Below are 72089 nucleotides of genomic sequence, written 5' to 3' on the forward strand. Positions count from 1 at the left end.
AAGGGATATGTCGGCATCTCTTTCCTTACTACCAATGAGTGTCACATCACATAGCAAGCAATATCATAATAACATCCACTACCGGTTAGTGTCCCACCATGTAGTGGCCAATATCCTCATCAATGTCTTGGTGAACCTAGCTCACACTATCGATGGGCTTGGGTCCCACCATGTAGCGCCCAATGTTCCCATCAATAAGTCCAACATTGCTACCAAAGGACTCAGGTCACAATGCATAGTGGTCCACACTCTCATCAATATAACAGCACAGTATCCACTATAGGTGAGTGTCCCACCGCGTAGTGGTCAATAACAATATAAGCAGTGGCCATTCATTGCCTTATAACAGATGAACCATACCTCATCATAGCGTCACGGTATTTAGCAAAAGACATGCATTTCATCAGCTATCACATGGCATTTACACAAGCTTTCTCAGTAGCATTTGGCATTCATTGTTAATTCATTTCATCATTATCGCGTTCGTGGGCCCTTTTTCTCACAAAGTACAGTTTACACGGAATCATTCACATATATTTATGGAATTCTCATGGAATTTATCATATGGCATTCACATTTATCATATATCAAGCAAACTTAGTGTTGCATGGTCATACAGTGATGCAATGACAAGTAAGAATGACATGCCCCTCTTAGGGGGTAACTCTCGATGTAGGGGGAGTTTTAGGATGACTCAAACATAAAACCCTGAGCTAACACACATTTCTTTACAAAAACAATGATTTGAAGAAATTTAGGTGCCATTTGATGGGCCAATAGCTCATTATAAAGTGAGCCTTAGTTGCTAGAAATTCCCTACAACAATGTGCATTGACATGTTCGCGCAATTCGGGTCATAGTTCAAAATCCGTAGAGAGTTTCAAATATTTCAAAATATGCAACTTCAAGTACATTCGTAGACCTTTCGAATGACAGTAATTTCAATGTTTTTGGATACCATTAGCTAGGTCGAAAGCATTGCCCAAAGAAGGCCACAGTTGCTGAAAATAGTAGCGACTACAAACAGTGTCATGCCTCGACATTAGGTTCATATTTTTTTATCCATGCAAAACATTTTCATGACGTAAAAAAGTAAACTTGGAGTATACACACATGTCTTTCATTTGGGATCGAACATATAGTTGCAAAAACATTCACAGTTATGAAAATTCACATTCTCAAGTAAATATATTTTAAAGAACACTTAATGTTTCTTAGCCAGGCTACACTTTGGGCTTGGAACCTTATTGGTGATAAGGAGTCTTATAGTGAACGATTTCATGAGTTTCCATAAATAAAAAGATCAAACATGTGGTAGACACAGTCATGACATTGAGAAGTACAAACGGAAACTTCAACCTCATGTTAACCCATTAATCTTCACATCTTCCTTTATATCATCTAATCCATTTCAACATTTTTACAGCACTCATGGATGCATAAAGCTAAACCCACTTACCTTAAGTTCGCACGGTATCACAAATCCTCACTTATGGCCTTCACGGGCTTTCCTTGGCTTCACCAATGGATTCGGAAGGGGCAACAGTGAACTTCAAGAGAGAGGGAAAAGTTGAGAAAAAATTGGGAAAGACGCGTGTTGCCCAAGGCTTAAAAGGAGAGGGTGGTTGGAAAATACTGTGGCTGATGCAATCACTCATTGCTCTGACACGTATGGGGCGATTCTGACATATACAGAGGTTGTACGTTTGACTAAAACACTCTCGACGTTGCACTATCAAACATCCAACTGGCGCTGTTCCAACCAGCGCTGCTCTCTCTTCTCTTCCAACCGGCGCTACCCAATCAGCGCTGCTCTCTCTTCTCTTCCAACCGGCGCTGCTCTCTCTTCTCTTCCAACCGGCGCTGCTCTCTCTTCTCTTCCAACTAGCGCTGCTCTCTCTTCTCTTCTAACCAGCACTGCTATTTAAACACACGCGACAATGCCTCAGACGGCAAAACTACACACACCTTTCTTGCAAGGTGAAAATCCTTACACCTTTTCACTCGACGTTACATCTTTCTTCTCGTGCGACGATACTGGCTTGGGTGAAAATTGTGGCCCTTACATCATCCCCACTTTAAAGAGATTTTGTCGCTAATCTTTCCCGTTCCCATGTCGATTCCTTCCTTGAATGATGTTGCCATTATACCCGGACTAGGGGAATTTCTTTATGGCGCAACACTTGTACTCTTCTGTCCAAAATCTCATTTAGTTGCTCAACATAGGTCAAATCTTCCTTGAGCAAGATTGGTTTATACTCCAAGACATGGGATGGGTCAGGTTGATATTTCCAAGACTTGGGATGGGTCAGGTTGATATATGGAAGACACTGTAAATACTGGCCAGTTCAAGTGGCAGGGCAAGTCAGTAAGTCACACTTTCAATTCTTTCTAGGACTTCAAAAGGTCCAATGAATCATGGGCTCAATTTCCCCTTTTTACCAAATCTCGTAATACCCTTGGTTGGGGATATCTTCATGGAGACCCGATCCCCCACTTCAAACTCGAGGCTTCTCCGACGATTATTGGCATAGTTCTTTTGCTGACTTTGGTCTATCTTGAGCCGCTCTCTAATCAAGGCTATGTTCTCAGAAATCATTTGAACCATTTCGAGCCTTAATAATCTTCTTTCGCCCACTTCGTCCCAATAGATGGATGACCTACACTTTCTCCCATACAGGGCCTCATAAGGTGCCATCTGAATACTGGCTTGGAAGCTGTTATTGTAGGCAAATTCTATCAGGGGTAGATAATCTTCCCAGCTTCCCTTAATGTCAGTGACACATGCCTTTAACATGTCCTCCAATGTGTGAATGGTCCTCTCTGACTGTTAATCTGTTTGGGGGTGAAAGGCAATGCTAACTGTAAGTCTAGTTTCCAACGCTGACTGCAGACTTGTTAAAATTCTAGAGGTGAATCTAGTGTCCCTGCCTAACACAATGCTGATGGGCACTCCGTGCAATCTCACAATTTCTCTGATATATAACTGGGCCAGTTTATTCAGAGTATAGGTCGTGCGAACCAGTAAGAAGTGAGCAGCCTTAGTTAATCGGTCCATCATGACCCAAATACTATCATGCCTTGCACTTGATATTGGTAATCTAAAAACAAAGTCCATTGTGATGTGTTCCCATTTCCATTTTAGTATGGGTAGGGGCTACAATAGTCCTACAGGTCTCTGATGTTCTGCCTTCACTTGCTAGCATATCAAACACTTAGCGATAAACTATGCCACATTTCGCTTCATGTTGTTCCACCAAAAGGTCTTTTTCAAATCTTGGTACTCTTTGTACTCCTTGGGTGTATCGTGTATGTGCTTCCTCTAGGACAGCCCTTTTTATCTTCTCATCATTAGGAACACACACTCGGCCTCTAAACCTTAACAAGTCATCACTACTCATAAAGAAATCTCCTTTTCCTTCCATTCTTATTTCGTCAAGGATTTTTGTCAGATGGAGATCTCTTTTTTAGGCCACTCGAATTTGCTGAAGGAGTTGGGGTTCCATCCTTAAAAACAACAACATTCATTCCCCCTTACTACGGGGCTGAGATGGGTGCCACTCCACCACATCTTCTAATAGCTTCATTTCTCGAACCATCAAATGTGCCACGGAGACCACAACTTTTCGACTTAAAGCATCGGCTATCACATTATTCTTGCCTGGTTGGTAATCAATTGTACAGTCATAATCATTCAATAAGTCCATCCATCTTCTCTGCTTCATGTTTACATCTTTCTGAGAAAACAGGTACTTGAGGCTCTTGTGGTTCGTGAACACCTTAAACTGGGCCCCATAGAGGTAGTGTCTCTAGATTTTTAACGCGAACACTACTACTGCAACCTCCAAGTCGTGAGTGGGATAGTTTTGTTATGCAGCTTTAATTGTCTGGGGGCGTAAGCAATAACTTTATCTCTCTGTATAAGTACACATCCGAGCCCTTTATGGGATTGTGACTACTCTCTTATTAAGTTCCTGGAAACTCCTCTCACATTCCTCTGACCATACAAATTTTGTATTCTTCTTATGAGAATCCTTCTACAAAGCGCCTATAGTACCCTGTTAGCCCCAGATAGCTACGAACCTCGGTCACATTTGTTAGCCTTTCCCACTTAAGTACGACCTCGATCTTAGAGGGGTCGACTGTGATTCTATCCTTAGAAATAATGTGCTCAAGGAAGGCCACACTGGGGAGCCAAAACTCGCTCGTGCTCAACTTAGCATACAATCTTTCCGACTTCAAAGTTTACAAAACCATCCTTAGATGCTGCTCATGCAGTTCCTGACTCTTTGAATATATCAAGATATCATCGATAAACAACACTACAAAGTCATCTAGCAACGGTTTGAATACCTTATTCATCAAATCCATGAACACAGCGGGGGCATTGGTTAACCCGAACGGCATCACAAGAAACTCATAGTGACCGTATCGAGTTCTGAAAGCGGTCTTTGGGATGTCTCCCTCATTGCCGTGCAATTGATGATAACCCGATCTGAGGTCAATCTTTGAAAACACTTGGGCCCCTTGGAGCTGATCAAAGAGGTCGTCAATCCTAAGCAAGGGGTACTTATTTTTTATTGTCACTTGATTCAACTGCCTATAGTCAATACATAATCTCAATGACCCATCCTTTTTCTTCACAAACATGACCAGTGCACCTCAGAGCGACACACTAGGTCGGATAAATCCCTTATTCAATAATTTCTGCAGCTGCTTTTTAACTCTTTCAATCCAGAGGGAGCCATTCTAAATGGGACTTTAGAAATGGGAGCGGTGCCAAGTACTACCTCTATCTCGAACTCAATTTCTCTTTTTCGAGGTAGGAATGACAACTCTTTAGGGAACACCTTAGCGTATTCTTTTACTAATGGAATCCCTCTTAACTGGGTCTTAACATCCTGATTCTCCACCACATACACCAGATATCCAACACATCTCTTAGCCAAGAGGCGAGAGGCCCGGAGGGCAAAGATAAAGTGCAAAGGAGAAGTATCCCTAATGCCCTCAAGCTGTACTTCTGCTTGATCTGGATGACTAAAGGTTATCATCTTTTCATGCCAGTCGACGGTGTCATGGTGTGTAAACAACCAATCTATGCCTAGAATTATATCAAAGTCTTGAATATCTAGGTGGATCAAGTCTACTGGCAGGTCACACCCATCAATTGTAATCTTACATTGTTTATATACTTTATCAGTTTCCATAGAGTCTCCCACCGGTGTACATACTACTAAGGTGTAATTGAGACATGCAAGTGCAACATTCATGTAACGAGCAAAATGGGGTGCAACAAATGAATGAGAGGATTCAGGGTCAATTAAGACTTTAGCATTAATATCACAAATTAAGAGCATACCTCTAATCACTGAGGTGGATGCTTTAGCCTTATGTTCAGTGAGTGCGAACACTCGTTCTTGGGTCTTTGGGCGATCCTCGGTCTTCATCATCAGGCAGTCTTTCGCCCAATGGCTAGGCTTGCCACATTTCAGACATACATTCTTCATGCAGCATTCTGCGGTAGTGAGGTTGCTTCTCCCACAATAAGTATAAATCGGGCGTCAGTCATTATCTATATTGCCCGAAAGACTTCTCGAAATTCTTGGGTTAGGTGGGTACGGTCTCCCTCTAGAGTTTCTCCTAGAAGACTGTTAGGGTTTCTTCCCAAACTTTCCCAACGACACAGTTTTCCTTTTTCCTTCGTCTCTTAATCTGCGATCTTCACAATCTTTTTCCATCTTCAAAGCATGGTCTATCATCGGGGTGTACGACTTTATATTGACCGACATCACCCTACTCCTGATATCTGGTTACAAGCCCCTTTCAAATTTAGCCGCCTTTTGTGCCTTGACATTTATAATGTGAGGCGCATACCTAGAAAGCTCTGTAAATCGGGCGGCGTAATGTTCCATAGTCATGCCCCCTTGCTGGAGTTCGATGAATTCTACTTTCTTCCTTTCTTTGAATGAATCGGGGTAGTACTTTGTGTCAAATGTTGTCAAGAAGTTTTCCTAGGTGACCTCGGTTCATGTCTCCCTCCAAGCCTGTTTTATCGAGTCCCACCAGTATTATGCTAGCATAAGGCTCCAAGCCTGACTTTTTGCTCATCTGAGCAGTGTAACACCTTTAAGATCTTCTCTATCTGTTTCTTCCACCTCTCAGCCTTCTCCACTCCTCGATGCCCCAAAAAGGTTGGGGTGCCATTCTCCTAAACCTCTCCATGAGGCTACTGTCATTATGCTCTGGTGTAGGGGTAGATTGGGTTAGCATCGATTCCTTCATCATTTGGGTCATTGCCCCCATAGTCTTGTAAAACTCGCCGAGTGCCTCGGTATTTTCATTACTGGAACTCGTGTTGTGATTACGAGCTCTCGGCATCCTTTAATCTAGTCACATGACCACCCAGTCACAACCCTACCCCAAAATTAATCTAATGACTCTCCTAAACTTCATAGGCTAAGAATCCTCTCCTGGCTGCTCTAATACCAAATCTGTCATGACCCCGCCCCCGACCACCGTACCTTACGCGATGACAAGAGATCGAGAGTGGGTTCGTAATTCAATGTAACGTTTGTCACTCAGGTCGGAGTGAACTCAATGCCTTTATATTCGAAAATCAAGCAAACCATGGAAGAGAGTTAAAGTGACAAGCTTAACTAGCATAAGAGTAAGGAAAAAACTCCACCTGCCAAAATTCAAAATATAAAAATCTTTCAAAATATTACGTTCAGTTCAGGGCATCAAGGTCCAGTATTACACATATCCACCAGGAACAAAACAAAACAAGGGCCAAACAGCCCAGAGATAAACAAGGTCTAAGCATCTTATTAAAAAACACTAGCTTTGTCTTCCAGTCGCCTAACACGACCTGCCGCTATCAATTTACAAGTAGATGAGAAATAATAGCATGAGCTATACAACCCAGTAAGTAGGTCTAATGTTATATATCTGTGGTGGTGCTATCCATATGTGATAATAATACAATTTATCAATATATAGTCATAACTTAGCATAAATGCATATCACGTCAAGACATCAAATATGGACATTTCTTTTAAACAGAAGTCATCTCTAAATTAGTGCAATCAGAGCCCTCAATTAATGAAATCATAATTCATTCCATCACTATAAAGCTAAACATTCCTAATAAAGAAATTCAATCGTTACTCACTCTCTCCCCGAATCACTTACTCCTGCAGTAGATGCCCTATCCATCAGGATAAGTCAATTCCATTGCTTAAGACCTCTACCATCACACAGGAAGGAGTGTAATGACAAGTGGTGTATCTACTTCGTAATACCTGCAACACACTCACGCAGTCCTCAGCGTGCATTAGCGTTTCGATAGGCCCTTACCTTGCAAGGCATCCATCACTTATTATTTCATAAATCTAGGGTGCGACCCTTTATCCTCTCCCTTAACCCGCTCCTATCATTATGTAGGTTAGGGGATATGTCGGCATCTCTTTCCTTACTACCGATGAGTGTCCCATCGCGTAGCAGGCAATATCATACTAACATCCACTACCGGTGAGTGTCCCACCGCGTAGTGGCCAATATCCTCATCAATGTCTTGGTGAACCTAGCTTTCACTACCGATGGGTTCGGGTCCCACAGCGTAGTTGCTAATGTTCCCATCAATAAGTCCAAGGGCTCGGGTGCCAATCCATAGTGGTCAACACTCTCATAAATATAACAACACAGTATCCACTACCGGTGAGTGTCCCACCGTGTAGTGGTCATTAACAATATAAGTAGTGGCCATTCATTGCCTCATAGCATATGAATCATATTTCATCATAGCATTTAGTAAAAGACATGCATTTCATCAGCTATCACAAGGCATTTACACATAAGCTTTCTCAGTAGCTTTTGACATTCATTGTTAATTCATTTCATCATTATCGAGTTCGTGGCCCCATTTTCTCACAAAGTGCAGTTTACACGGAATCATTCACATATCTTTATGGCATTCTCATGGAATTTATCATATGGAATTCACATTTATCAAAAATCAAGACAACTTAGTGTTGCATGGTCATACAATGATGCAGTGACAAGTAACAGTGACATGCCCCTCTTAGCAAGGGCGTAGCTCCCGATGTAGGGGGAGTTTCAGGACGACTCAAACATAAAACCTTGAGCTAACACACATTTCTTTACAAAAACAGTGATTTGAAGAAATTTAGGTGCCATTTGATGGGTCAATAGCTCAGTATAAAGTGAGCCTTAGTTGCTAGAAATTGCCCAGCAACAATACGCAGTGACATGTTCACGCAATTCAGGTCATAGTTCAAAATCCGTGGGGAGTTTCAAACATCTCAAAACATGCAACTTTAAGTACATTCATAGACCTTTCGAATGGTAGTAATTTCAAGGTTTTTGGATACCATTAGCTAGGTCAAAAGCATTGCCCAAAGAAGGCCACAGTTGCTGAAAATAGCAGCGACTACGAATAGTGTCATGCTTCGACATTTAGGGTCATATCTTTTTATCAATATAAAATATTATCATGACATAAAAGTAAACTTGGAGTATACACACATGCCTTTCATTTAGGATTGATTCGGTCCTATTTGGACGCCATTTGGTCATCGAACATATAACTGCAAAAGCATTCACAGTTCTGGAAATTCACATTGTCAAGTAAATATATTTTTAAAGAACACTTAATGTTTCTTAGCCAAGATATACTTTGGGCTTGGAACCTTATTCGTGATAAGGAGTCTCATAGTGAACGATTCATGAATTTCCATAAATAAAGAGATCAAACATGTGGTAGACACAGTTATAACATTGAGAAGCACGAACTGAAACTTCAACCTCATGTTAACCTATTCATTCTTCACATTTTCCTTTATATCATCTAATCCATTTCAATATTTTTACAACACTAATGGATGCATAAAGCTAAACCCACTTACCTTAACTTTGCACGATATCACAAATCCTTACTTATGGCCTTCACATGCTTTCCTTGGCCTCACCAGTGGGCTGTCTGAGAAGGGGCAGCAATGAACTTCAAGAGAGAGGGAAAAGTTGAGGAAAAAATGGGAGAGGTCTGTGTTGCCCAAAGCTTAAAACGAGAGGATGGTTGGTAACATTGTGGCTGACGCGATCACTCATTGCTCTGATACTTACGGGGCGGCTCTAACATGTACAAAGGCTGTGCATTTGATTAAAATACTCCCGGCGCTGCTCTCTCTTCTCTTCCTACCGCCGCTGCTCTCTCTTCTCATCAAACCGACGCTGCTCTCTCTTCTCTTTCAACCGGTGCTGCTCTCTCTTGTCTTCCGACCGGCGCTGCTCTCTCTTCTCTTCCAACTGGTGCTGCTCTCTCTTCTCTTCCAACCGGCGCTGCTCTCTAAACACGTGCGGCAATGCCTCAGACGACAATACTCCACACGCCTTTCGCGCGTGACGAAAATCCGTACGCCTTCTCGCTCGACATTACATCTTTCTTCTCGCGCGACGACACTGGCTTGGGTGAAAATTTTGGCCCTTACAGGGCAAGTTTCCCAACTGCATGACTCTCCATCACTGGTTATTGCACGTTTCTTGGCAACAACCCAATCTCATGGTGCACAAAAAAGCAATCCACTGTCTCTCGCTCATCTGCTAAAGCCAAGTATAGCGCCATGACCAGTACCACATGTGAACTAATTTGGTTGAAATACCTCCTTCAAGACATAGGCGTTTCTCACTTCATGCTCATGCTTTTGTACCGTGACAATCAAGCTGCTTTACACATCGCATCCAATCCTGTTTTCCACGAAAGGACCAAGCACATAGAACTTGATTGTCATGTTGTTCGAGCTAAGTTACTTGAAGGCATCATTCAAACTCAGTATCTCAGGACAAGTCAACAACGAGCAGATATCTTTACTAAACCTCTAAGAAAAGAGCAATTTACCTTCTTACAATCCAAGTTGGGTGTTACTGACCTTCACACACCAACTTGAGGGGGAGTATTATGACTTAGTTATTGTACCCGATCCATCCCATCTCCATATATATATATATATATATATATATATATATATATATATATATATATATATATATATATATATATATATATATATATATATATATATATATATATATATATATATCTTTCTCTCTCTCTCTCCATATATCTCTCTCCTTGCCATTTAGTTATAACTGTAAATATTTAGTTTACCTCTTTATCAGGAAATTTTACCTTATATACTGCTATACATATGTTGTAAATTATCAAAGATAAAACAACACAAGTGAATATACAAAAACATTGAGATTCATTCTCTCCCCACTCTGTCTACTGCATTTTCAACTATTTTTCTTTTATCACGAGGGTTCCATTTTGTTGAACCACAATACCACACAACGATGTTTATATTTCGAGTATTGACATTGGTAGATAATAGGTTGGCTGTTGGAATGGGTTTGTAAGTAATTCTATTACTATGTGGTGTTTTTAAATTTGTGTATTCCTTTTGTTATCAATTTTGTATAAAAAAGTTCTTTTAGTTTTCATTTGTATAAAAAAGTTCTTTTAGACTTTATCTATTTACATGTTGTAATGAACTGTAGCTGCATTTTGATTTGTAAGACAAGAGAATGCTTTTGATACAATGAATTTTTTAAAAAAATTAAGAAAATAGTTTTTATGCTTAAATGTGTTTCAATTTTTAGGTTGGATGGCTTTTGTGATTGTGTGATGCCACGATTCTGCTTGTTTCCCTTTGAATCTGCAACTTTTTTCTAATGGAATTTTTAGCAATAAAAAGAAGAGCCAATGGACAGAGTTCTGATAGAGAGAGGTGAGAGAGAGATGAAGGGCTAGTGGGCTCTGCGATTAGGGTATTTGTGTGTTTATGTGTGAGAGGGGTGAGAGAGAGAGATGAAGTTCAGATGGAGAGAGACGATGGGGAGGGTGGGCTCTATGATTGAGGTATTAGATAGAGATGATAGGGAGGGTGGGTTGTGCAAGAGAGAGATAGTTTTGAGAGAGAAATGACATAGGTTAAGGTGTTAATGGGGCGTTAGTTTTCGAATGAAAATGACTCATTCTCTAAATTATTTAGGACAAAAATACATGGTCAAAAGGGTCAAGGGGGTCGGAAGATAGAAAACATTGAGATAAGTGGTAAAAATTGGAGGTATGGAGATATTTACCAGGATAAACACGAAGAGAAAGAGGGAAACAAAAATGATAAACTCGAAGAACATCTAGAGATCATCATAGAACAAATATAATGAAACCAAGGTTCAAATAGAAAGCCAAAACAGAGAGACAAACACCCCACAAAATTAAATCAAGGCCGTATAAGTTTCGAGAGCGAAGCACTATAAGAAAATAGAACCCCCATTAACATAACCTCACATTCCAACAAATACACCCCAAAACCAGTGTTCACAAAATCGAATCGGAAAGCTTAACTGGACATGGGCCTAAAAGGAATTTAACCATTCCAACAAATACACCCCAAAATCAGTATTCACAAAATCAAATCGGAAAGCTTAACTGGACATGGGCCTAAAAGGAATATAACCAGCCTAACCGGGCAAGTCCCCGAAAGATAAAAAAAATGTTAAAAAATAAAAAAGATACAAAACAAATCTACTAAAATATGAAAAACATATAAAGAATGTGATTAAAACAAAACACACTCAAATGAAGTTGAAAATTAATGAAAAAAATAGATTTTAACGGGTTGATTTGTGCCTAGGGTATTTTTAAAATTTTCTGAAAAGATAGTAAAATATAAAAGTGAGTATCAATGATCAAAATATTTTTTAATATTTTTCATAATGTGAAAAATATTAAAATAATGTTAAAAAATCAACTTGACCAACTCTTTTTTTAAAAGAAAATGATTTTTTCTTTTAAAGAAAATGATATTTTATTTTAAAGAAAATGATATTTTTTTATCTTTTTTTCTAAAAAAATAATTTTTTTTTTTAAGACAATGCTCTTTTTTTTTAAAGAAAATGAAAAGAAAATAATGTTATATATAATATAAGCTCTTAATTTTAGTTGCATATGGTTAGTGGGTCTAGTAATAAATGGCATATGGTTAGTGGGTATCAAGTAATAAAGGACTTCATTCAAAGAGGATTCTAGGTAAGTAAATATTTTTGAACCAACGAAATCTTAAAAGAAAAGAAACTTGGGCAAGGGGATTCGATTGCCAATGCTAACCAATATACCATTTTATTGTATTTGATATAAATTTAAAGTAGTATACTATTTAACGTTTAAAATACTGGATGACCACCAAAACCGGAACCGGTCTTTGGCCGGTTCCGATCTAACCGGCCGGTTAGCGGTTAGATCGGCTGGTTTTGCGAACACTGCCCAAAACAGAGTGGACGAGAGAGGATTAACCACATGGAGACTTCATTTTCTTACCAATAAATAAAATCAACTATGTGCCCTAATAAACAAAATAGAAGGGAACAAATACAAGGGAATTAAACATTGAGAAAACCCAATAAAATACCCAAACCAGGAGCCCATCAAAACAACTATGTGCCCTAATAAACAAAATAGAACCCAAATCCAATATTCGGGAACAAAATCGCCAAGAGTAAAAGCTAAGCCCACAACAGAATCCACTCAAAAACTGCAAAATACCTAAATCTCAATGAAAACCCAAGAGAAAAAACCAAAACCCACCAACATTCAAACTATAAATTTATACAAGAAGCCAGAATTTAAGCCAATAAGGTGCCAACCTAAATTTCGACGAAAATTCAATACAAAACCAAGAAGATTTGCGGTTAGGGAGAGAAGAGAGAGAGAAAGAGAGAGAGGGGATAGAAAAGAGAGAGCCTACTGTTACGGATCGAAGAGATAGAAGGGGTAGATTTGGAGTTTTAAAAGAGGGGTGGAAGATTGGGGTGCCTAGGGAGAGGAGAGAGAGAGGGTAGGGATGCTAGTTTGAGCAGAGGTGAGCGAGAGAGGGAGGAGGTAGAGATGCCAGTTAAGAGTGAAATAGAGAGAGAGAGAAGGAGAGAGAGAGAGGGGGCTCCTAGTGTTTGGAAAGCCCAATAGATGTCCCGTATTTCAAACACTGGACATCAAATTCATCTAATTTTAAACTGATGTCCCTATGATTGCAGCCGATGTTTGCATTGTGTACCGGGGCAACTTAGAAAAAAAAAATTGCCGTAGGAGGGGGGTGGCGTTCGTAATTTCAGGCAAATGGGTGCATATTTGGTAATTGATCTCCCCCCAATAGTGTGAGGATATCGGCCCGGAAAGTACACCTTCTGGATAATGGATGTGACTAACTTTAACGTTGTTGTTGTTTTCTTTTTTTTTTCTTTTTTTTTTTGTTTTTCTTTTTTTTTAAGGGTGTGGTTTAGGTTACAACATCAAACAATCCAATTAAGGCTCACCTCCAAACTTTATCATAACATGTAATTTTAGTGTAAAACATTCTTAGGATTATCTGAACATCTATTTTCATATCTAATTATAAAATTTTTAACACCAGAAATGACCCGAGTTGGGGCGTCTAGCAAGCGAGTACACACACATCCTGTGTAATTTTTTGGTGCACATTAGGTAGAAGTCACACCATTCTAGAGGTGACATGTATTTCTATAAGGGTGTGAAAGTTAAAAGGGTGTGATTTCTATAAGGTTGCAACCTTAAACATTCCAATTAAGGCGGACCACCAAATTTTTCCGTAATATGTAATTTTAGTGTAAACAATTATTAGGATTATCTTAAAATCTATTTTCATTTCTAGTTATAAATTTTTACATTCCAAAAATGGTTAAAATCAAGTATATCTATAAACATATGAAAATCTTGAAAATAGACAGTCTAGATAATGTGTTGCAAGATGCACTATTAAAGTCTTTCTTTTTTTCGTATTTATATATATCAATGTCGAGATGATCACTTAGAGGCTTTTTCAACATTAAAGCAACATTTTCCGATAGATTTTTGAGGTGCATATTTAATTCTATATTTTGAAGTTGTAATCTTATATAAACTTCTTCAAAGTTAAAATGGCGATCCATTGTTTAACTTACATTTGTCCATGTGAATGATACAATTCAAAAAACCGATAAGGGGCTGGGGTTGTAGTCGTAGCACCACACTGTGGTTTTCATTTCCACTGACACGACCATACATTAACATTTTAAAAAAACTAATTCCTCAACTATTTCAAAAAATGGGTAGCGGCCAATCTTCTCCACTGAATTACCCAAAAGGAAAAATCGTGTCGACCCTATCGATACTTACACATGTTGACCCCTTAGACATGGGCCTGGCACATTGGCCCTATGCGTTTAATTTTTTACGTATATTTACAGCTGTAGGGTTCTCGAGAATCCTTGCTTGTGGAATCGGGAATCACAAATACTGGGATTCCGAGCAAGATCGTATACATAATTGGCTAAATGTGAAGTAGATGAATACAACTATATAAATCGAGGGCAAAAAATAAAACAAACTACAACAATTCACGATTTACGTGGTTCACTCCATAGGACTATATCTGTGGCCTCGGCAAGTCAAAATCTACTATTACAATAAATAATACAATTTTGGGTTACAAGAGATAATACATCTATCTAAATATCGGTACAAAATCATCACCGATCTTCCCTTTTAAACCTGCTCTCCCAATCGAGCAACACTGTCAATAAATATTTTTCTTCCCACCGCAACATTATTTCTGGAAATAGAACTTCAAGAGCAACCAAGAAACTTTCTCTCTCTAAAAGTGAAAACTAAATCAACCCAAAACTCTATGAGAATACCGCCTCTATCTAACATATCATGTCTTTCTCTTTTAGAGACCCATATCCTCTTTAGAGATCCATTCCTATAACTCCTACCCCCAAAGCGGTGACCCTAAAAAAAGATAGGTATTAGGTCTCCATTGACTCTTTTTTATAGATCATTTTTTTGTTTTTTAAAAAAATCCATTTTTTTTTTACAACAATATTAGTGATCCTTTGAAAAAAAAATGCTATTACCAAACCCAACAAGAAAATGTGAGTTTATGGTGATTTGGCTATGACCAAACCCAACAAGAACGTTTCTAATATTAAGGCACCGGGTGTTGATAACTTGTTATATGAAGCACCCATTCATGGGGATTGAAATCAATAAGGCAATACGAAAAGCATTAAACAACACGCCATTAATTTGAAACAGTCTTTATTGGGGATTTTTTTTTTTGAGTAATTCAATGGGCAGTATACTACCAAACGCCATCAAGGTAAGTATTAAGCCATTAATGTGGATGCATTATTTCATGGAAGATTGTTTCACGAGTCGGAGGATGCATTGCTACATTTCCAAGGCATAAAGCATTTATTTTAAATTCGGAGGATGCATTGCTACAGTTCCAAGGTATACAGCATTTGTTTTAAAAATAAATGGGCAGTCCATCTAAAAGCAGATCATACTAATGGTCTATATGTTCTCCTTATAAAACTATTTTTTTAATTTTTAAAAATTATTTATTTTTTCCATATTCATGATCTCCATGTTATGTCTTTAGAAATTTGATAAAAAAATCCACCTCAAAAATTGATTTTTAAGAGGCAAAATTTTTCTATGTGGACTCATAGAAACCATGTCCTTATTTTATTGATTACATGCTAACCAAAATAAAAATAAAATAAGTTTACAACGTAATACTAAAAAGAGAGGTCCTCTTTAACAAAATAAGATTTGTTTTTGGAAAGTGCCTGTTTTGCACGCCCTTACCCTCTCAAGAGAGAAGAGAGGGCACATGAGGAGTGCAGGCAAGAGGGGACGTGCGTTACTACATGCTGGGCCTTCTTCCAAAGTCAAGGCCCGAATGCACTTCCCTACCAGAGGGTCAAGGCCCGAATACACTTCCCTACCAGAGGGATAGACCACGCGGGTGCCGTAAACAGTTGGAGAACATCAGGGAGGAATGCCGTTACTAGGTCGCAAGTGATAGCATCTCTGAATATCTGCAGAGAACACTTCGTATATTGATCTATCAAAGGATATACAACACTAGCATAAATGTGCAGCTTATGGATAAATACCACCTAAACTTATTATAATCAAGAGATGCCTATCACACATTATCGAGACATATGTCCATATGTATATATATTAATACTGATATGTATCCATACTGATGCATATCCATACTAATAGCAAGGCAGATGGTAGAGAGCAGCACGCTTAAGCAGAAGCAGCGTGATCCAGTATGTTCAGGTTCTCCCATACATCTGTAACATTCTTCCCCAGTATTGCTCCAAGGTAAACAACAATCAACCATCTCTCTCTCTTTCTTCTTACAAGAAATGAAGAGAAATATGTGTTAATTATGAAGTGGAACATTTGCTGATGTGGTGTTTGATTTATGTGTGTGAATGAGTTCATCCAAATGGGGATTGCCAATTTAACTGAGAGAGAAAGAAAGGATCTCAGTTCATGTCAATGTCAGGAGGCAATGAAGGATTTCGTTTTTGCATTTCTTGTAGCAAAGAGTAAAGGGCGGGGTTTCTATAAGCTTACCTCGTACTGTAGAAGTAAGGGCGCACCTATGAAATTTACTTAGGGATGTCGTTTCAGCGTCGAAAATCTTTTGATGGCTTCAAAATATCTTTTTGTCCTCAGTTGTAAAATATAAAATTTAAAAAATAGTACAGATCGAGCAGATCAAGAAACACTTAAAAATTTTGAAAATACACTATCAAAACAACTTGTTACAAGATACACTATGTTTTGAACTTTGAATTCTTCATGTCCATTCATCTCAAGGTATAGACATCTCAAGGTCGAGATAATAAGTTGGAAGGTTCTCCGATGCCGGGACAATTTTCACTGTTGGATTTTTGAGGTGCACCTTACTTCAACAGTATAAGGTTACAACTTTATATAAACTCTTTCCAAAGAGTAAAAGGAGGCCAATGATTCAGTAATGAAGGATAAGACCCATCATCCAAACTACCGCTTCCTAGATAGTACTGAATTCCTTCGAGATCCAAATATTGAGCGTAGAAAGGTCCGCTTGAAGTGTTGCTAGCTATTTTTCTTTTTTCCTTTGAAAAAGAAGATTGGTAAAAGGTGAGGTTTGTATCAGTTTGCAATCTTAAACCATCAAAGTAAGATACACCTCCAAATTTTATCATAATATGCAATTTTGGTATGAAAAAATTATTAGAAATGGCTGAGAATCTATCTTCATCTCTAATTATAAAACTTCAAACTTATAAAGTGGTTCAAATCAAATAGATTCATAAACACATAAAAATATTGAAAATAGACAGTCAAGAAAATATGATCCACTATGCACTATTTTAGTGACTTAATTGTTTTAAAAATTTCATACATCTTGATGTCAAGATAATCAATTAGAGAGGTTTCCAATATCAAACAACTTTCTTCGATATTTGTTTGATATCTTAGATATTTGTTTGAGGTACACCTCGATTCTACATTATAAGATTGCAACATTATATAAGCGTTTACCAATAACCTAGGTTTGGCTCTTTTAATAGGGATAAGCATTTACAATAAATGGTTCTTTTTCATTTCCCTTACCACTAAAGCCAGAACCCTGCTATTGGTGGCTTTTTACCGGTAATTGAAGTTCGGCTTTTACCGGTAACCGAAGTTCCATTTCCAGATCTGTGCCGGTAAGTGTTGCGCAAATAGTGGCACACGGGCACCATTAGGACATCTTTATCGGTCCACGGAAAATTGGTCCATCAAACACGGCCATAGGCCATAGATACTCCTGCTACAGACCAATTGAGTAGGATATACAAAGTCTGCAAATCTATGAAAATTCATACTAGGCAACTGCAATGTTGGGACAACAAGAACAAAAAATCCGTAATTTATCATCATCGTCGTAGCTTTTTTTTCTTAGTCCTTTATTTTGCTCTAACAAATGCCATAAGTTCAGTGGGGCCAAAAATCTCGAAAAAGCATAATTTATGAAGGACCATTTTCTTATATATTCTTTTGAAAAAAACAAAAAACGCAGATGAACATCATCATCGTAATCCCTCTCTCTCTCTCAATAATAATTAGACATACTAGTGCATCGCCAAAACTAGAAGCTGCCCATAAGTGAAGCATTTGCTATTCTTTACTTTAATATGTAACTAAATTAGGAAAGAAGTAAATATACAACCATCTTGATAACGCCATCTTTTTTTCGGTGTACTATTCGATCTCAACAGAAACCCTCAAGTTTTGGACCTAGAAGTTCACAGAGTTCATGTGAGAGATTTCATCAGATATCTGCAAACTTGTGACAATGGCTAATTGGTACAGCAATTCTCCATGGTTATAGAATGCTGACCATAAGTGAAGCATTTGCTATTCTTTACTTTAATATGTAACTAAATTAGGAACTATTCGATCTCAACAGAAACCCTCAAGTTTTGCACCTAGAAGTTCACAGAGTTCATGTGAGAGATTTCATCAGATATCTGCAAACTTGTGACCATGGCTAATTGGTACAGCAATTCTCCATGGTTATAGAATGCAACCTCATTTACAGCGTTCATGCTTTTGGCATCTTTCGAAGATTCAGCACAATTCTATAGCCATTGGACTTTTAGAGCCCCAAATGGATATGCAGTCCTCAGGTGATACACCCAAGATTTCATATACCCATAAAAGAACTACTGCACTGCTTGAGCCAAATTAAATCAAGATTTGAAATCCAGGTTTGAACATTCAACTCAATGAAAAATTCACATCAATGAAGGTTCCCTGTTGGCTACATTTCCTTAAGATCTCTAAACTTGTTACTCTTACACAAACCCACTAAAAAATGGTTGCACACATGAAATTCCAACGCTCCTGTTAAACTTCACAAAGATGCATGACAGGGTATAGGATTTCTATCTAACAATACATAATACAATAATAGTTGCACTAGAATTAACCATGACTCACTAGTTAATATTCAATTCCAATCAGGGTAGTAAAGATAGTGGCATTCCTGAGTTCTTCTTACATATAGATTTTAAGTTATATCATCTATCAAACGGATCACACAAATAATCAACTATTACCTTTGTTAGTATAGTACAAAATGTTCCCACAAGTTTTTGGGCCACATTTCTTTGGGTAAGCAGGCGCATATTATTCTCAGAGGTCAGAAGATAAGACACAATATCAAGCGTCTATCAAAAACCCCCAAATCCGTAAAATAATGACACAACGGAAAGCACAGACAACATTCCTAGAAAAAATTACAAATAATGACATTTGGAGCTTCTATTTTACACATACAAAAATTTCACAAATACATACAAACAGACACACACATACAGAGGAAGGAAGAGAGAGAGATAGAGAGAGAGAGAGGTCCTTCTCTCTCCTTCATGGAGGTCACGTCTACCTCTGCACAAAGAGAGCAACTCCAACAAGGCCTATCCAGGCAGCGAGAGCTACCCACAAAACTTGGTTGCTTTCCCACCCAGCTGGAGGACGCCACACCAAGAAGTCTGCAAGGTAGTCTCTACTTGAAGTAATTTGGCTAGTCCTGTTAACCCCTCTCCACTGATCTTGGTTCTTGTATTTGTCACTCCATGTTCCTGCATAGCTGCAAGTTTCGCATATGCACAATGAGACACTGAGGAAAACTATGCATCAAGTAATGCAAAATTCAGAACTTCATTGACTCAGTAATGCTAGAGATTAAGATTTTTTTTATTTTTACTTCTTTTTTTATTATTATTGGTTAAAACTATGAGTTTAATTGAACAGGTTAATTTGGTCCAATTAGAACTTTAAAGAAGCATGTGGAAGGTGGTAAAAACTCTCTCTCTCTCTCTCTCTCTCTGGTTATCAATTTGTCATTTGAAGGAAACTCATTTCCTTATATAGAGTGTATAGGCGCTCTCTCTCTCTGGTTATCGATTTGTCATTTGAAAGAGACTCATTTCCTTATATAGAGTGTATAAGCGCCCGTCTAAACAAAGGTAAGTGCCCGCTCATTGTGAGTTTCCATAGAAGAGACATGTCTTCTCACAATTAACAATGACTTCTATTGATAGTCACACCCATTCATGAAAATAATTCACCCACCATCATCGCAATTCATGGCAGTTGCCAAAAACCGAACAATCACATAATTTCACACCATTTGGACCTTTAACTAGATAAAAATTGTCATCTCATCCAAAAAAGGCAACGCACAAAAGTGCAACCGCACACGTGCATGCTAAGGGCTCCTCTTGCGCCGATGCAAGCATGCACAGTGCAAAGTTGCCTCACCCTTGTGCCACCCTTGCACACGAGCACATCAATTTAAGCAAAAATATCACAGAAGACAAACACTCCAAGAATAGAACGAGAATGAAAGACAGGCAGAAGTTCCAGTTCATTTATCTGAATTGATGCTGCAGATGAACTGTGCATCTCTCCACTTCCCCAACATTATGTAACACTAATCATAAAAGGGGCTTATAATGCAAAGATGGTTAAGTCATAGAGGTAGACAGGAGTGCTAACATAATATCTACACAAATGCCCTAGCTTTTTCACAGCTTGTTCACTTTTTAAGGGTATTTGCATCAATTGTGACAGCACAAGCGATATCACTAAAGGTCAAAATTTCATTAATGAACTACTATGATACTCTTTTCAAAACTACCCTTCACAATTAGTGCATCACCTTTGTCCTTACAAAGTGCTGTAAACACCTTAAAAAGTAAGCTATACTTTCCTAGTAAATGTACCGTTGACACCTTTGTGATAACCTCTCCATGACTCAACCATGCTGACATTATTAAATCTCATCACTAAAACTGAAACCATCACGATCACATCCATCAAATATTCACTGCATGAATTCAACATGACTTGCAAAACCCCAACAGAGAAGATGAGAAAATAAAAGACTTGGTCCATTCTGTATTCTTTATTCGAAAAGGATGCTCCAAGCTTTATCTTGTTTTAAATACTGGAATATGGAAGTACAAGACAAACTTCAATGACTTAGATAAGTCTGTCAATGAGATGCGTGTGGGTGTGGCATGTACTCCAATTTTTAACTCAAGAGCAAAATGGCAATAAAGTATAAGAAAATATGGGTGTTAATATCACCTGTCATAACTAGATCCAATCAAAGGAATTCTGACCATTTCATCCTCTGAGATTTTGAGCTTGGGTGCTTGTAAAATATAGCGCAATTCAGCAGCCTGTCTTCTGATGCTAACACTGGGATGCTTCTTCTCCAACTGTTGATACAACGCGATGCAATCTGCATGCCTATTTTTGGCTTCATAGGCCATGGCAAGCCATATTTGTATCTGACAATACAGAAACATGTGATGTTACTCTCTCCAGAGAATGGCACGCACATGTGGCAACAAATGGCTTGTATCATTCTTGTATGCATGGATATGTTCCAATAGATGGTTCAGATTTTGATTTTATTTGAATCCACATTTCAAATTTGAGAATGAATGTTATTCCGTGAATATATATTTCATAATACAGAAGACACCCCAAAAAAAAAAGGGGGGGGCAAATTCATTTCTCTACAGTGTATCAAAGATGTATGCAAACTGAAAAATCAAATGGTTATTTCAGCCTATCAGGAACATCAACAGATTCGACAAAACTACCTCGAAACCATAACAACCTAATATACCAAATGAGCATTACATATTTTTAATCCACAATTATGCCGTGCCCGTTATAGTTTTGGCACTAGATAAGTGCAATTAAAAAGAAAAAAACAATTAGTATAAATATCTGAAAGTAGTCGGCGAAAGTATAAAGGTCCAATCCACACCCATGTACATGGGATATTTATTTTTTTTTTGATAATTAACATCAGCATTTAAATATAGTATAAATTGAAGTAAATGAAGATAGACTTTAGCTCATTTATGTTGATCATGGGCAGATGTAAAAGTGAATAAAGGTGATGTTTTGACTGACCTCTCCACCGAAGAGTGTAGGCCTTGGAATAATGGTGAGGGCACCTTCAAGAAACTCAATGGCTCGACCATACATTCCCCTTCCATAAGCCTTCTGGCCCAGATCGAACATCAGCTTCGCCATTTGTCTTTGCTCTGCTTGCTCCTTCGCAACCTTCTCTCATAAGCCGAAAACATACCACATCTGTTATTGCCTCCCAAAGTGTTTCGTACTTTGTGAGCAATAGATAGGTACATAAAGCATGAGGCAGACAGCCCAAAGAACTATCACAGTATTTTCCTAACAGGGTTTTCATCTATCCTCGAGAATGCACTTTTATACTGTTCAATGATTTTGCTCACCATGTTTAATTACAGCAAGACATGCATAATATAATGTATTTCCTTGTAATGCACAATATAGCTCATTCTTTAATGATCCACAAACTAATAAAATGTTTTGCTACATCTGTGATAGGAATTTCAGAAAACTGACTGTATATTACAGGCAAACCAGTCAAGCTAGATGAAAGATGGATAGATTCCTTTCAAATTCACAAAGATGCAATGTTTATAGATTTTAAAAGAGACACAGAACTCTATTTCATTCTCAGCGAGATGAAGATCCCTGCAGAAAACTCAATAGTGTGTTTTATAAACAAGGGAATACCCATAGATATAAACACAAGTTCTCAACTTTCCTCAGAACAGCAAGAGTGAATTAATATATTAATTCGAAAGCAGAAGGTCAATGGACCAGGATTTATGGGTTTCTACTGATTTTTTTATTGTTAATTCACCCTGATTAGATAAATGGATGCCCTAAAATTCTTTAAATGAACAGGAATCCCTCAGGCCACTCATTCTCCAGAATGGTAACAAATAAAAAAGAATCAATGGTAAAAAATTGAGTTTGAAAGTCTGGTCATCCAGTAAAGAAGCTGATATTATTCCCCTAATGTTATGAAACAGCCTCATCTACCCGTTTTCAACATTCTGAACTCAAGTCCCTCATGAGACATCTATGCAAGTCTCTAATTGAAAAAGTCAAGGTAGAGGAACTCGACTCGGCATGGTACTCACCCATTGGCCAAGGCGAGTTACTCTGGCGAATCCAACCAACTTGCTTAAGACTGGCTCAAGTCCCAAAAATAAAAATAATAATAAAAAGAATAATATAAAGCATATAACCTCTTCATCTCTTATATGAAATATAAAATGGCATGTTGGTTAGCTTTGCCGCTCTTTGCATGCCGCTTTGCACTGGGTCCCAGGTTTGATCCTTGCAATGACATTTTTTTGAACTCGTTTTTTTAACTTCTTAAGAAAAGGGCTAGATTTTAAAAAAATGTGAGCGGTGTTTGTGTTTTTTGGGGGGGAGTGGGGGCCTCAATCACCCACCACAATAGCTTCATTTTTGACTTTGTATGTACATAAATATATTAATATATGATATACCTGCATGGATGCACAACACACCTGGGGGAAACTCACCTCACCCTATGGAAGAGGAGAGTGCCCAAGTGAGTTGTACACTATGCATGCATTGGTTATGTATATTAATATGTCAATACTAAGTCAAAAGTGATCAAACCGCACATCGGGTAGCATGCTTGCTTTCTTTTCATCGTGTTGGGTGTTCAACCTCGCCCCCCAACCCCAACCCCATCCCCATCCCCATCCCCATCCCCATCCCATCCCAATCAGCCCTTTTTCTAAGGTGTTAAAAAACCAGGTTCAAAAACATGCCATTGTGTGGATTGAATCTATAACCCATCAGAATGAGGCATAAGCGATGAACCTAACCAAAAGGCCATCTTATGCTTGTTGTAAAGAACGGGGAGGTTATATTTTATATATTTTACTTTCCATCTTTATTTTTATTTTTTTTAACCTCAGGAGGGCCTCGGGCGAGTTAGTCATACTCACCGTAGAAACTTGCCTCGACCAAGGTCCGGGTACCTAGGCCGAGTTGTTCTTCTGTAAACTGCAGGAAAAAGTTCAATTCCTGCATGTATTAGTCACAGATTCAAAAGCTGAAGGCAAACGCTTATTACATATTCCCTCACACTGAAACACAAGGGATCAGTTTGTTTGTTGTTGTGTTTTTTTTTTTGAATTGTTGACTCTGTATTACTGTAAAAGGTAACCACATGGTTGGGGGGCTAGGTGTTCACCCCAGCAGATACTAACTCAAAAATGGTGCTTCCAGCAGCTCAAAGAATCAGATTGTTACCCAATTTTCACACCCTAAACCCAGAGGAACCACAGCAATTAGAAAGTATCCCGTATTTAACAAAATCAAACAGAGCAATTTAATAATCACTGTCAACTGTATCATCATAAGCAATTAAGCTTGAACGGAAATCAGATGAAGGAAGCCCTAATTCTTTTTTAAAAAGTCTCAGACATAAAATTATCAAAGATTTATGAGGAAGTAGCATAAAGCACTACGCTGGATGGAAGCTCTGTATCAAAGGGTCGCATGGAAATCAGGGTTTTGAAAATACAGAGAGAGAGAGAGAAAGAGAGATAACCTTTTCGAGCTCTTTCCTGACCCTCTCCCTCTTTTCCTCCTCAGTCTCCTGATCAATTGCTGCCTCTGCATCTTTGCTCTGCAACTCCTCAGCAAGCTTCTCCAACTCCTTCATCTCCTCGAGCTCCTTCAACCTCTCTCTCATCTTCTTCTCCCAAGACATGTCATCTCCATTGCCTGAATCAAAATCCACCGCGTTGGCCTTGTAATTCCCCTTTCGAGCAAACGAGCAACGAACACTTCTGCAACTCCTTCGCTCCTCCAAAACCCTAATCATGGCTGGTCCAGCGGATGCATCGGTAGACTCCGACCTCTTGATGAGCGGAGCTGCGTCCACCAAGCTACACCTTACCAGGTACTGACTGGCAATCGCCATGGTTCGAAGCTACTTCACAATTCAGCCTCTCTTTCCCACTCTTTTTCTCTCCCTCTCTACTCCTGTAAAACGGAGAAAGGATCGGTTGAAACCCTCGCTCTCAAAATCTAAGGGCCCGGTTTTCTTTGAAGGCCTCTTACTCAAAACCCGGGAAATTTGTAAGGGCCTGGTTTTCTCATGCGTGTACGTGTGCGCCATGACATCAATGGTTGAAGATATTTCAACATTTTTTAAGTGTGATTTTTGAAAATTTCAGAAATAGATTATATATATTGTCTTGGACTGTGAAGGTAAAATGATTTTGGAATTCCACACGAGCATACTAATGGAGAAATACAGAGATTCATATTTTTCCATGTATTACGAAGAGAATCGGTTCATAGTTTGCCTCTCGGTCCAAAGTTACCAAATTAGACCTTCATTATCTTTTGCTTTTTTGTTTTTATCTACCATAGGATTTTGATCTAAGCTTTAAGACTAATGCAGGTTCGATTCCTGAAATACCAAATATCCCTAAAATAGGATCTTCAACGTCAACAAAGATTGGTCAGTCAATCGGTCCAATATTTGTGAAAATATCCCTAAAATAGGATCTTCAGCGTTAACAAAGACTGGTATGGAACCTCATCAGTCAATCGGTCCAATATTTGTGACATCAAATAAGTTAAAAAATTGTATATTTACCGATCCAATACATTTTGGACATCGAATTGCTTTAAATGATTTGCTGCAAATAAAAACACATATCCGTCTATTGATATGAGCATCAAATTAAGTGGAAGGAGCCCCGAAACATTCACGCACTACACCCAAATCGTTTCACAACTCAAAAACAAAAAAAAGAAAAAGAAAGAATAGAATGAAATTGATCATATATTGGTAATATAAAAATAAAAATAAAAATAAAAATAATGACCAACCTTTGCATACTATTTGGAAAATACAGATCAAAAAGGTCAAATTATTATCACAAAAGAGAGTTTTTGGAATTCAATCTCTCTCACGACCAGACGTGTACAAAAAGGCCACGTAATTGAGTTGAAAAGAGAACAAATTCACTGCACCCGTGGTCAAGTCTACCCACCTCACGAAGGTGTACACCCAATCGAGCTGGAGGGAAAGGGACCGGGGTTTCGGGGTGGTAGCACCCTCCACATTAGTGACCATGTTGTAGTTTTCATTTCTATCACTAACGCTCTATTAATACTTTTAAAGAGTTAATTTTTAATTTATTTGAAAATAATTCTTAATTTATTTGAAAAATGAGTAGGTGCTCGTCTTTCTCATTGAATTACCCAAAAATACAAAAAAAACAAACTTATGGAGAAGTGGTTTAGATGTTTAAAAACTATTGATATTGACTATGGGCTTGTTGGTCGGGAATCGACAACACTCAAAATGGACTATCCAATGAAGAAGATATTGGTGTGGTTGTGGCCATGGAGTTTCATATGTACCATATATATATGTATTTTTTAATTAATATTTTTAATTAGGGTACTCTAATAAATATAATATCTTTTTAATATACTAAATATTTTTGGACACTTTTATATTCTAATTAATTAATCAAAAATAAAGTAGAAATTTTTAATTAAAAAAAAAAAAAATATTAATTATGGTGAAGAATAACATTATGTATGTAAATTGTGAAATCCCTACATGAAACATTAGTTGTTTTTAACGTTACTTGCTTGTAATAGAAAGTCATTACTTGCTTATAGAAATACCTATTCTACGCTCTCTTAATAACAAAAAAAGTCTTCGCTCAAAAAATTCCATATTACAAAACAAATGTAATGAGTGTCCACAAATATGGAGTATATTAATGAAGGGGAATGACGTTGTGAGACCCTCCCACACTCATGTGTGTAGGACCTCAAAGGATCACCATTCAATTTGGCATAAATATCTAAAAAAGTAAAGTCCCGATGAAAACTTTTCAAGAGATATGTGCTAAGTGATCCTTTGAGGTCCTACACACATGGGTGTGGGAGGTCTCATAGGATCATTACTCATTAATAAAATACTCCATGAGAAGTACCCTAATAGATTTATTATTTATTTTTACAAAGACAGGGAGAAATTAACTTTCCTTGGGTGCCTCACAGTGTAATTCTGTTACTTCTTAACCGTTTCAAAAAGAAAAAAAAAAAACTAGGGGGCAGAAATTAACAAATAACTTTCCCTCAGCGCCTTACCGTGTAATTCTGTTATTTCTTAATGTAATTTCTTAACTGTTTCAAAATAAATAAATAAATAAAATAAAATAAAACAAACAAACAAGGTCTCCCTTCGCAGGTTGCAGGAGATTTCAATGTCTTCCTTGTAATTGCAAAATTAAATAGGACTTTGCCATTTAGTCTAGCAGTGATTTTACAAATGTATGTTGGATTGCTGCTTATCGATGCTAGTTCTCAAACAGTTCCAGTCTAATAATGGAAGTAGATCCAAGGGGTTTTAGCCAAGAATGGATACTGATTTTTCTTCCTTCTCACCTTTATTCTAGGGGTGACAATGGAGTATGGGTCTAAAAATTGAACCTGATGGGTCAGGTCTGGGTCCGGGTCTCCAGGTCCAACTCAACCAGACCAGACCCGTTGCCACCCCTGGCCTTTGCGCTTCCATCTAAATCGATCATCCATGTAGCCCTCTATAAAGGAGAATAATCCATTTTTCCTTTGCAAAGGCCTTTCAAAATTGAGAAAGCGTTTGGATTTCTGGATATTATCCAGGCCTCCCAGCAAAAACCCATATTTGGTAGCCTTCCTTCGCAGACACAAGGAATGCTTAAAGAAGGAAGTCCTTTCCTTGGGGAGATTGCATAGAATATTGAGGATGCTGAAGCAAATGCGATTGAGAAAAAGAAAGCCATAATGGGTAAGAAGTGGTCACAAGCGCTCTTTTTCCCAAGATTTTGTAACTAAAAAACATATAGTGACCCTTTAGTAAGGCTCAAGTCACTAAAACATGGACATCTCACTACAGGGCTAATTATATAGAATGTGTATATGAGAAAGGTAATTACAGTATTTTATATTTTATGATAATGTGGCTATAGTATAAATATTTGTGATTTATTTATATTTTTATTATCTATCATTTGTCTATACAAGAAGAGTTTGTATATTCATATAATTAATAGACACAAAGAGTCTCTTTAGAGAAATCTGAGACTCTTAACAATTGAAACCCATGTATCCTCATGTGATGTTGACCACCAAAAAGCACTTCGCAATTTTCTTCACTCCCCATTCCTCTTGTGATAACAAGAGGACATGGAACTCCTCAATTACATTCTGATTGAATTCGATCCCTCCCCTTTTCTCGAGATTTGCCACCTTCCCCAACTTCTCATATATGGTTAATTCTCAAGGAGGAATAACCTTCTTGGGTAATTTTTGCCAAATCAACTCTATGAGAAGTTTGGTGTACGTCTTATCTATATATGGTAAGGTGTACACTACTCAGCCGAGTTCCCGCTTCTACTAACCCGATTAAAATAGACTATAACATAAAAGGTGTGGTTTGCATCAGGTTGCAATATTAAACAATCTAATTAAAATGCACCTCTAAATTTTATCATAAATGTAATTTGGATATAATTTTTTTTTAAGATGGCTTGAAAATCTATTTTCATTTCTAATTATCAATTTTTAAACTCTAAAAATAGTCCAAATCAAGTAGATTTATAAACACATGAAAATCTTGAAAATAGATGGCCTAGATAATGTGTTGCGAGATACACTATTTCGCAGACATATAATATCTTTTTTCATTTCATATTCATACATTTCGATGTCGAGATGATCAATTAGAGGGCTTTCCAACATCCAAATAACTTTTTATGATGGATTTTTGAGGTGCACCTTTCATTCTACATTTTAAAGTTGTAACCTTATATAAACCTTTTCTTAAAATAAATGTTAATTAAAATATGTTATTTTAAAATATATATGACTATGGAAAATCTTTTTTATTTTATAGTTTACTAATATATAATTCCTTATAAAATGTAGATGTATAGATATTTCATATATTTTTTGCAAATAAACCTATTTATAATGGCATGCTTTTAATTTGGTATAAACTATTTTATACATAATCGAAATTTGATATCAAAAAATTCAAAAACGTTGAAAGGCGTCATATTTTTGGTCATTTTTTTAAAACATTTATGTAAATTGTTACGGATAATTTCCAATAATAATTTACCTAAAAAATTAAGGAGTTGCTATAATGGCAATATTTTAAGGGTGCGGTTTCTATAAGGTTGCCACCTTAAATAATCCAATTAAGGCACACCTCCAAATGTTATCATAACGGGCATTTTGATGTAAAAAATTCTTAAGATTATCTTAAAATCTATTTTTATATCTAATTATAAAATTTTAAACTCCAAAAATAATTAAAATCAAGTTGATTTATAAATATATGAAAATCTTGAAAATAGACGGTCTAGATAATGTGTTGCAAGATGTACTATTTTTAGGACTCAATATATATATATCTATATATATATGGGTGTAGTTGGCATCCAGATGCATTTGTAGGTGTAGATGTAAGGTGCACCTTCAAATTTTATCATGGTATATAATTTTGATGTAAAATGTTCTTAGGATTATCTCAAACTTATGAGTGGGAGAGCCAAAATGCATTTGAAGTTTCATCTTTCTCTTTGAATCATATTTCACATTTTTTTTAGGTGCTAGATCTTTCTTATTTGCTCTGTCTCTCTCTTGGTGTATGGCAAATGCCTTTACTTATTTATTCAAGTGATATCTGCAGGTAAGTTTTGAGGCCAATAAAGAATAGTCCTAGAGACAAATGCTCAACGTACACCTAGCCAAAGAAGCTTTTGAATACTACCAGTGCCATCAAGAGAGCGAACTACAAGAAATATATGTACTAGATCAATATGGTTTAGAAGACTTATGTAGAATATTTGGATATTTTGTTGTCGCGTTTCACTAGATCTGTGGATGAGGAAGCAATTGGGCATTGTTTCAGATCAAGTTGTAGCTTTGGAGGAGAAGATTGAAGCCATTTGAACTGACTTCGAGCTCAGATTCTCATTGTCATCTTTCTTTTCTTTGCTTGTATTGTGTTTTGTGAATAACCATTGTATATCCTATACAACTTCCAAATATTAATCAAATGGGAATGTTTTGCCACTTGTTTGCTTACTACCAGTACTTCGTTTTTTTTTTCCAAATATTAAGTGTTCATTGTCAATGACTTCGGTCCAATCTAGAATGTCCAATAACAATATGTAGAGAGAGAGAGACCATCCACACTCATGATACTTGAAGGTGGAGGCTAAGATATACACATCAAATTTCAGCATGTAATTCTTATTCTCTATGGTTTTTCTATAGATTGGCAACGCAACACGAAAAAATTGCTAGTGTCCTTTACTAGTGTTAAGTAGCCCACAAAGAGGTTGCTCTATACAAAAACCTGCAAAGGGGCTCAAAAAATGCTTTACATCCAAAATATAAATAAAAAGTTTAGATATAAAAAATGAGGGACCATATGCTAAAAAACGTGCTAAAAAGAATCCCATGTTTGTTGTCTTGTGTTGCTCCTCTTTAACGAGAACATCGGATGTTGACCTGGGCTCTCCCAATGAGTAACTCTATAACAAATGTGGGACTCATCCACAAGGGTCGGAACAAAATGTTGTAGTTGCATCAAACTGCATGTAAAGGGCAAAAAATCATCACCAAGCAATATATAATAGGTTATCACTAAGAGGTTCCAAATGTCATGGCCAAAATAAATCATAGATATATACAAAAGAATAACTTGTCATACAAGTGGTGAGAGTAAGAAAAAAAAATAGATAAAAAGAGTATAAGGTAATCAATATTTAGAACATAATCAATATTTTACCCCTGCAAGGTGTGAATAACTACTTTTTGACAATGAACAAGTGCGTGAATTATGTCCCACTTTGTTGCATCTATGACATGTAAAAAGCTTCCACGGCTTCTTTTTTATGGTGCTTTAATTCTTATGGTTGAAGGGCGACCCTTTGTTGCTGTCAGCATTGGGTTTTACAATACAATATCACTTGTTGAACAATCTAGATTTATTTCACGTGTTGTTGAAGCTACTCCCATGTTGCTTTCATTGCCCATAGTGCAAACTTGTGTTGCATTTTCACTACTTTCCTCATGGATAGCCCTTTCCCTCAATTCTTGAAATCCTAACAACACTACATCAAAAACACGTGTAGATTTTGCCCCAATCTCTGCAATGTTAATTACTTCGCGACTTAAATAGTTGAATCGTGAGAATAGAGAATCCATAGAATTTCCCATCACTACTTTTTTATGCTCATTTAATAAAGCCCATTTTTTGGCATTTCTTGTCCATCACCTCAAAATGTATTGGGATGGGACTTCTTGAACATGCTCACGATGCAAAATGGCTAACATATATCTACAAAGGTACTCAGAAAACTCAAGCAATTTTCAGCTACAAGTTGCATCGGTTTTGGAGACATCAAATATAACAATATATTCTTTGCTATTTTTTCATATGTGATCAACTTGTATGTGTTGATTGATCCATCATCCCTAATTTTATTTACCACAATTGATATCACTTCATCCAGTTCCTTTTGAAACTTAGGAAACATTGTTCTAGTATAAGCATCTGTTGCTTTTTTCTCCATAGGTAGTCTTGTGTTCAAAGTTGGTATAAAATAAGAAGTGAGATGATCTAAATAGGATTCATCATTGTAGCGGCGATCAAGAGCTTCTTAATATTTAAGAACAAATTCTTGTAGTGTAGTTTGAGAGTTAAGAAACCATGAAAAAAATGGTTCATACTTTCACTTCGCTGAGTAGTAGAGCAATTTGCAAAGAATGTATCACGCAAGTAGACTGGTATCCATTGATGTCAAATATCATATAATGATGCTAGCCAGTTATTTTCCTTCAGCTCATACTTATCAATAAACAATCCCCACGAACTCTCGAACTCTTCAATTGTTTCGGTCATTTGGAGTGGGAGAGCCTAAATGCATTTGGAGTTTCAGAACTTACCTGCAAAATCAAAGACACAACCATCCTATGGTCTTAAAAAAATAGTAATTCATTGTACTGCAAAACCAGTCACACTCTTTAAAAAAATTTAATACGATATTCAAATCCACTAAAATGTAAAGCCTTAACAATAGAAATCAAAGCAACTCCTAAGCTCTAATGGAGAATTCCACTACAAAAGTCAATCTTAACAAAGAAACCATAACTTTTGACAAAAAGTGCCACCGTAATAGTAAATTTTCATAGAGAAATTTCCAATTTCCAATTTCCAATTTCCAATCAACAGTGCTTAAGTAATCAGCCACATAAAAAAATTACTTGATGATCTACTGTTTAAATCACAAAGTAATTGTTATGGAAATAAAACTTTGATTTTCATTTTTTTTCCTTTTTGCTATAAATAAGCATAAATAATTGCAAATAACAAAGAACTAACCCCCAAAAAATTTAAATACAACCTCATTTTGAATTTTTTTGTGATTTTTCTAAGTGAATCGCTGCAACTCAAATAATTCAGGGTAAACAGTACTGCGATTTTTTTTTTGAGTGATAAAATGGGGTGGTCTAAGACTCCACTCTATTTATTGGGGCAGTTGGTTTTTCTATAGCGATATTTGATCTATTGAAAACCAGAAGTGGTGCCCTCTTTCATCTCCTCCACATCCAAGGAGACTACAATCTTCTTCTCCAACCATCTCTAACCTTCTTCTTTGCATCAAATGATGAAAACTCTATAGAAAAAGCCCTAAAATTCCCTAGAGAGAGAGATTGAGAAAGACAAAGAGAGATTGAGAAACACTACCCCAATAAAAATGTGATACAGAAATACAAATTTATAGAGAGAGATTGAGACATACGAGCCCCAAAAAAAAAGAGATAAAGAGAGATATTGAGAGATGCTTTACAGGAATACCTAACCCCAATAAAAACAAGAAATAAAGATACAAATATAGAGAGATTGAGAAATACCTACCCCCAATAACAGCAAGATATAGAGATACAAATATAGAGAGAGATTGAGAAATACAGAGAGAAATTGATAAATACAGAGAGAAATTCATAGATAGAGAGATTGAGAAATACAGAGATATAGCATACCTGATTTTTGTTCTTCAACCTTTCTCTGAGACTTTGTGACTATGCGAGAGAGAAAGATGTGTTCTTAGTAGCAACGTCTCTTTTTGTTTTGAGCGGACCCCTGTGTTCTTCGTAGAGATATAAGAGGAAACCAGTGGGATGGGGAGGAGAGGGAGAAAAAAAGGGACAAGGACGAGAGCAGCAACAGAGCCAGAGTTTTTGAGAAAAACATGACCCGATGTGGCCAGTTATAGGAAACGGTTAGCCGGTGAAACCATTTCTTATCCCAAGATTGAGAAGTAGATCTAACGGTGATCCTTAAGGATCCTATACAAGAAGGTGTGACATGATGTGTGTGTATATATATATATATATCCATATGATAGCCAAATTGTTGGCAGAAATCTCCTAACTCTTTTTTACTACTTAAATTTTGTTTATCAAGTTGCTTTTTGAGTTTCAGATCTGTACATAGGGCTAAGCCTTCAGCACAGATTTCTGAAGATAATTCTCCTAAAGTATATTGAGAGTAATTGATTACACCACAATTTTTATTTTTTAGACGTTCTTTAACCTTTTCAGCAAATAAATAAGGTAATCCTGCTACGAATTTTTCTTTCCAGTGGTCAAGATGACTATCTTCGTGTATGAGTAATCGAGAGAAAAAGACGTATTTATACCATTTGTAGTGTGATAGTGTAGGACATCGTAGATTAGATAAAAGATCAGCAGTTCGTGCTGCAAGTATTGAAGTATTTCCTATAAAATGAAGGGCAATTGTATAGATTAAGGAATTGACAGCATCACTTTCAGAACATACCATATCCTGGTTGTGTTCATTTTTTGCTGTCCATTGTCGAGTATTAGTTAATATTTGTTGTTTTGTTTGTTCATTGAGATAGGAATCCCACCATCCTCTTAACCATCCGGTGAATCCTGAGACTATAGCTTTTGCTATTTCTTGGTCATGGCTACCAGCCATTTTACATGCCGAAGCATACATAGTCATGTGTTTCATTGTATCTAATATTCGGTGATCAGAAATTCCATCAATATTCCAATCTATAATCGTTCGACCCGTATATGTAGAAGTATGACTTGTTAGGTTCTTTTCTAATTGGATATCAACTGGGGTTGGTCTTTTATAATATGGTCGGGCATTTATTGGTTGCCAATTTTTACTGTAATTGATTCGATTTATAGTATCTGGAGTAATTTGAATTTCAGAAAATGCTGTTTGCATATTTTTTATTGTGTTGGCAATTGGTGGTTCCATGGTTTCATTGGTTTGGAAAAGTATTTCTTCTTGTAGAGTCATATTATCATGTTCAGGGATTTTTGCTTTTCCTTTATCATTGTCTGGGAGAACAAATGTTTGTTTGGGATCTTTTATTTCTAATTTGGATAATTTGGAGATTAATTGATCCATAAGTGTTTTATTATCATTGCCTATAAGAAATTTTTCCTCATTCAGGTCAGGAGGAGGTTTAAAAAATAACTGTTTTTTCTCCTTATAAATGGGAGGATGTAATAAATTTTCTATTCTATTAGTTTGTATTCCAAGTGTATGGAGGCAGAGATTTGTATAATTGTTTTGTTCAATTATATGTGGAAGTAATTCTATACGAACTATATTTGCATTATTGAGTTTATATGGTGTAGCTACTGTTTCATACACAACCATTTGGGTTGAGGATGAAGATGAGGATCCTATATTTTGTTCTGGAGTTTTAGTAGCTGATACCATTGTAGCAACTCCTTGTATTTTCAAGCTTTGTTTTGGAGGATGTATGGCTTTAATTGTATTTCCTTCAGTAGTATTGAATACTGTATATTGAGTTTCTAGTATATTTATTTCAAAATTAGGAATAGGAATACCTTTTTGGGTTAAAATATCTTTTAGCCAATCGAAAAAGCATGTTCCTTTATTTCCCTTTTTTCTCTATTTATTAAATCTTGAGTGAAACAATTCTACTAATCTAGGTTCAAACTCTTTTACATACCATTCTCTAATATTTTTATTTTCTGGAGATAAAACATCTTTTATAATGTATTCTTTATCGAATGTTTCTTCAAGTTGTAATACTTGAATGAACTCTGCCTCAGCAGATTCTTCTTGAGCTTCTTTGTATTGGGGAATAATGATATTATCAGACGTTCGTAGGAGTCCATCAATTTGTGGTTTTGGTGTTGATGGAATATTTATGATAGGAAGAATTCTATTATAAGTAGTAATAGAATTTCTTGGAGGTTCTGGTTCTCGAAAGGAATAAGTACTCGAAGTACCTGAGATGGATGCATGATCCATAATTCTATTATTTGTGGTGAACTGTATTTCAATATTTCCATCTGTATATTCAATAATTTTGTCTGGAATATTTTGAGTAGATATTTGTGATGGTTGGTTTTCATTATGGATAGACCATGTTTGGGGTAGAACAATATCTGACCATGATATTGTTTTTGGTATAATTGTATTTGATTTTTCCATATTGGTTTGAAAAAATATTGTTTGTCCTCTCGTATTTATTTGGAGTACATTTGGACATAATGTAGTCATTACTTTGTAATAAATTCGATAAACAATGGCTATATTTTGAGAACCCGTCATCATATTAAATCCTTGAGTTTTGAGATTTAAAGATAAAACATTTAAAATATTTGGATCTGTAAGAAATACAGAATAATTTGGAAAACAGTTGAAATATATTGGTCCACTACATAAACTAGATTCAACCATACCTAGCAGTGAATCAGAAAATCTATTATGCCTAGTATCGCGTAAGCAGACTAAGATAGAATTATTTAGTCCTAAACGAGTCAAGGGTTTTACAGTTATTTGAATTAATCCTATATGTAAATATTTATAATTTTTATTTTTATAGACTTGTAATATCTTTTGAAATAGTAGTTGAAAGTCTTCTTGATTACTTGTAACAGAGAGAGTCTCTTCTACTGTTTTAATAGCATATCCGATTTTTAGGTCGAATGTGCCTTTCTTATAGACATCTGTTATTGGAACCTTAGGTATGTTCCAAATTAGAAAGAAAAGATCCCAAACAAACAATTGTTCTCCCAGACAATGATAAAGGAAAAACAAAAATCCCTGAACATGATAATATGACTCTACAAGAAGAAATACTTTTCCAAACCAATGAAACCATGGAACCACCAATTGCCAACACAATAAAAAATATGCAAACAGCGTTTTCTGAAATTCAAATTACTCAAGATACTATAAATCGAGTCAATTACAGTAAAAATTGGCAACCAATAAATGCCCGACCATATTATAAAAGACCAACCCCAGTTGATATCCAATTAGAAGAAGACCTAACAAGTCATACTTCTACATATACGGGTCGAACGATTATAGATTGGAATATTGATGGAATTTCTGATCACCGAATATTAGATACAATGAAACACATGACTATGTATGCTTCGGCATGTAAAATGGCTGGTAGTCATGACCAAGAAATAACAAAAGCTATAGTCTCAGGATTCACCGGATGGTTAAGAGGATGGTGGGATTCCTATCTCAATGAACAAACAAAACAACAAATATTAACTAATACTCGACAATGGACAGCAAAAAATGAACACAACCAGGATATGGTATATTCTGAAAGTGATGCTGTCAATTCCTTAATCTATACAATTGCCTTTCATTTTATAGGGAATACTTCAATACTTGCAGCACGAACTGCTGATCTTTTATCTAATCTACGATGTCCTACACTATCACACTACAAATGGTATAAAGACGTATTTTTCTGTCGATTACTCATACGTGAAGATAGTCATCTTGACCACTGGAAAGAAAAATTCGTAGCAGGATTACCTTATTTATTTGTTGAAAGGGTTAAAAAACGTCTAAAAAATAAAAATAGTGGTGTAATCAACTACTCTCAATATACTTTAGGAGAATTATCTTCAGAAATCTGTGCTGAAGGCTTAGCCCTATGTACAGATCTGAAACTCAAAAAGCAACTTGATAAACAAAATTTAAGTGGTAAAAAAGAGTTAGGAGATTTCTGCCAACAATTTGGCTATCATATGGATCAAACTCATATAGATAAAACTATACTACATAAAATATATAAAAAGAAAAAACATCGTAATAAACCCAAAAACACACATAAGTCTTTTCCAACCAAACAGAAAAAATATAGAAAATTTTTGAAACGTTTTGCTTCCAAATCATCTCAATAGAATAAAAAGAAATTACCCGTTTTGTTACAAATGTGGCAAAGTCGGCCATTATAAAAGCCAATGCAAAGTCAAACAAAAACTAGACTCCATAACATTAGATGAGTCTATCAGAAATAAAATCTATGATATTATTCAAATATATGATTCGTCTGATAGTTCCGATACAGACACTACCTCCTCAAGTAGTGATACTTCTTTTATAGGAACAATACATAATGATGATTTTTATTGGTCAGATAGTAGTTCTAATACAGAAGACGAAATATGTCAATGTCCTATTACAACTTCTGATATTCATACATTAACAAAAGAAGACAATCTTATTTTAGATTTAATAGAGAAAATATCTGATCCTGATGAAAAAAGAGAAATAATTACTCAGTTTATCAATTTAACTAAAACAAAAACAAAACATATGCCATTAGTTAAACCTCCTGATAATTATAATTTTTCTGATATCATGAAACGTATCAGTCATCATGAAGCCACCCAGAAAGAACCTACTATTGCTGAACTCAAAGCTGAAGTCAATATAGTTAAGGTAGAATTATCCCAATTAAAAATAGAATTCAAATCCTTGAACTACATGACAATACCTCCGAAATAGATATTACTGATACACATGTCATAGAATTTAACCATTTACTCAAATCATATCATCCTAATGATTATCTAACTAAATGCGAATCATCCGCCCGACAATCAGTAAATGTTTTAAATCGAGTAATCACACAAAAATGGTTTGTACTAATAACCATTGTCATAAATGATGAATATGAATTCCAATCTCTAGCTTTGGTAGATTCAGGCACTGATCTGAATTGCCTCAATGAAGGATTAGTCCCTACAAAATACTTTGATAAAACTACCCAAATCCTTAATACTGCAGATGGTAGTAGACTATTTATAAAATATAAGTTATCTAATGCCAAAATTTGTACTGAAGGACATTGTTTTCCTACTCCGTTTATTATGGTCAAAGGACTCAGCCAAGCTGTAATCCTTGGCGTACCTTTCCTCACACTATTATATCCAATCACTATTTCCCATACAGGTATTGAAACAAATACTCATGGTACCCCTATAAAATTTGAATTTCTTGATAAACCTAAAATTAAAGAAATCAATACTGTCAAACAAAATATCAAACAAAAAGAAAATTTTATAAGATCATTACAACTTGAAATCAAACATAAATTATCAGTGAAAAACTCCAAACTAATGACATGATACAAAAAATACAACAACTCAAAAGTTTTATTGAAAAGGAGATATGTAATGAATTACCAAATGCTTTTTGACATAGAAAACAACATATTGTTGGATTACCATATGAACCAAATTTTAGTGAAACAAAAATACCAACAAAAGCTAGACCTATTCAAATGAACACAGAATTATTACAAACATGTCATCATGAAATAAAAGATTTACTCCATAAGAAACTTATACGTCCTAGTTCATCTCCCTAGAGCTGTTCTGCTTTCTATGTCAATAAAAATGCTGAGCAAGAACGATGAATTCCACGACTAGTCATTAATTATAAACCCCTCAATAAAGTCTTACAATGGATTAGATATCCCATTCCAAATAAAAAAGATTTCCTCGATAGACTCTTACATGCTGTAATCTTCTCCAAATTCGATTTAAAATCTGGTTTTTGGCAAATACAGATAAAAGAAGAAGATAAATATAAAACAGCATTTAATATCCCTTTTGGACAATATGAATGAAATGTTATGCCTTTTGGTCTTAAAAATGCTCCATCTGAATTCCAAAAAATAATGAATGATATCTTTAATCCCTTTTACAAATTCATGATAGTTTATATTGATGACGTCCTCGTATTTTCAGAATCTCTTGAACAACATTTTAAACATCTTCATACTTTCATCCATACAGTTAAAAATACTGGATTAGTAGTTTCTGCTAAAAAGTTAAATCTTTTTCAAACAAAAATTAGATTTTTAGGACATAATATAAATCAAGGGACCATTATCCCAATTGATAGATCTATTCTCTTTGCTGATAAATTTCCTGACAAAATTTTAGACAAAACTGAATTACAAATATTTTTAGGATGTCTAAATTATATAAGTGATTTTTACCAAAATTTAGCTCTTGATGCTAAACCTTTATATGACCGATTAAAGAAGAATCCTCCACCTTGGACTGATGTTCATACTTTGGCTGTACAGCGACTTAAACTTAAGGCTAAAGAACTTCCATGTTTAACTTTATCTGATCCAACAACTTCTAAAATCATTGAATGCGATGCTTCTGAATTAGGACTAGGTGGTATATTGAAACAATCCATTAATTCTAAAGAACAATTAATACGATTTACTTCCAAAGCCTGGAATCTAACCCATATATATATATATATATATATATATATATATATATATATATATATATATATATATATAGGAAAGGATCTTGTGCGCCCAGATGCGTACTGCTATAGTAAACACCCACAGCCCAGATTGAATCTGGGCCAATCTGACGATCACAAATGTCTGATAGTGTTTGAATTTTAATTTTTTTCTATAAATCTAAATTACTTAAAATTTTAGGCATGTGTTGTAAAAAAATAAGCAAATCTACTAATAATATAAAAAAAAATTTATATAAAATAAATTGACCAAAATACCCCTGAAAATATTCAGGTGGTATTTTAGTCAATTTTGTTTTCACAAATTAATTTTTTTAATATTTTGATTAGGTGCGCCTTGATGAGAAGAAAACACATCTAAAATTTCAAGTGATTTGTAGAAAAACAAATTAAAATTCAAACACTATCAGACATCCGTGAGCATCAGATCGGCCACAAAATGGCCCAGATTCAATCTGGGCCATTCGTATATGGGTGTATAATAATGACTTCATATATATATATATATATATATATATATATATATATATATATATATATATATATATATATATATATATATATATATATGTATGTTTTCATATTCATACATCTCAATATCGAGATGACCAATTAGATGATTTTTTAACATTAAAACAACATTTTCTGATGGATTTTTTAGGTACACCTTGTATCAACTTTTTCCATAGTTAAAGGATACGGCTTCTTTGAGTACATGTAGAAATGAGTCACCTCTTAAAAATCTCTTTTTGAGATGGATTTTGGACTTAATTTTTAAGGACATGTAATCTCTAATATGGATATCATGGATATGAAAAAAAAATAAAAGGTGTGGTTTCTATAAGGTTGCAACCTTAAACAATCCAATTAAGGTACCCCTCCAAATTTGACCATACCATGTAATTTTTTAATAAAAAAATCTTATAATCATCTCAAAATCTATTTTCGTATATAAATATAAAATATTAACCTTAAAAAATGGTTAAAATCAAGTAGATCTATAAATATATGAAAATTTTGAAAATGGACGGTCTAGATAATATGTTGCACGATGCACTATTTATGGGGACTCAAAATCTTTATTTTCGATATCGAGATGATCAATTAGATGGGTTTTCAACATTAAAACAACATTTTTCGATGGATTTTTGAGGTGCATATGTAATTCTACATTTTAAGGTTGCAACCTTTTATATAATTTTCCCATAAATAAAGTTTTAAAAGTAGAAATAATAATTATATTAAGAAAATTTGGACCATTAGTTTCAATTGTTTTTAGATAGACCACCTATTTGAATCCATCTTTAAGATGGATGCTTTATACATTGGGACAACATATTGTAAATATGCGGTCCAACCCTCATGAAACAATTTTTTAAATTTAAATAAGGGAAAATTTCATATAGAACTCTAATTTCTCTCATTATTTCATGGTAGACCCTCATTCCGTTTTTCTTTCAAGCGGCATAAGAAAACCCTTAAAGATTTTTCCATAGCCCATCATCTCTTATCTCCTTATTTTAGTGACTTTTGATCATAAAAAATCACTCCAAAAAATATTTTTATACCATTTCAAGCCAAAAAAACTTTTCTAATGGGGGGAAGGGAAAAATAGGGTTAAAAAAAGTTTTGGGTTAAAATGGTATAAAATAATTTATTGGGGCTAATTTTTATAGTCAAAAGTCAATAAAAGAGGGAGATAAGAGATGAGAGGGTGCCATAAAATCTTTAGAGGTTTCCTTATGCCACTTGAAAGAAAAACAGAAGGAAGGTCTACCATGAAATAATATAATGAATTAGGGTTCTATATGAAATTTTCCCTAAAAATAACTCTTTTTTTATCCAAAAATCATGTATCCACATCCTATGATAAACTTTCATGGAGAGGCTGATGCCTTAGTATGCTGGTTTAGGGCCCCATCCATATCAAGATTTTAAAAAATGAATCGGTAACCCAGATTAAACACCTCAAAACCATGTTGGAGTAGTGGATCGGCGATTTGGATCAAAGGATTAACCGGATCGACAATATCTGGCATTAAAAAAAAATTCAAAAAATCACGAGACTTTATAATAAGAAAGTCTTATTTTTTAGGTTTCAAAATTAATAATAGTATTGCATTATAATTTTTGTTATTTTATAAGAAAAAATACATAAATACTGAGAATTTGTCTCATGTCTGAGTGTTTGTTATCCATCACATTCATTTTATTATTAAAATAAGATTTAAAATATAACTTATTGTAATAAATGGATCTCTCTAACTCAAAAAACAAAAAAATGAATTATACAATAGTTTTTCAGCTTTTGATTTAATAGAAAGAAAAAAAAACTGTGACCTTCACAATGAACTATCGTGTTCTTACTATACCAAAATAGCAAACGGGTAAAAAGCTGTGACCCTCCATATTTTCATTCTCACCACACATGCTTTCATTATTCTAAAGTTTTTAAATTTTTTTTTTTTGATGAAGTTTTTTTTGTTTGAAGCAACCTTGAATTTCATATTAGTTAAAATCATTTCCAAAGTCTTCCCACATGGTTGCATGCAAGAAGTATATGTTGTCAAATAAATAGATCTGATATCTAATCATCGATATGGACAGAAATATATAATTTGACAACATGAGTTTACAATTACATTTTAATAAAATTAGAAAAATACGTAAATAAATTTGTTTGCAATGAGGAAAATCGATAGAGCAAAGTATGGACTAAAGGTTCCTATGAAGTACCGTTATTTGTTTCCTTTTTTAATATCCCATGCTATTGGCTCCAAAATTTATTTCTTTCAAAATCCTGTGAACTGAAGAAGCCGGAGAGATCGTCCCACATAAGGGAGTTAAAAAAAGCGAGACGCTCTATAAAGAGCTTAAGAATGATGTTGCATCGACCTTTTCCACTTCAGCAATACACACGCTGAGGCGTGTGTGACATTAAAAAAAATAAAATGAAATATGAGGTGAGTTTCCTGTTATTTCTATCAATAGGCGTACTTGTATCTCCGGGAGAGAAGCGTACTTGTATCTCCGAGGCGAAATGATGTATTTGACCAGGTTCTTAGGGGTTTAAGGGTGGCGAAATGATGTATTTGACCGTTGCGTTGGCGAAATGATGTATTTGACCGTTGTGTTTAGATATAATTATAACAAAAGTTGATTTTTAAATCCAGTTCTTATCATGGACCACCACCATTAGATTTAAAATATTGAAGAACCCAAGTACCAAATTTTGGTTCAATCAGACCATCCGGGATCATTTTGGGACTAACTTGCCAGATCATGGAAACATTGTATCAATAAGCCTAAAAAACAACGTGCGAATAAGGAGAGAGCCAGTAGTAATATGGTCTTGTCGGTGTCCAAGACGCCACCCGACCACAAGAACATTGTAGCAATAAGCATAAAATTGGGCGACCAATGGTCTCAAATTGCATGAAAGGGTAGTTTTGGATACCCTAAGGACAATCGTAAAGTTTCATCGCGTTCTGACGAGTTTTGATGAACAGGACGAAACTTGGTTTTCAAATCTAGTTCCTCTCATGCTGAAAATGAACTCTATGGCTATAGCCTTATTTTTTGAGTCTGAAAACAGTATCAGACCACCGCCATTGAATCTGTAATGTCGAAAAAGCCCTAGGTACTAAATTTCGGCTCAATCAGACCCTCCAGGACCATCCTGGGCCTAACTTACCATAAAATGGTGGGTTTTATACTATTGTGGTGTAGCCTCCGGGAACCAGTTTCCATTTATGGAAACTGTGTTTTCTCATTTCAAGATGATTTTCTAATGCTCATAACTCGCTCGTTTTATGTCCAATTAAGTTCAAATTCGGACATGAGTTAGATCTTAATGACCTAATCATTTTATATGACACATGTTATGGCGTGGCCCGAAACGAGAGAATTTTTAGAGAGAATGAGAGCTTGAAACATGAAAATTCAGAACATCCAATTCTTTGAGACGTCATAGCTCAATATCCCAATGTCGGATCGTCGTAAGTATGGGTCTGTTGCGACCGTGCTTCGAAGAGATACAATTTTGATATCATTTTTATATATGATTAGAGACCGGATAACATGAATTTTAAGGTAAAAAACGACATAATTTTCTAGTCGTTGGAATCCATTTTTTTTACGACTTCCCAAAATTGGAACATACTCAAACGGAGACCAAAATGGACAAAATTTATCTCAAAATAATTGTGATAGTATCTCCTTTGATTTGTGATCAAAATGCAGGCTTGAAACATCATAGATCGTGATGGATTGGTGGTCTAGCAATCACAAGTTTATGAAACTTGGCCAGATTTTGGGTTCTTCCTAAAACATCTGTTTCAAGATGATCAAAAGGTATCAAAACGTACGCAAAAGTTCAAACGTCGATTCTACGATGATTGATAGCAGAAATTACCACCGTAAGTATCCGAAGAAGCTCCTGGGGCCTAGCAATGGCAAGAGGCCCCTCAGGGAGGGATGGTTTTATCATTTTTTGAAAAATGCTTAAGGGTATTTTTGTCATTTGGTCAAAAAACTATATTAATATTTTAATTCATAAAATATATATTTTTTGACAATTGTGGTAGTTTTTTAGCATTCCACCATTGTTTTGTAGTTGCTCTTTATAAAAAAACCTTAAGTTATTTGTAATGGAGCTCTTGAACTCTCTTGAATTCTTCGTCATTTGCAATCAAATTCTTGCTTGTTCTTTTTCTTTGCTTTCAAGTTCAAAACTCAAGATGGGAGGAGAGATAAACATTCTTAGATAGAGAAAATACCCCTAAAACCCCTCACTCCCTAGAACCCCAAATTTTCAACTACCTTAGGATCCTCAAGTCTCAATCCCATACTCTCTAGAACTCCTAGCTTCCATACATCTTAGAACTCATAGCTTCCAATCCTACTCCATACACCCTACACCCTACAATAGTTATCCTACACCTTAACTTACATCCTACAACATAATGCACCATACACGATAGTATACTATACATTAGCCTACCCTATACATCTCAGTTACCCTACTACACCTTATCCTATACCATGTACACTAGTTCTTATACAACATACCTCAACCCAACCCACCTTAACCATACACCTAGGGCCAGTGTTTAAAAAACCGTCGAGTCGAATCGGACTCGTCCGGTTCGACTCGGGAATCGACAATAGCGTCTCGAATCGCTCAAAAAACTGGGACTCGCCCTGTTCTAGAGAGAACCGGGCGAGTCTGTACAGTGACTAGCCGATTCACTGTACGGAATCGGCGAGTCCCGTGAAGAACACGGGCTGCACAATGTTCTTCATGGGATTCTTCAAAATTTTTCATTTTTTGATCATTTTTCTTGTTTTTTTGGGCATGTGATCTAATATGCAGGCTTTAAACAGCTTTATTCAGCTTTTTAACGGATTAAATGGTTGAGAAATTTTGTGTTTTTGGATCACGAAAGTTACATTTTTAGGGTTTCCACCTTTCCTTGTGTTTCATGCCAAATAGGGCATGAATCTGTCAAAATTTGTAGGCATTTTGATAGTAAAGTTGTTCATCAAAACCTTCTGTTACGAATTTGGGATAATTGTTGAGAAAAACAGAGTTATTTGGAGATTGAAGGCTCGGGTTCTTTTTTTTGAAGTTAATGAGTTCAATTTGTAGGGTTTTTAATCTTTATTATGTCTATTATGATTTAACATATTCAATTTTATGTAATTTGGTCAATTACAGCGTGAATTTTTAGATGAACACAGTGATGTCTGTGGAAAAAAATTTCTGCTGTTTTGTTTTTTTTTTTTTTTTTTCCGCCTTTCGAATTTTTGTTCATAATATATTACAAATAATGTGTTAGATTTCTAGCATTTTTAATCGTTATAGTGTTGTTTATAATTAGATGTATTCAATTTCATCTGATTTATTCAATTTGAACTTCATTTTTTAGATTCAATGACTGTTGTCTGTGAAGAAAAGAACTGCGTTTTTTATTTTTGCTCAATTTAATCGATTTGATTTGATTTATTGATGATAATGTGTTCAGAATTTAGGGTTTTGATTCCTTATATTGTTGTTTATCAGAAATGTACTCAATTGGATGTAATTTATTCACTTAGAGGTGGATTTTTTAGTTAAAATGGCTTGTGTAAGATGGCTCTGTAGAGAACATAATTTTTTTTTTTTTTTGTAATCCATGATCGAATTTTTTGTAATACATGATCGAATTTTTTGTAATCCATGATCGAATTGTTTTTTTTTTTTTTTAATCCATGATCTAATTTTTTGTAATCCATGATCGAAATTTTTGTTTTTTTTGTTTTTGTAATCCATGATCGAATTTTTTGTTTTTTGTTTTTTTTGTAACCCATGATAGAGTTTTTTGTAATCCATGATCGAATTTTTTGTAATCCATGATCGAATTGTTTTTTTCCTTTTTTGTAATCCATAATCGAATTTTTGTTTTTTTTTTTTTTTAATCCATGATCGAACTTTATGTAATCCATGATCGAATTTTTTGTAATCCATAATTGAATTTTTTGTAATCCATGATCGAATGTTTTGTAATCCATGATTGAATTTTTTGAAAATTTATGATTTTTTCTTTTAATCCATGATCAAATTTTTTTTTGTAATCTATGATCGAATTTTTTGAAAATTTGTGATTTTTTTTTTTAATCCATGATCGAATTTTTTTTTGTAATCAATGATCGAATTCTTTGAAAATTTTTGATTTTTTTTTTTTAATCAATGATCGAATTTTCTGAAAATTTGTGATTTTTTTTTTTAATCCATGATCAAATTTTTTTTTGTAATCTATGATCCAATTTTTTGAAAATTTGTGATTATTTTTTTTAATCTATGATCGAATTTTTTGAAAATTTGTGATTTTTTTTTTTAATCCATGATCGATTTTTTTGAAAATTTGTGATTTTTTTTTTAATCCATGATCGAATTTTTTTTTGTAATCAATGATCGAATTTTTTGAAAACTTATGATTTTTTTCTTTTTAATCCATGGTCGAATTTTTTTGAAAATTTGTTATTTGGTTTTATTAATCCATGATCGAATTTTTTTTTGTAATCAATGATCGAATTTTTTGAAAATTTGTTAATTTTTTTTTTTAATCCATGATTGAATTTTTTTTTGTCATCCATGATCGAATTTTTGCAAATTTGTTGTACTTTTTTTTTAATTTTTTTTTTATCCATGATCGAATTTTTTGAGAAATGATGATTTTCCGAAAAGATTTGAAAATCGTGATATGGTTTTGATTATCATGATGTATTAAACCGAATTTTTTATTTTTATTGTTTGAGTTTGCTGTACTTTTTTTGTTTTGTTTTTCCATGATCGAATTTTTTGAAAAATGATGATTTTTCGAAAAGATGTGAAAATCGTGACAAGGTTTTAATTATCATGAGGTATTAAACCATATTTAAAATTTTTATTGTTAAAGTTTTTGTTGAAAAAAATTTATGTTGATAGATTATTTATGCAAAAAAATGCATGTTATTATATTTTTAATGCAAAACTGTATTTTTTTAATCTGTTGTTAATGCATTTTTTAGTTGGAATCACTGATGTTAGGTGGCTCTGTAAAGAATTGTTTTTAATATTAATTTTTTAATGCAAAAAATGTATGTTTTTGATAATTGAGTTGTAGCCATGTTTGGAGCTTGCATTTTGTATTATATTATTCTGAATGTTTGTAATTGATATGTACGAAAATATTATTGTCAATAGAGGTCTTTTTGCAATAACAAATAACAACAAATATGACTACATGAACTACCCCAACATATTATCACTACCCCAACATATTATCACTGTACATGGTGATTATTTTTCTTGTTGAACTGTTAGGTTAATTTTTAACTTTTTACATCTTAAAACAGTTGAATCATGTCAAGATCTGCAGAAGACCCTGCATGGCAACATGGGGTCAGACTTGATCCCAACCAAAAAGATAAAATTATTTTTAATTAGTGTCAAAGAGTGATAAGTAGTGGGGTGCATAGGTTCAAGCAACACTTGGCAGCGGTTAAGGGAGATGTTTCTGTATGCACTAGTGTCCCTAGTAATGTAAAACAACAGATGGCGGCAATTCTTAATGCTAACAAAGGTAAAAAAATTGCCAAACATAGGATGAATGAGGAGATAGCTAGTTTATATACGCCATCAAGCAGGAATGATACAGAAGAGCAATATAATAACCTACAAGAGTAATATAATAGACCTGGACATGGCAACAAGATTGAGTTTACATGAACAATATCAGAGGGAACGTGGGTTTAGAATGCCCGGTGGGTCTAGCTCAGACATGCATGGTGGGCCTAGCTCAGACATGAATGGCGGGCCCAGCTCGAGCATGTATGGCGGGCCCAGCTCGAGCATGTATGGCGGGCCCAGCTCTAGCATGTATGGCGGGTCCAGCTCAAATATGTATGGAGGGGTTGATGGCAATATGTATCAAGGAGAATTAGATGTTGAAGAAATTGTTTCTAGGTTACCTAGGAGTACCAGTATTGCAGGTCATGGTCGTAAAGACCCATTTCTCTTAAAGCCTAAGTCACAACAGATGACCCTAAAAAGCATGGTTAAAGGTACAAGAAACATGTTGGGGATATATGTTGGTAAATGGTTCTACGATAAAGGGATTCCCTTTGATGCAGCCAATAGCCCATATTTTCCACCTATGGTCAGTGTAATCTAGAGAATCGGGCCCGGGATAAAACCCCCGACAGCATATGAGCTCAGTGGGCCAATATTAGATGAAGAGGTGGAGGAAGTTACAAAGTGGATTGAAGAATATAAACAGAGTTGTCCAAGGACAGACATTACTCTCATGAGTGATGGTTAGTTGAATAAAGTTAGCAAAAAGGAGTTTTTAAACTTCTTGGCCTATTCCCCAAAAGGTACAACTTTTTTGTCTAGCAAAGAAGTATCAGGGACGAAGAAGGATGCAAACTTCTATGTACGACTATATGATCAGATAGTAGAGGAGGTGGGAGATAAGCATGTAGTCTAGTTTATTACGGGCAATGCATGTGCATGTGTTTTTACGAGCAGCAAGTTGATGGATAAGAGGAAGCATCTAGTATGGACCCCGTTTGCTGCACACAGCATCGATCTTATGTTAGAGGAGATCAGTGAGATCAAAATTGTGAAGGAGACTCTAGAGGAAGCAAGGTTGGTGTCGAGATTTATATACAACCACTCTAAAATTTTATTTCTGTTTAGAGAACACTCTAAGAAAAAAGAGATAATCAGGCCTGCCATAACTCGCTTTGCAACCGATTACTTAGCTGTGGAATCCATTCGAGAATCTGAAGGTGCATTAAAGAGATTGTTTACCTGTGAAGAGTGGTTAAATGACCGCCTCTCGAAGTCCAGTACCGGTATAAAAGTGGACAACATAGTCTCAAATAGGCGGTTCTGGTCTCGATGTTCCAGTGTTGTAGAGGCAACTGCCCCTTTGGTCACGGTGTTAAGAATGGTGGATGCTGACAAAAAAGCTATCATGGGTATCCTTTATGAAGGTATTGAGAGGGCGAAATCAGCTAATGGGGAGAAGTGTAGTTTTGTTAGCAAAGTGATCGAGATTATAGAAAGGAGGTGGAACACCAAATTTGGACGTCCAATTCATTATGCTGGTAAATATATATTTATATCATTACAATGTTTCGTTTTAAATCATTTTTTAATGAAATTGTAAATGACATTTTTCTATTTATATATTTTGTAGGTTACTACTTCAACCCAAACTTTTTCTATTTGACACCTGAACATCCCCACAAGATTATGGAAGGGGTCAGATACATTATTGCAAGGTTAGAGAGAAGCCATCAAAACCAAGTAGTAGCAATACAAGAGGTATTATTTAATGTTTGGGTAAGAACTTCATTGAGTTGTTATATTTGTGAGGAATAATGCACTAAAACGTAATATATTTATTTTAGCTTGTTATGTATAGAGATGCTATAGGATCTTTTGGAACTAGACTTGCCAGGAATTCTAAAACTATGATGGATCCAGGTTATCCCCTCGCTAATATTTTGTTCATTCATATATTTAATCTTATGAATTGTTCTTGCCCTTACAATGCTTTTTGCATTTTAATCCAGCTGAATGGTGGGAGATATATGGTACTGATGCACCTCACCTAAAGATGATAGCAATCATGGTGCTCTCCTAAACATATTCTGCTACTGGCTGTGAGCGTAACTGGAGTACGTTCCAATGGTTGCACACTACTAGGAGGAATCGACTTGCTTCTGATAAGCTTCATAAATTAGTGTACGTTCATTATAATTTAAACCTCCGAGAGCGACAAATAAGAAGGAAGCTTGAAGGCTATGGGCCGATAGACTTGGACACAATATTTGTCATAGACACAGCAGACCAATGGGTAGTAGAAGAGGAGGAGCCAGTGTTGCACAAGAGAGCGTTCCTTGAGGCTATCAGTGAGGAAGATCTTGAAGAAGGTGATGAGCAGCATGAAAGAGTGGGAAGGGGGTCTAAGAGAAAATGAGAGAGACCATGATTCTGAGGCCACCCTATCCCAGCCATATTAGTCACATATCGAGTCCCAACAGCAACAGTGTAGGGATGAGCACGACAGTGTCGGTGAGCATGTAGGATGGACAACCTACGGGGATTTTGGATTGGGAACACAACAAAACACTAACACTCAGGGATTTGTGTATAGTCAGACGCCTACTAATATCGATGATTCATTTTTGGATCAAATCAATGAATTGTTAAACGAATTCAATCAATGGCACTAGCGTGACCAAGAAGAACAACATCGTCGTCTGTCATTTTATTTTTAGATCGTATGTTACTAATTGTATGCTTTATTGTAGTCCATGTATGTTGATATACTTATTCCATGATAATTCTATGTTTATCCTTTTGTGTGATGTAAATTAAATGCTGAATAGTAGTTCATGCAGGGAAAGAACATATCAATATTTGCATATTCATGCAAAAACATGAAAATTCTTAATGGAGTACCCTCATTTCTTATTGAATTCCTAAAAAACAATATTTATAATGAATTTTAATAATTTTTTTTGGATTTTTTTGAAGCTTTATTTTGACCGATTCACCTGATTCCCGAGTCGGATCATCGATTCGCCGATCCGGATCAGTTTTTGAGGTGTTCGATCCGGGTCACCGATCCGCTTTTTAAACCATTGCCTAAGGCATAGACCCTAACCTTGACCCACAAAAATGAAGACCTCTCTCTCATGTGCATGTGCATACAAAGGGACCAATGGATGCGTACCTAGGCTCAAGCTCATTTTAGGTCCACTCGCTCTCCTCTCTCTCCCTCTCTTCTTTTTTTCTTTTCCTCTCTTCTTTCTCTCTTTGTCTCTCTTTTTTCTTTATTTCTCTCTCTCTCTTTCTCTCTCACAGACCCAAGGTGGGTCCGACCTCCTTCTCGTCCCCTCTCTCTCTCACTCTCTTTCACTCCCTATTTCTCTCTCTGATCTAAACCCGGACCCACACTTGGGGTGGGCACGGCTCTCCCCTCTACCTATTTCTCTCTTGCCCCTCTCCTCCTAGATGCACAGACCTGTGCCTTGGACGGGTCCAGCTCCCCCTCTCTCTTTATCGTCTCTCTCTCACTCACTCCCCCATAAGTTGACAGACCTACGCCATAGGCGCTCTATTCTCTTTATCGTCTCTCTCTCACTCCCTCATTAGTTGACAGACCCATGCCATAGGCGAGCCATCTCTGCCCTCTCTATTCTCTCATCATCTCTCTCTCTTTCTTCCCCAATAGGTGACGGATCCATACCATAGGCGGGTCCATTTCTTTCCTCTCTACTCTCTCATTTCCTCCATTCTCTCTATGCCCATCTTATTAATTCTTCTCTCTCACTTTCTTACTCCATTCTCTCTAAACTCATCTATCTTCATCTACTCTCTCTCATTCATTCTATCCTTCTATCATATCTCACATACTCACTTCTCATTCATTTATCTTCACGCCATTTCATTTTATTTTATCATTCTTTCTTCCTTTCTTATCTCTTATTTTCATTACTTCTTCATTCTCTTTCTTACTCATCTCTTCTCTCATCCGTGAGCACTCGATTTAGGATCGTCCTAAGATACTGCCTTGAGGTTCTAACTCTCGGATTGTTATTCTAACCATCGGCTCGTATAGTGAAATCGGGTCATAGGAGACACTGATTCTCTTACACTCGATCACTGGGGTTGGGGTCATCCTGAGTTAGCTTTCTTTAGAGTTCTAACCCTTTCCCTACTCTAACCACCGAGTCACATAGTGTTTGGTTATAAGACGCTATCATCTCTCTCTCTCTCTCTCTCTCTCTCACACACACACACACACACACACACACTTTCTTCTCTCCCTTAATCACATTTAGGGGGCTCTTTGGTTTAGAGACAAAGCTACAGGCTCACTCCTAGTTCGGGTACCAAGGGTTCAAGCCTAGTGCTTTTCCTTGTCTCTGATAATACCTCTTATGAGAAGTTATGCAGGGAGGCTGCCCAATTTTCTTTGAGTCATCTCTTCACTCTTTTTTTACTTTGCTTTCTTTATCTTCTTCTTCTTTACACTTCTAATATAAGTCATCATCAAGTCTTTATTCTTACCATCTTCTTTCTCTTCTGTCTTACTTATTTCTCCTACTACTCTACCACGAAAACTAGAGTCATTTACCCATAAGAAGCACATCAAAGGATTTTATTAGTAGTTTTTCAGTAAGATTGGAGGTGAGGTGTTGAGTTTAGAGAGGGGGTCAAATTCAAACTGGGCTGCTAGACAATCAGAGGGTTTTCATTCATTGATCTCAGAGGACAATAGCCCGGGCTTATCCCACGAACTCCAATCGTGGTGAGGTAAGTGCTTGAGTCCATTTTTTCATCGCTTTAAAATCTTCTCATAATTGGACATACCTATCTGCACATGACACAGGAACCGCACACATATATGTGAGGTCAAGGCAGTTGTTTGAGAGGGGGTCAATCGAATCTGGGTCCCCGAGGTCGCGAGGTAGATCCAGGCCCGACCACTATCACCCTGCTTTTAAAAATAAAAATAAAAAATGGACATACAAAAAATTGCCCCCCATCAAATTGGTTCAGGATAGAATCGATTGATTCGACTATGATAGTATCGGCTAGTTCTTGACGAAGCCAGTTGGTGGCCAGTTTTGATGAGTACCCAACCGGTTCCCGATATTTGTTGGGAATAAACCTCTTGATCTAGATTGGGAGATGATTTTTAAAGCCTTGGTCCATATAAACCCTAATACCATTAGTTTTCTAAGAATATGAGGTTAATCTCCACAATTTGGAAATGTGCTCTTTGGCACAAAGTGCATCGTGTACCGTACATCGCATATGTATACTCCCAAGAGGCATCCTTCCCCATAGGGTCATGTTTTTATTAGTAAATTAGAAATAGGTTGACAGGCTAAATGGTGACCCCCAAAGAATGTATACTTTTTTTGTAATTGTAATATTGACTTCAATAGAATGTGAGGCTTTTAAGGAAAAAGATCTTGAAAGATACTTCTTTTAACATATTGGACCTACAGTATTTTGTCTTTTGGTTTTGGCTCTCATTTTTCGAGATATCTTTTTGAAGAGAGGTATTTTAGAAATTCACCCTCCTCTCACCTTGTTTTATGATGTTATTCTTCCTTTTCACGCTCTTACACTCTCTTGCGATTGCTTACTATAAGATCATCTATCTTTGTCACAATTGCTATTAGCCATTAGATGTCAAATTGGATGGCTTGAGGCATATCATAAAGTTCTATACTCTTTTTTTGAAATTTGAGTCTAGTTAGTGACATATTTACAATCATGTGATTTGAAATATGATGAACGTGATTTGAAATCTTCGATCTGAAATCTGCTAAGAAGACGAAGAGCACCATCTCCACATATACATTGCAAACTAACTCACCTCTCTCTATAATCCTTTCTTTCTCATTGGTGTCAATCTCCCATGAGTCATCTCCAATATGCCAAAAATAGCACTAGAAAACAATAAATAATACTAATAATGATGATGATGATGATGATGATGATGATAATAATGATCTTATGAGACCTTTATGCATATGGGCTGCATATGACCCCATATTTGTACAATTAGATCTTTGTATACGACCCCATTCTTGTGCCGTCAGATTTGCATACACATCTCGAGGAGAGATGGGACGCCAGCTCACCTGTAAAGATGGTAAAAAGGAACCGGGTGAAATGGTTAAAGTCAAAAAAAAAAAAAAAAAAAGAGGGCATAAGTCCATGTGATCTCACGCTCTACCATTAGACTCTTCCCTGATGAAGCTCTCTCTCTCTCTCTCCCTCACAGGTGGATTAAATGTTGAAAGATTGAGAGCACATGCCCCTGCCTCTTCCTAGTTAAGAGAAGCCACACATCTCTACGAAATTACAGAGTGAGGGAGGGGACATGGAAGACAGTAAAACATGGGCTAGGGTTGGTTATTGGGGAAGAAAGAGAAAGAGATTAGCTAAATAAAATATCCGGTATATCAATTCCAACCCATTTAGGAACCTCAATATTCATTTGAAAACTCAAAAATTAGTAATATTTGCAAACGAATATGAAAGGAACAAGACGCTGGTCCTCCATTTATTTACAATGTAGAGAGAGAGAATCCAATTGCTCAAAACTTCGCATCAAACCTGTTGAAATTCCATCTATTTACAATCTAGAGAGAGAGAAACCCATATTAAAAACACAAAAATGCTAGCCCTTGATCCTAGGACAAATGGGTCTCAAGAGGTGCTGGTGAGAAGAATCCTATGGTGTTTTGGGGAATTCACTCATATCCAAAGAAGAAGAAGAATCACCATTATGCATAACCGTAACAATTAGCCTATCAAAATCCGCAAAAAAACTTGAACCAAGTGCTTTCCCTCTCTCCTCCTCTTCCTTCATAGTGGACAATGGGGCTTCAAGCCTGTATTCTCAACTTTTCGAGAAAAATTCCAATGACCCAACGAGCTTGACTTCTTATTCTCCATGGACGTAGAGAGAGAAAGAGATAGAGACAGAACTTTCATAGGCTTTGCAGGCATGTGTGGAGGCAGAGGGACTGGATTGGTGAGGGTAAAAGGGAAAAGGATTTGCTGTGTTGCAGCAGAATAAGGATGATTTTTAGAAAGAGAAGATTCAAGGTGTAGATATGAGCAGGCACACTTGGGAGTAGGAGGCTTTTTTGGTTATGGAGAGAGAAAGGATTTAACTGTAGAATGTGTGAGAGAAAAATGTTTAATAAAAGAGTAAAAACCACTTGAAGAGGAAAATCAGTGGTTTCTACAGTAGAGAGGGAGTAATAAAAGTACAAAAGACCAGTCCAGGAGAGAGGTATTGGACATAGAAGACCCATTTCGTAGTGAGTAGAGGGGGAGAATATAGTTTCTTAGAGGGAAGAGAAAGAGAGAGAGAAGCATGGACTTGGGTTCGCTTGTGTAAATTGCAGTGCTGGTTCAAGAGAAGTTGTAGTGTTGTTTCAAGGAGGGTAGAGCGTGCGATAGAGATTTGATCGCCTTTTACCTTTGAGCTGCCATCCCATCTCTCTCCAAGATCTGATGTCAGATCTGACGGCACAAGAGTGGGGTCCTATACAATCTGTATGTGTGAGGCTCTCATAAGATCATTACTCTAATAATAAAAATAAAATAAAATAAAATAAAAATATAATTAGTTTAATATCCCAACATAATTTAATCGCCACAAGAAAATTTTCTCTTGTGATGCCACCCATCCGTCATTTCTCATCTTTCTACATTTCTCTTCATTCACCTACTCTCTCTCTCTCCACATCCCATTAGGTGTACCTCTCCCTTTTCATGTAGCCACTCTTTTTCTCTCTAATCTCTCTCTCTCTTTGCAAATAATAATAATAATAATAATAAAAAAATAAAAAATAAAAAAAAATAAAAAAATAATAATAATAATAATACTACTCTAGTTCTCCCAATCAAGCTACATCCCCATAAAAACTCTCTACCTCTCTCCCTCCCTCCCAAATTACCAACTATTTTCTCCCAACCTATTTCCCCATCAAATCCCTGCTCTTTCTCCATCAAGCCCTTCTGTTCTATCTCTCTTTAACAAAACTTCTCTCTATAAAAAAAATAATTTGGGTTTTGAGAGAGAGAGAACATTAAAAGAGAAAACGCTATGAACATGAAAAAATTTATTTGATAAGTAACAATAGGTTCAAGTAAAAGAGGGGGACAACTATGTATATTTCTGATATAAAAGAAGCCCACGTGCCTGAGATAGGCCAAAGTGAAAAATCAATATTCAAAAGGGTTGATATTTTAAAATGGTTAACTTACAAAAAAATTTCTTAAAAGGTTCTGGATCGTGTTTTTTTTTTTAAAAAAAAGAAGTAATATCTTGTAAGTTGAATTTTTTATATTTTTAAATGAATTTATCTGATAATAAGAATTTTTTTTTGTATTTAGGACTTTATATTCCATTATAGACCTAAGAGATGGTGCGAGTGGATCTAGCTTAGGAGAATAGGGAGAAGTTCATTAAAAAAGGCAGGGGTGGGTTAGCTCTAATTTTTGTAGGAGGAAGATGACATACGTCATTACTCGCTTGAAACATCACTTAGCAAAACTTTGAGATGATGCAAAGTCATGTGGCAAATTGCAATTGGCTGTTAAGGAGCAAAACCAAAAGGCGACTAAGGTTGAGAAAGAAAAAATAGTTAGAGACAGAGGCTTATTGAGGTGATAGGGGGAGAATATTATGCACCCACTACACATGATAAGGAGGCAGAGTTTGAAGCTCAAATGGAGCAGGCTAGGTTGACTCGTCTAGGAAATATGCACAAGACATAGATATATATTGGTGAGATGTTGCTAGATGGACCTGAGTATCTAGTACTCACGTTCCAGATTCTATAGTACCTCCTCTGCGTGTAGTGCTTGGCATCGGAGGGTGTGTGTCTGGGCTACTTAGATCTTGACAGAGTAAATTCATTCATTCGAGATTTAAACAATTCTTAGGGTCAATTGAGGGTCACATTTATGTCAGATGACTCGATGGATGGGTGAGGAAGGAAAATAGTAAAGTTCCTTATATATTCTACAATAACATTTTTCCACTCTAGTGTAGATATTTATCACAAAAGAGGACATGAAGATTCCTATTTGAGAAGCTTGATAAGGTTGTAGTATATATTGAGGAAGATAAAGTGATATAGTATATTGCAGATAATCACAAAAATGAAGGCAAGGAAGCTACTAAAGGAAAAGAGAAAGAATTTAGTTAGACCCCCTTAGTTTCCCACTGTATATATCTCATGTTGGAGCAGGAAATTGAGGTAGGTAATTGCTTATATTAAGAATGCGAAAACGGTCACCAACTTTATATACAAGAACCCATACATCCTTTCCTTAATGAGATTGCAATTTGATGGAGAGCTCATCAAGCATGCTATCACAAGGTTTGCCACATTATATTTGACTATTGCCGATCCTAAAGCAACAACCAAGATTGAAGTAGATGGTGGAATCACAGGATTGGTTCTCATCACATCTTAGGAGAAATGTGATTGTAAAGGAGGTTCATTGGTTCTCATCACATCTTAGGAGAAATGTGATTGTAAAGGAGGTTCAGAACATCATTAGTACAAGTCCATTTTGGATGAGATGCAACGAGGTGGCTTGGGCCACACCACAAGTTAAGGTACTGAAGTTAGTTGATTATGATATTAAGTCAGCCATAGGATTCCTTTATTACGTATTAGATCGAGTAAAACAGGCCACCAGGAAAACCTGCAAATTCCATGCAAAGGTATGGGATGTTATCGATAATAAATGCGCCAACCAATTGTATTGCTATATACATGCAGCAAGTAATTATAAATTTAAAGTTCAAATATATGTTTTCATTTATTTATATATTTATGTTTATGTTAATATTTTATTTATGCTTCTTCTTTAATTTGAAAATTATTATAAATCGGATCAGAACCGATGCCTTGAGATAGTGAAAGGTGTGAGGTACTGGAATGAGAGGCTTGAGCCATATCAAGGGGCACAAGGACTAGAAAGGACACAAGGAAAGCTCTACGAAACTACATGGATTGTTATTTCATGACATAAGTAATATGTGTATAACGCATTTGTTGGTTTTTTATCAAATGATTAGTCTTTAATCCTATTCCGTACCAACTGAATGATGGGAGTTGTATGGACTTTGAACCTATTGAAATAGAGGTCTTAAACCAAACATGCTCCACCTCAAGTTCTGAGAAAAATTATAACTGATGCATCCTTCAAGGAGGAATATTTTGAAGACAGAGAGGATGCATCCTTCAAGGAGGAATAGTTTGAAGATAGAGATTTTGCACAACCTAGTGTATGTCCGCACACTCTCAATTTGAAGAAGAGACAACTAACGAGGGAGGCCACTGATTATGACCAATCAACCACGACTATATAGTTGAAGACGATCACAACTGAGGGGTAGGATTGAGGTGGTGGGTTACCATACGAGAGCGAGAAAGAGAGAGAGCTATTGGCATTATAGCCCTTCAGAGTTTTTTATCCTGAGCCCTCAACCGTTATAGGGAGATCCAAAATAACGTCACTGCTATCGACACTCATTTTTTTAACGAGGTATTAATCTATTTTATTTAGTTTAGCAAACATATGTAAGATAAAATTTTGTCAAATTTTACATTTTATACAAATTACATACTCTATGAACTTCACTAAGTGATATGCATAGATTATTATGTGATCCATAAAAACCTTATGCTGATTTGTTAGTTAGAAGTCTACAACCTAGGATCTTGAAAGTTTATTTCATGAGGAAACCCTTATGGTGATAATTCCATTCCTAAGTTAGTACTATACAATAGTAATTTCATCCTTAGTTATTAAACTTAGTAATATATATATATATATATATATTACTTAAAATATGTAGGTGTAAATATTTTGATTAACATATTCGAATGTGTTGTATGAGCTGCAACTTCACTTATACTTCAGAGACAATCTATACGCAATTTTTTTTGTCGTTTTTTCTTTCAATTCATTAGTTTCACTCCACAACAAGACATTTTCATAAAAAAAATCATTTTTTGTTTTGTTTTTATGATTTTTCCCTTTTCCTAATTCACCTATTTTAGACTCAGACAAACTTGAATTCACCGCAGTCACTCACCTCAACCAAGGTCCAAGAACCTTCGCCAAGGCAATTTGCAAAACATCGATGCTTAATGCCATAGACAAAAGTGTTGCCCAAGATAATATCCCCAAAGTTGCCGAGGACATCAATATTGAAGGCCTAAATGACCTAATTCCTTTGACCTCGACCCAAAAATTAAACTAACACTTCCTAGTTCCCTTGGGTTCTCTCACTATCTCATCCTTGACCTAGATGATATCATTGTCTTTTTGAGAAGGAACAAGAGTAGTGATACATAGATACCAAAAAAGGTATCTAGTACTTTGGCCCAAAACTCTAGTACAACTTCTATCATAAAATTATGACAAATAAATATAACGTACTCATAAAACATAAATGAACTTTCCAATATAGTAAATTGAAATTAATATATATATATATATATATATAAAACTTAAAAATGATTTCATTCTTCTCAAGAAAAGTAAAATTATATTCTATTATTTTATGCAAGGCCATTGGCAAAGCAGTTGATAATTTAACAGATGCAAATTTTACTCCAATAAAGGTTAATTTAGATTTTAAAATATAAATTATATCTGAATTTCATTTATAATGAATATACATATATCAAAGATATGTGTAAACATATATACATATGAGAAAATATTTTACAGAAGATTTCTTTTTGTTTTTTAATCTCATGTGAGAACATTTAATTATTTTGACTTCTCAATTTTAATAAATGCAATTTTCCTTTTTCTAGTACATTTGTAATAAATGCAGTGCTCTTTTTACTAGTACATTGTGTTATTATTAAAATATAAAAGAGTTTCTTTCATAAACTGCTTCTAGAATAATAAAATATTTCACATTCCTCTAGTAATGTGATTTCAATGTGGTTTGTATAGAGCCATGGCTCTAAACAATCAAAGTAGAACCTACTTTCAAATAGTGTCAAGAAATATGATTTTAATACTAGAAATCTTTGTGATAGCCTTAAAATATATTTTTATCTCTAATTATAAAATAAAAATAGTGTAGATCTAGTAGATCTATGAAGACTTGAAAGTCTTGAAAATTGACGGTCTAAAAATACATTACAAGATGCACTATTTTCAAACCTTGAAATCCATTTTTTTCTCATGTCCATGCATCTTGATGCCGAGACCATCAATTTGAGGATATTTGGGCATCAAAAAAACCTTTTCTAATAAAATTTTTGAAGTGCACGTTAATTTGATTGTTTAGAACCTCGACTCTATATAAACCTTTTTCCTAAGTATAATAAGGGCATAATGGAAGCTCAAGGTGTGGTGATAGATTGTTTTAACCTTATAGTAACATGCTGGGAGTTCCCATCAAAGAAACACCTTTATCTATTACATAGAAGGGATATGCCTGTCTAAGAAGACGACGCGAAGTATCGGTACAATAAATAATACATACCCATTAGACCAAAAGACTATAGCAGTATATATCGACACAAGTCAACATGCGATACCAAATGATTGTTAAAGTCTTTGGGGTAATGTTGGACAAGAGATGGCGTGACCATCTAAATGACCTTTTCAACAACAATCCGCGGCCACCTCTGACCCCCAATGTCCTCCCCTAGGCCCAAGGGAACATTGTTTAACATGTTCATGTATCAGCTGACTCAAAGGTGAAGGAGAAATGGGTCACGTTGGTTGTGAAAGAGAGTTTTTCCCATGTTTTAGCTTGAAGCTGCCCCTTCTATTTTGCGAACCTTCTAGTTGGGGCCTCAATCTTGATATTATTATCATTATTATTATTGCCTGGACCCAATATGCTTCCTCTTTTTTTTTGGATGGTAAAGTATGACTTATCATTAATTCAAATTATCATTAATTCAAATGTAAAATACAAGAAGTTCAAGCAAATACATAAGATTACAAATATGAAGTAATCAACAGAAAGTGAATATGGACTCCTCATTTGACAAGAACATCGGCATCTTCATTTGCTTCTCTATAACAATGTTGGACCTTACCATAGATATTGACAAAATATCCCAAATTTGATGAAAAATAGTCATTAATCTCAAAAGAATGTGGCCCTTTCTCTTACTCCAGGCAATGACCTTTGTCGAGTCTCCTTCGATAATTCTGCCCCCTTCTAAAGTTCATAACAATTTTAAACCTTCTAATAAACCTCGTGCTTCCACCTCATTTGCTGTTGTGATACCAGAAGGACTCAAGTAAGAAAATAAAATATGACCCAAATTATTTATGATGAGACCACCATAACTAGTTGGCCCTAGATTGCAAAGTAAACTTCCATCAAAATTAAGTTTAAAGGAATTCACTGGTGGTGGTATTCAAACAACCTCATTATGAGTGCTAGTGGTAACACCCATAGTCGCAACTGCCAAGGGATTGCTCATGATAAAACTTTTAGGGATAAAGCCATTATCCTTATGTGCAAGGAACCAATCAGCTGCAACTGTTGAAATATTCGATTTTAATGTAGACAGATTTGTACTTATACTATCACTATTTCTTTCCTTCCATACACTCCAAAGAAGGCTAACCCATATAGATATCCAAATAATAGTTCTCATCTTTGAAATATCGTTTGTGATCCATTGGTTAAGAAGAGCTCTGACATTTTGGAGCAAAGGTCATGGCAAATTGAGGCACTACCGAGCCCAATCCCAAAGATGTGAAACAAAAGGGCATGAGAGGAAAGGATGCTGTAAAGTTTCATCACTGTGTTTGCATAGGATACATACATTGGTGATAATAAACCTCATCTTTATCAAGTTGTCAACAATTGCTAATTTATCTTGGCACATGATCCATAATAATAGCTGCACTTTAAGAGGCACATGCAATTTCTTAATCTTGAATAAACCAGCATCCAACTCTCTCAAACGATCAGAAAATAATAATTCGTAGGTTGACTTAACCAAAAAATCTCCCGAAAGGGTAAGATCCCAAATAAAGCTATCATCTATATTTGGAGTCAAATATGTGCCATTCAATAATTCCAACAATGTTTGATACTCCTCGATAAATCTGTATGTACATCCTGTACCTACAAGGAATGGACCAAACAATATTATTATAAACACCTCCACTAACCTCCTTGACAGATGCTAGTGGGTTTAAAGCTTTTGAGAAAACCTCAGGGACAAGGTACCTCAATGGGTCATCTCCGATACATTTGTCAAACCAAAAGAGAGTAGATTTTCCATTCCCCACTATTTTTCAGAATTGTCATAGATAAATAGATGTCTCATAGTCAATGCCTCTCGAAATATGGGACAAACTTGTCTTGTTTCTTGGACTTTTAATGAGGCCAAAGTTCAAATCCATTCCATATTTATCTATCAGAATAAGCATCCAAAAAGACTCAGGTTGTGCATGAATTTTCCACCACCATTTTACTAAAAGTGCTGAATTCATATGTTTCAACCTCCTAACACCCAATCCTCCCTCTTTCATTGGTCTACAAATTTTTGCCTAACTCACCAGATGAAATCTTTTCCTTTTTGTCATTTCCTCACAAGAAATTTCTCATAATTCTCTTTAGTTTCTTTTCAACTTATTTTGGCATCTTAAATAAAGACGAAAAATATACTGGGAGATTGGACAAAGTGGATTTAATCAACGTATATGATCCCCCCAAAGAAAGAGTTTTAGCTTTCCAAGTGTCCAATTTCTTATCAAATTTCTCCACCACCGGATCCCAAATTGATCTTGAAGGCCTTGAAGCCACCAAGGGAATTCCCACACTTTTCAAAACAATTCATAGGCATGTGATTTTCTTAACCGTGTGATCATAGAATATAATGGTATCATCAACATACTGTAAGTATGATACTGTAAGACCATTATTGCCAATATTTACCCCTAATATGATCATTGGCACTGTCAATCCATTTAGCATGACACTAAAGCTCTCAGGTACCAAAGTATATAAAAATGGTAAAAGAGAGTCCCCTTGTGTCAATCCTCTTGATCCTTTAAAAAAACTAGTTGCTTTGTCATTAACAAGAACTGAAAAATGGGTAGAAGACGGGCAACCATCAATCCACAATCTCAATCTTGATCGAAAGTCTATTTTAGCCATGATACTTTGTAGTACCTCCCAATCAACCTTATCATATGCCTTCTCAAAGTTTAGCTTACAAATAAGGTCGGGTTTGTCATCGTTGATTCTTGAGTGGATACATTGTTGTACAACCAAAATACTATCCATAATTTCCCTGTCATTCAAGAATGCTAATTGTGGTCCTTTAATAATCATGTGAACCACCCAGTGCAGTCTATTGGCTAAAATCTTTGCTATGATTTTATATAGACTACCAAAAAAACTAATAGGCCGAATATCCTTGATCTCTGCAATGATATTTTTCTTTGGAATTAAAGCAATAAAAGTGGAATTTATGGCAATATTAATTTTACATATCCAATAATTGAACAATATCATCTTTTAAAATATCCAAAAAAGATTGAAAAAAAAGGCCATTGGGTATCCATTAGGGCCAGGAGCGTTATCTCTGCCTAGGCCAAAGACTGCATCTCTGATTTCTTGTTCTTCAAATTTTCTCTCTAACCACAGAGCTTGTTCTAACGGCAACCTAGTAAAAGGTAGATCTTGAATGGATAGTTGAATCTCACGATCGGTCTCATAAAATTTCTTGAAATGATCAACCAGTGCTCTTTCAACCTCTGACATGAGGCTTTGAATTGAGTTACCCATTTTCCTTGCATTAGCAATAGCATGGAAGAATCTCGTATTTTTATCTCCCTCCTTGCTCCATTTCACATGAGATCTTTGTCTCCAATGAACTTCCTCCAAATTAAGCAATTATTTATACGTAGCCACCCATAAGCTTATGTCTCTGAATTGATCCTGTGTTAGAGAACCTCCTATAAACTGAACATTATCTAACTCCTTTATATGTGACTTTGCTGACCCAATTTTAGATTGTAAATCTCCCCAAACATTCTTCTTCTATGTAATAATCATTTGTTTTAATCAATGGTTTAAAAAGTGGATCGGTGACCCGGATCGGGCATCTCAAAAACCGATCCAGATCGCCGATCCGGATCGAGAATCGATTGAATCGGTCGGGTTAAAGCTTCAAAAAAATCCGAAAAAATTATTAAAATTCATTATAAATATTTTTTTTTAGGAATCCAATAAGAAATGAAGGTACTATATTATTAACTTTCATTTTTTTCATCAATTTGTGAATATTGAGATGCTCTTTCCCTGTATAAACTTATGTTAACAATTAAATTTGCATCACATAAAGAGTAGACTAATCAATGAAAGAATGGCCATTAAAATCTCGTTTTGGTGAAAAACCCTAATTCGCTAAAAAAATCCAAATTATTACAGCCTAACTAACTATAATCCAAAATTATTAAAACCGAACTGATTATAATATTATATACTGAAATTATAATTATTAGTTTACATTTTATAATTATTTTATTAGACAAATAATAACAAATTAAAAATATTTTATAATATTATCTAATTTAAAATGTATTATTGACAACTGTAAAAAAAAGAATACATTACATGATTTATAATGTAAAAATTAATAAATTAAATAAAAGATTTGGTTATCAATGTAAAAATTAATAAAATGCGTACAAAGTTTTGAAATAACACTTCAATTTTTCAAAAAATTATTTTTTTAGGTTTCTATAATAAATTTAGTAAAAGAGATTGTTAGTAGAAATATGAAGATTTCAAATAGAATAAATTTTTTATGTTTTATTTTTTTATGCCTTTCATATTATTTTAAAAAATAATCATACCACTATATACAACAAAAATTAACTGCTATACAAAAAATTAACTTTTTTATTTTTCAATTTTTTATCCTTTTTATATTATTTACAAAAAATAATTATACAATATATACAACAAAAACTATACAACACAAAAAAATGACGTCCACGGGGGACTCGACCTTGAGACATCACATAATGAAACAAAGGTCTTAACCACCACGCCACCTCACCATATGTGGTTATAACTAGATGATTAATAGAATATATTTAAATTCCCTTCTCATTTAATGATGTTTGGGAATTATCCCACATCGAAAGATGGGTATTCCACTTTGGTATATAAATACCTATGTAATATAGATTAAAATGTTTGTGTACAAATATTAGGGTAACTTCACACGTGTTGCACGCGTGCACGTGCGTATCGCATACGTGTAGGGAGGGAACCGGGCTGAACCTGGTAGAACCGGACAGAACTGGATTGGAACCGGCGGTTTTTCTCTAAAACCGGGTGATTCCCTGTTTTGTATCGAAACCGGGACGGGCTGTGCCTGTTCCCGAGTCGAAATTTGGAAATTTGGAAACCTTTCCAACCATTAATAGTAGTAATTTTTCAGAAATCTTTAATTAGGCTGAGTAAAGATCTCTCTGATAGCCACTCCAATTCAAATCTAAACGAGGATGGCCCAGCCAAAAAACCGTCAGAGTTAAGGAAAAGAGGGACATGATTAGAAGAAATTTTTGGTACGACTTTCACACTTATTTTTGGGAAATGAGTAACAAACTCAAAAGAGACAAAAAACTTGTTTAACCTTGTCAAAATAAGATCGTGTAAATTCCTCAATGCTCTTCCTCAAATTCCTTTGTTGGGAAGGTTACTCACTATGGCCTTTCTTTTCTTCTAGGGGCCGGACTGGGCTTAGACCAACCCCACGCAAATCAGATTAAAGACGTTGTGGTTCTGCTGCGGTCAAACCAAGCCAAGCCTAATTATCATAAAACTATAATTCTTTGGCCAACCTTGGGTGCACCAAGGAGAACCATGTTGTTTACTTTTTTTTACTAAAGTTGGATGTATCCAAAGTTCAAATCTCCAGTAACTTTGATATTGATATTGTGGTAGAATACTTGTTTGTATTTCAAAACAACAATATGGTTTTGGGTTTTCCTAAATTGTATTTTGTAGAGAGGGAAAGCAGTTGATTTTTTGTCTCACATTGAAGATGAGAGAGTTATAAGTAGTATTTAAGAATATTCATTCACATGCCCTATATTTTTAATACAAAAGGGAGAAAGATGGTGCATGTCATGCCCTATATTTTTAATACAAAAGCGAGAAAGATAGTGCATGTCATGCCCTATATTTTCAATACAAAAGCGAGAAAGATGGTGCATGTGAGCACGTGAAGCTTGTGTGAGGGCGTGGGTACTTGATGACTCAGTTTGCACTTTGTACCCTCATATTGGCGAGAGAAGGGCCCATCTCCCAAATACATTGGGTTTGAGGCTCGATATATTTTTGTGATCCCAGCTCTAGTAGATCACCCAATGGTAGCCATTAATGAAAATGAGGTGGTAACTGCAATTGTCAAGATTAAAGGCATACATGTAACTTGTAACTATTGATGGTATATATAACCACTATTACAGTAAATGTGCGGTCTCTTTGTTGCTCTATAAATTGGAGTCTCTCTCCCATACAAGATAGACATTTGAATACATTTTTTAGCCTCTCTACAAACACTTGCAACACCTTTGTCTGTGAAATTCCAGGGGAGCATATTTGTGAACTCAACTCTCTCTACTCATTTTTCTCTCTCTCTAAAACATCAAGATTTTGGTGCCTTGTATATGGGTTCCATGCTCAAGTTCATAGAGCTTTGGAATATCAAAAAAACCTCTCTATTTTCTCATATCCCAAAGATGAATTGCCTTTTTTATGTACACCAAATACAATATCAAAAGGGGGCAATTATCGCCTTCAGATAACTCTCATGCGTGCTCGAAAATACGAAAGATTCAAGTATTCACTTTCTGAAATTGTACTTCTTTTTACCACTATTTCACCCAACAAATTTTCCAACATTTGATTCACTTAAAGTTTTTATATGTAATTCAAGTGAAATTTTTGCTTTAGACTAATTTCGATTTAGATGACATGATATCTTAAATTGGCACATTGTAATTCTTCCAATCTGTAGTGCCGGAGGTTGATCGAGCATCAAAACACAATAAATTTCTTCATTAATAGAAAGAAAACTTACATATGGACTAGATTTCAGTGCCTTTATTTTATAATAGCTCACGAAAGAAAACTTTCATATGGACTAGATTTCAGTGCCTTTATTTTATAATAGCTCACTTTTTTACATAAATTACACTGAGGCCACCCCAACCTTGTAGTCTTTTTCTTTAGAATTGCCCACCTGTTTAACATTTCCAATATCGAACACGTCGAAAATTTGACAAAGTGTTCGGCATTTCTATTAGAAGAGGTCTATCCGGTAGTACCACTGCTAAACAGCCACATTTAGTGTTTTTGATACCTCACATGCGATTTCTATTAGAAGGGGCCTATCCGGTACTACCAACACTGAATAGCCACTAAAAAACATTTAGTGTTTACGATACCAGACATATCAATTTCTTATCATGACCTAATATAAATAATTATTATTATTTAAGTTATAACTTATTTTATTTATTGATATTAGTATTTGAAAGCGTTTTATTTTTCAATAGATTGGTTTTATCTTTTATTAGATATTTTTCATTACTAATTTTTTATTTATAAATTTCTATTATATATCTCTCCTATTGTAGGTTTCTAGACTACCGTTCTATCATTATATATATATATATTATATTCTAATTCTAAAATTAGAAAAAATAAAAATAAATAAAATGGAATTAAAAATTGAATTAAATATTTATATCTGTTAACTATTTCAAAATAGAAAAATATTCTATTATGCCTAATATTTTTTTAAGAAATTTTATTGAAAAATAAAATAGATACAAATACAAATAACAATAAATAACATATAAATAAATAAAATTATTTGCATTACATAACAATAAATAATAATAATAATAATTTAAATAATAATATTTATTTATAATAAGTCAGGTATATCAAGTTACTACTTGACATTAGAAATATTAAACATTAGATTTTTTCGGTGTTACAAATATTGGACATTAAAAATATTGAACATTAGATTTATTCGGTGTTACAAATATTGAACAAGTCGTGAGTAAGAATATTTTTAGTTGAGCTATCTGGTATTAGAAACACCGATGTTGGTAGTAATAGAGATGGTCAAATATTTGTAAAATTTCCCCTTATCCAGTGTTGAAAATATTAGATAAACAAATAATTCTTACAAAAATAAGCCACGAGGTGGGTCGGTTTCTGCATAATTTTTGAAAAAATGTGACCCATTCTCTAATAAAACCGTTGAAACAAGTCACTGAGTCTTTTCCGTTTAATGTATGTGCTCCTTATTTATTCAGGAACACCACCCACCCCATTGCGTCCTCTACGTCATGGAGACTGCAACCAAACAAGACCGAAATCCACTGAACAAATCAGCATAGCCTGCGAGGAGGGATTTATTCATGAGAGAGGGAGAGAGTGCTTACATGAAGGGATGGAGCAGCGCTGCTGAGAGATGCGACAGATACGTGGGAGTTGCTTGGCGCGTTGTTTGATCAACTCCAGCTGCTCTCCCTGCCCTCCTCTTTACATGACACTCTTAGCCATCTCCCTTATCTTCTCGCACCTGCACTCCTCCCTTATGTTTTGCAGTTCCTCGCAGCACCTTACCGGAATTTCCCTCGTCCCTTTCTGGATGAAGCGCCTGCATTCGTCGAGGCTCACCGTCTCCTGTCTGCACTGCTCCCTCTCTGCCTCCCTCGAACTCCCTCCCTTATTGTTCCCAAACAGCTCCTCCTCAGTGGTGGTGGTCACAGTCGTCCTATAAATCTACGCCTCCGCCACCACTGCCACACACACCATCAAGGCCAGGGCTGCTGCCCATCCAACTCGCATGGCTGCCATTGCTCTCTCTCTCTCTCTCTCTCAAAGTATTCTGAGAAGACGATGGTGATGTAGGGTTTGGTGCGTTGGGTATTTTATAGTGAGAGTGAGGGTGGTGGAAGTGAACAGGTGCCTGTCATTGCTTTTTGCCTCCTTCCACGTTGATCACTCAATTAACTCCACCCGGTGAGAGCAGTTTCATTGCTGCCATGCAGTGAAGCTTTACTAATTTATATTAGTATTACACCGTAGGTATCCCAGGCCGAGCAGAAGAGACCCTAGATAATAGAAAAAAATAAGAAAATTCAGGCCAAATCGGGTCAGTACTGTATAGCTCTAGCGTAGCCCTCGGGCCACATCATTTGGTGGGCTAGGCTCAGGCCACATTCGTCCCCATAGGTTCCAATATCAGTAGACCAAGCATAATATATCATGGGAGTAGACCCAAGGAGATCATGAGGAAGTTAAATGCAAGGTAGTGAGATCCTTGTATTTAACTTCTTTACCATCGAGGAGCTGTCATATCACTACTTTGCAAAGCAGCTCCTCGATGTTGCAGTTAGCAAAGTATAAATTCATTCATTTGATATTTTAAGCAAATTTTTAAGACATACCTATGTTAGATGACTGGATGGATCGGCGAGGGAAGCAATGAGTGAAGTTCCTCATCTGCTGCCTTTAAAGAAGGCTCTTCCACTTTACTGTAGATATTTATCACAAGAAAAAGACGTGAACGTTCCTATTTGAGAAGCTTGATAAGATAATACTGGATATGGGAGAAGATAAAATTGTGCAGCCACAAAAGTTATTTGAAGGCAAAGAAACTACTAAAGGAAAAGAGAAAGGACTTAGTTTAGACCCCTGAGTTGCACACTACATAGATGTCATGTTGGAGTGGAAAATTGAAGTAGGTAATTATTTGTATTAAGAAGGTGAAAGAGGTCACGAAATTTATATACAATAACCCCATCATCCTTTTTTTAATTGGATCGCATTCATCTGGCCTGCTATCACAAGGTTTAGGCAGATGGTGGAATGATAGGATTGGCTCTCATCATATCTTAGGTCAAGCGGCTATAAGGGAGGTTTAAGACATCATCGGTAGCTGTCCATTTTGGATTAGATGCAGCAATGGTGGCTCACCATACCACCAGTTAAGGCACTCAAGTTGGTTGATTATGATATTAAGTCCGCCATGGGATTCCTCTATGAGACATTAAACCAAGTAAAACAGGCCACTACGGAAACCTGCAGCTCCATCATACAAAGGTTTGGGATATTATCGACAATAAATTCAAAAGCCAATTGCATTGCCCTATACATGCAGCAAGTTATTATAAATTTAAAGTTCAAATTTATGTTTTCATATTAAATTATTACTTCTATTCATGTATTTATGTTTATGTTAATATTATATTTAAGCTTCTTTAATCTGGAAATTAGCAAAATTTTGATTAGAGACAATGCCTCGAGACCGTGGCCGTTGTGAAGTACTGCAATGAGAAACTTGAGGCCAATGAAGGGACAGAAAGACCAAAAAAGGCACAAGGTGAGATCTAATAAACTTCATGACTTGCTATTTCATGATAGAAGTAATATAAGTATGTTGCATTTGTTGGTTTTTTTATCAAACGATTAGTCTTTTGTCTTCGTCCGTACCAATTGTAATGTGGGAGTTGTATAGACTTCAAACCTCCCACCTATAAAAGATCGCAGACAAGGTCTTAAAGCAAGCCTGTTTGACCTCAAGATCCGATAGGAGCACAAGGACCAAAAGAGACATGAGGTGAGCTCTAATGAACATCATGAATTTCTATTTCATGACATAAGTGATATATGTATGTTGTATTTGTTGGTTTTTCATCAAATGATTATTCTTTGATCTTATTTTGTACCAGTTCTATGGTGGTAGTGTATGGACTTTGAACCTCTCACGGCATAAAAGATTGCAATCAAGGTCTTAAATCAAATTTGTTCCACCTCAGTGATATGAGGAAAAAATTCCAATGGATTCCTATTTCAAAGAGGAATAGTTTGAAGATAGTATTACACAACCTAGTGTATGTCCACTATAATCTCAATTTGAAGAAGAGCCAGCTCATGAGGGAGGCCGGTGATTATAACCAATCAACCATGACTATATATTTCAAGATGACCTTGCAGAAGAATGGGTGGTGCATCGGGAACAACTAGTAGTGAAAAGAGGTCATGAAAGAAGAGGTTGTAAACCTAGATGACGATGTGAAAGCTTTGGGAACCATAAAAAAAGACGTGCATATGTAGAAAGACGTGTAGGAGGAACAGGTGGAGGAGTCGAGGGGGTACATGGTTGCAGGAGCACAAATGAGGGGAAGGACCGAGGTGGTGGATTACCATACAAGAGAGAGAGAGAGATAGTATAGCCCAGTAAGTGCGCCATCATCATCTATTAGCCAGGCTGCAGAAGAGCATAGCGAGGGAGAGTCCCATGGCTAGGGTAGGGGAGTATGAGAGCTGGATAAATCATCTTGGTGAGTGCAGCTTAGGGACCAATTTGACTAAGGTTCTCATCTTGTAAGGGGGATAGCTAGGATAGGGATTGCTCCCTCACTCTCAAAAGATTTTTTGGCCAAGCCTCCAAACGTGACGCTAAGACCCAAGAATACCTTAAGCGCCATCGACACTCTTTTTTTTCAACTACTTATTTTATTTTATTGAATTTAGTTAACATACGTAAGATGAAATATTACAAAATTTTATAAAATTTTATATTTTATATATTATATAAATTATGTATTTTATGAGCTTCACTAAGTGATATGCATATATTATTCTATGATCCGCAACAACCTTATTCTAATTTGTTGGTTGGAAGTCTGTACATCGAGATCTCGAAGGTTTATTTGAGAAGAACTTCGGAATTTATTTGGAAAACTAATGATATTACTGATATTTACAATCCTGAGTTAGTATAAATTAATAATTTTATTCTTAGTTATTAATTACTGATATTTACAATTTCAGAGGTATTTTGGTCAGTTTATTTTTTGTGAATTATTTTTTTTATATTTTTATTAGATGTGTCTCACTAAGATTTGCATACGCTCCAAATTGCAAATCATTCCGATTAGTAGAAAAAAAAAAAATGAAACATTACCGGACAATCGTAACCATGTGATGAACTTTGGATGGTGATGAAGATAGGCGAAATCACTGTTCATTTTCACCTATAGGCATTGAGAATACTTTTCCTATATATATATATATATATATATATATATAACAATCCCTCAAAATACAAAGGTTCAAGTTAGAAGGGACTGTGATACATGTATTTATCAAAACAATCATTACTTTTTCAATAAAAAATTATTTAAATAGGTAACTTTACCATTAAGCAATGACAAATTTGAAATATTCACAAAAGTACAATGGCATTTTGGAAGTTAGTGTCTTAGAACTTTATTTGTAGAGTGTCCTTATCATTTAGTGAAAATTTCAATTTTACCCCTTATAGAGATGACAAAAATACCCTTTTTAAAACTTAACTATGCTCAATTATATATATATATATATATAT

At 35.5% G+C, this 72089-nt stretch overlaps 2 protein-coding genes and 2 long non-coding RNA genes across 7 annotated transcripts; 1 reads left to right on the forward strand and 3 right to left on the reverse strand.

The window, feature by feature from the left end:
* Nucleotides 1–4697: 4697 nt before the first annotated feature.
* Nucleotides 4698–5447, reverse strand: LOC148781741 (uncharacterized). Its single transcript, XM_088870891.1, has one exon. The coding sequence runs from the start codon at nucleotides 5445–5447 to the stop codon at nucleotides 4698–4700; it is 750 nt and encodes a 249-aa protein (XP_088727017.1).
* Nucleotides 5448–19081: 13634 nt separating this feature from the next.
* LOC18435150 (Tetratricopeptide repeat (TPR)-like superfamily protein) lies at nucleotides 19082–24869 on the reverse strand. 4 transcript variants are annotated; one of them, XM_006845201.4, is made up of 4 exons: nucleotides 24432–24869; nucleotides 21917–22069; nucleotides 21074–21279; nucleotides 19082–19568 (listed from the first exon to the last, which is right to left on the reverse strand). In XM_006845201.4, the coding sequence occupies exons 1-4, from the start codon at nucleotides 24804–24806 to the stop codon at nucleotides 19361–19363; spliced, it is 942 nt and encodes a 313-aa protein (XP_006845264.1). In that variant the 5' UTR covers nucleotides 24807–24869; the 3' UTR covers nucleotides 19082–19360. The 4 variants fall into 4 exon arrangements, with proteins under 4 accessions (XP_006845264.1, XP_088726607.1, XP_088726606.1 ...); XM_088870481.1 differs by having other exon boundaries at nucleotides 21917–22099; XM_088870480.1 differs by having other exon boundaries at nucleotides 21917–22127.
* A 42964-nt stretch (nucleotides 24870–67833) lies between these two features.
* On the reverse strand, nucleotides 67834–68599 carry LOC148781742 (uncharacterized). Its single transcript, XR_016058279.1, has 2 exons — nucleotides 68134–68599; nucleotides 67834–68044 (listed from the first exon to the last, which is right to left on the reverse strand). It is a non-coding gene; the product is annotated as an uncharacterized LOC148781742 (long non-coding RNA).
* Nucleotides 68600–69518: 919 nt separating this feature from the next.
* Nucleotides 69519–71142, forward strand: LOC148781743 (uncharacterized). Its single transcript, XR_016058280.1, has 2 exons — nucleotides 69519–70316; nucleotides 70429–71142. It is a non-coding gene; the product is annotated as an uncharacterized LOC148781743 (long non-coding RNA).
* The last annotated feature ends 947 nt before the right edge of the window (nucleotides 71143–72089 follow it).

Source organism: Amborella trichopoda, chromosome 6, assembly GCF_054954075.1.
Source record: "Amborella trichopoda isolate Santa Cruz 75 chromosome 6, AtrichopodaSantaCruz75HAP2 v2.0, whole genome shotgun sequence".
Taxonomy (NCBI): domain Eukaryota; kingdom Viridiplantae; phylum Streptophyta; class Magnoliopsida; order Amborellales; family Amborellaceae; genus Amborella; species Amborella trichopoda.

Excerpts from the sequence above, each read along its gene's own strand:
- LOC18435150 (XM_006845201.4), bottom strand. The coding sequence starts at position 24,806 with ATGGCGATTGCCAGTCAGTACCTGGTAAGGTGTAGCTTGGTGGACGCA. Across the intron at positions 22,070-24,431 it reads TCAGGAAAGAGCTCGAAAAG|GTTGCGAAGGAGCAAGCAGA; the intron begins GTTATCTCTCTT and ends TTATGAGAGAAG. Across the intron at positions 21,280-21,916 it reads CTACACTCTTCGGTGGAGAG|ATACAAATATGGCTTGCCAT; the intron begins GTCAGTCAAAAC and ends CTGTATTGTCAG.
- LOC148781741 (XM_088870891.1), bottom strand. The coding sequence starts at position 5,447 with ATGAAGACCGAGGATCGCCCAAAGACCCAAGAACGAGTGTTCGCACTC.